The sequence below is a fragment of the Loxodonta africana genome, chromosome 12 (genome assembly GCF_030014295.1).
Source record: "Loxodonta africana isolate mLoxAfr1 chromosome 12, mLoxAfr1.hap2, whole genome shotgun sequence".
NCBI lineage: Eukaryota > Metazoa > Chordata > Mammalia > Proboscidea > Elephantidae > Loxodonta > Loxodonta africana.
Window position 1 is genome coordinate 58,358,867 of NC_087353.1, and position 68,598 is coordinate 58,427,464.

The 68,598-nt window shown below is 46.9% G+C and overlaps 2 protein-coding genes and 1 pseudogene across 2 annotated transcripts; 1 reads left to right on the top strand and 2 right to left on the bottom strand.

Moving 5' to 3' along the window:
* Positions 1–438, top strand: part of LOC104846621 (CREB-binding protein-like) — a 12,612-nt pseudogene extending 12,174 nt beyond the window's left edge.
* A 13,905-nt stretch (positions 439–14,343) lies between these two features.
* SRL (sarcalumenin) lies at positions 14,344–33,654 on the bottom strand. The gene is made up of 5 exons (XM_023557419.2): positions 33,556–33,654; positions 32,633–32,728; positions 27,905–28,021; positions 27,410–27,643; positions 14,344–21,679 (listed from the first exon to the last, which is right to left on the bottom strand). The coding sequence occupies exons 1-5, from the start codon at positions 33,650–33,652 to the stop codon at positions 20,868–20,870; spliced, it is 1,356 nt and encodes a 451-aa protein (XP_023413187.1). The 5' UTR covers positions 33,653–33,654; the 3' UTR covers positions 14,344–20,867.
* Positions 33,655–35,173: 1,519 nt separating this feature from the next.
* Positions 35,174–37,317, bottom strand: LOC111752700 (uncharacterized; the record flags this gene model as incomplete). Its single annotated transcript, XM_064294791.1, has 1 exon — positions 35,174–37,317. A coding segment is annotated over one exon (1,305 nt), but the record flags the coding sequence as incomplete, so codon positions are not given.
* Positions 37,318–68,598: the final 31,281 nt, after the last annotated feature.

Sequence of the window (68,598 nt, forward strand, 5' to 3'; positions counted from 1 at the left end):
TGCCTGAGGCACTCAGCCCACCTCCCCCAGCTCTGGGCGCATGGCCCATCGCCCTTGACAACGCAACACAAGGTTACCGAGGTCCGCTCCCCGCGACCCGAAGTCCGCCTGGAGACGCGCGCAGGCGGCCAGCCAGGCAGCCCGGCGCGTGCCGTAACGTCACAGTGCCACGCCCCGGTGAAGGCCGGCCTCGCCTCCTCCGCGTGTTGTTCGCGTGGCCCTCGGGGAACACCGCTGTGGCGAACGAGGTGCGTTCGCTTTTGCTGTGAGGCCGCAGCCTCCGAGCTGCGGCCGGCGCCGGCGCTGGGGGGCGACAGGTCAGGGCGAGCGGCGACCCCTCAGGAACTCCGTGACAGCACTAGGGGTGCGAGGATAAGCGAGGCAGTTTGTACAAAGCGCGGACGCAGTGGCGTGTGGCGAGGGCTCAACGCGGCTTAGGTTCATTTTGCTTCTCCTCAGCTCCGGTGCTGCCGGGGTTTACTTCCACGGAGTGACGTGGTCGAGCCCCCCAGGCGCTGCAGTCTCTCCCAGGAGGGGCTTCCCCAACTCAGCGCCTCTTCCCACCCTCGCCCCTGGGCTTAGGAGCGGGCTTCGCGGGGAGGCGGAGGACTGGAGGGACTGCGGTCTAGTGCCTCTGGGAGCTGCAGGAATGGTCGGTAGAGGCAGGAGGTATACGATCAAGTGAAGTGTGCTGAGTGAACGCATAGAGGGTGCATGTGTGTACTGGGATTTATTTTCGCGAGCTTATTTGTTGTTAGTTGCCCTGAGTGGATTCCAACTCATAGCGACCCCATGTGTGTAGAGTAGAACTGTACTCCATAGGGTTTTCAAGGCTGTGACCTTTCAGAAGCAGATCGCCAGGCATTTCTTTCGAGGTGCTTTTGGGTGGGTGTTTAAGTCCCCTTAATATGCTTTTATTCCTCCTCTCCTCAAGTTTTATACAGGAGCCATGCATAAACACTTCATGCATTTGTTCGTTTTACAAATATTTGGAGACTGGACAGTGACCAAGCCATGCGCCTCATAGGGCTCATGGGCTCTGACTTGTTGACTTGTTATCAGGGCCTGGGATTGGTAGATTTACAAATCAGGGCTTCAAACCAGGCTCTTTGTGATTCGGACCCCCTACTGAGGATTTGTATTTTTGACAAGTTCCCAGGCAATGCTAATGCTAGTTAGGGACCAATTCTGAGAACCACTAGTTGAGCACTGGTTCTCAATTCTTGTTATACATAAGAATACCTATAGATGCTGTCAAAATGTAGATTCTGAGTCACTAAATCTGGGGTGGAAATGCAAATTCTCAGCAGAGGTTTGAGCCAGAACAAGCCCCTGGTGCAAATAAATGCTGGGGTTGGGGGAAGAATAACCTTTTGTCACAGTGTCTGCTTTCCTGGTCTCCACCCAGAGGGAACCACGGTTAAAGTTTTCATGTTCCTTCCAGGCTTTTTGCCCTAAGTTGTTGGTTGCCATCGAGTCAATTCCTGTATTCCAGCTCTTGGCACACTCAGTTACAGACACAGAAAATAAATACATATGTGTATAACTGGTTTTAAAGGATCCCTGGTGGTGCAATGGTTAAGCACTGGGCTGCTAACTGAAAGGCTTCTATTTCATGGCATTTTCTCTAACACTAAATGTTAAAGTTTTTTCCCCAAAATGATGGTCTTTAAAAGATATCTTCTGTAATTTGTGTTTGCATGGTTACCAGTGAGAGTCTTAAGAATTTTGTTTTTTTGTTTAGTGACATTTGTGTATCATCTGTGAATTTCACCTTCATATCTTTTACATCTTGTTCTCTTACCTGAGTTTTTAATTTTGGTGTAATTTTTTTTTGTTGTTTGTTTTTAAGCACGATTTTTGACATTATGTATTAACAGACAACTGTGTTTTACTGGTTTATTACTGTTACTTGTATCTAACATCTTCCTGTTTTTTTTTTTTTGCTTTCCCAGAGTATACCCTGTCTTAGGCCTTTTCCATTCTCTGTAAGCCGAAGCCTTTTGCTGGAATTTTCTGCCTTGGAAGCAAGAGTTGTAGGGTCAGGTGCAGGTTGTGTCATCTTCCTAAAGCAGCCCACCTGGAGCCTGCTGCCGAAGGCCCTACCTGGCCCGGTTCCCCCTCCCGCCCCCCTATTGACTGCTTTATCCTGTTGTTGATGGGTTGTACTTTCCTCGCTGCTCTCGCTTTGTGTGGAGCCTGTGTACTTAGTTTCTCCCCTTGTTTCTCATGCTGCACCTTCAGGAGGACTCAGGCAGGTCTCTGCTATCCAGGCTGTTCTCTTCAGGATGGATGGTCAGAGTTCATGCTCTCGCTGAAACTAGTTTGTCTTGTTAACATAACATGACAATGTAGGTTTAGAATCCTTAGCTATTTAGGCCCTCAGTGGCATGCCCAGTCCTTGCTGTCGATATAAGCCACAGTGCTGGGGCTTAGAACCACACAGTAGCCAACCACAGAGGCAGAGGAGGACGGTAGGCCTTCAGCTGTGAGAGGTGCACTTAGGATTAGCCTAGGGGAGCTGAGTTGTCCGAGCAGTCTGAAAAAGAACAAGCCAGTCTGAATGTAATAGACTAGTAAAGGCCTTTCTAGCTGCTGGCTGAGTAGTTGACCAGGAATAAGAGGGTAAGCAAAAAAGAGGAAGACCCTCAACAAGATGGATTGACACAGTGACTGCAACAAAGGGCTCAAGCATAACAACTATTGTGAGGATGGCACAGAACCAGGGAGTTTTTTGTTCTGTTGTACATAGGGTCACTATGAATTGGAAGCAACTTGACAGCACCTAACAACAACAAATGTTGCCACCTGGAGTTTTTCCTAAACACCGTTCTTTTCAGTCTTCATATGGAAGGCTTGCCCTAATATAAAAGCTGCTGTTTGCTAAGTCCACAGAGAGTCTCTTTCCTTTAGGTCTGCAGCATTGGGTAAAAGTAAATTTCAGGAGGTTTATTTCTAGCGTGGCTGGTTATTTCTGTTAAAGCCATTAGAAATTATAGACGTGAAAGCTGTAGCTTACAGAACTAGTGTCTATTCAGAAGGTGGTATCGTCACCTGCTTTTTATTTATTTATTTAACATTTTATTGTGCTTTAGGTGAAAGCTTACGTATCAAATTAGTTTCCCATTCCCTAGTTCATACACAATTTCTTCCGTGACATTGGCCAGGGGGGTGCATTGAATTACTAAATATGGCCTTTCTAGCCTTGGTCTTTATAACTCCCACCAAATGACTAGGTGGGGTTATCTAAATTAGGTGCTTGTGGCCCACCAAGGAGATTAGATAGCACCTAATAATGTAAATAAGGTGCATGGCACACTTGTGGGGGTGAGACCATATGTATTAAGTATATTAAACCCTAACAAGGGGATTGGTCAGTATTGCCATCTCGCTAGGCTTAAAATGAGCCATCCCAGAGGCAGGAAGGGAGGATCTCACCACCACCAAGAAAGAAGAGCCAGGAGTAGAGCATATCCTTTGGACCCAGGATCCCTTCACTGAGAACTTTTAGAGCCAGGAGACAGAGGAAGCTGTAACGCAGAAGACAGCGAGAGACAGCAGCACAAGAAGGCGGGAACTAGGAGACCAGTGTGAGATGGCTGCAGTGGTCTTCCCAGCCCACAAAGCGAGAAAGCTGAGTGTCTCTGGGCACAAGGCTCACTGGTGGAGTGAGGTGCCTCTAGGTATTTATCAGCAAAGCTACAAGAGTTTTGTACCACTTGCCTAAGCAGGGCAGAGGCTAGGCCAAGAGGTCAGAGGCGGGGGGGGGGGGGGGGGTGCCTGCGGGCACAGCTGAAAAGAAGCTGTCCTGATGAAAGAACTGTATCCTGAGTGTTCCTGAACCTGAATTGTAACCTGTTACTTTCCCAATAAACCCCATCATCACGAGTATTGTCTGTGAGTTCTGTGTGGCCCTTGCGATGAATTATGGAACTCAGCAGAGAAGTAGAGAGTGCCATGGGATGGATAGTTGGTGTCAGAATTAGTAAAAAAGGTTGGAAAAAGGAGGCATGTCTGCCCTCTGCCCCATAGGGATCAGCCCTGGGCTGTTGATCTTGAGTCTCCTACCCCCTTGTGAAGTTAGAGGAGGTCAGATACCCCACCACATCATTTTTACAGGCCTTAACCTCACAGTATGTCAGCACTCTCCCCATTTCCACCCTAGATTCCCCATTTCCATTCGTTTAGTTTCCCTGCCCCTTCCTTCTAATCTTTGCTTTTGGCAAATGCTGCCCCCTTGGTCCCATTTCAGTTGATTGTTCCAAGGAGCACATTCCTCACAGTTGTTAATTATCAACCCATTGGGTCTGTCTGTTATTTGGCTGAAAGGTGATCTCCAGGAGTGGCTTCAGTTACAAGTTAGAAAGATGTGTTAAGGCTATAGTCTCAGGGGTCACCCGCTTTTTAAAAAGTTGAATGCCTAGCCCATAAAAAAAATTCCATTGCCTTCGAGTTGATTCCAACTCATAGTGACCCTATAGGACAGAATAGAACTGCCCCATAGGGTTCCCAAAGCTGTAATCTTTACAGCAGCAAACTGCCACATCTTTCTCCCACGGAGCAGCTCATGGGTTTGAACTGCTGATTTTAACCACTTTGCCACCAGGGCTCCTTGTGAATGCCTATAAAAAAAAAAAAAGATTAGGTAAATTGAAAGCAAGTGTAACTGAGTCATGGGTGTATGTAATTTCAAAAGAATGGCTCAGTTATTTATCAGCCATATGTAATCAGGAAACAAGATTGGAATATAAGACATTAATTTGGAGATAGCCAAAATGAATACTGTATTTAAAAGGAACAGAAGACTATATAGCAATGCTATTGAGGACAAGATAGAAGCATACAACTCCTTCCAACTGGACATGCCAGATGAACTGATGGAGGCTGTGAGTGGGAAATTAATAAAGCACACTGCCATTTTAGTTCCTTTCCTGCCTTCTAGATCAAGTAAATATTTTTTTAGAATTTCATTTTATACAGTTAATGTTTTTTTAGCTATACCTCTTTGCTTTTTTTTTTTCAGTAGTTGCTTTCAGGATTGCAAAATGGATCCTTAACTTTTCACAGTCTATTTAGAGTTCATGTTGTAACATTTCATATAACATGTAATAACTTTGCAACTATATAGATGCATTCTCTTCCCGCCACCCAGTCCTTTGTTATATTGTCATATGTATGACATATACACGTTATAAGCTCCGTGAGACAGTGCTTTAATTTTTGCTTCTAACTGTCATGTATTTTAAAGAAAAGAGAAAAGTATTTTTGTATTTACCTTGAGTTACCATTTCCCTTGCTCAGCACTTCTTCCTAGAGATCCAGGCTTCCATCTGACATTTCCATTCAGCCTGAAGAGCTGGAGCATTTCTTGTAGTGCAGCTGCGCTATTTAAGACATTGCATATGTCATGCCACTGTCTTCTGGCCTTTGTTATTTTTGATGAAAAGTTATTCTTCAAATTATTGTTCTCCCATGTAAAATTTCTTTTTCATTTGGTTTTCAGTGTTTGACTATGATGTGCCTAAATGTCTTTTTATATATATTTAGTGGTTCATTGAGCTTCTTGAATCTGTAAATCTATATCTTTGCTCAAATTTGAGCAACTTTCAGGCATCGTTTCTTCAAATTTTTTTTTCTGCCCTGCTCTCTTTCTCTTCCCCTTCTAGGACTCCAATTACACATATGTTAAACTTTTTTATATTGTCTCTCAGATCCCGGAGACTCTGTTCATTTGATTTTGATTTTTTTTTTTTTCTCTCCCTCTCTCTGTTTTCTGATTGGATAATTTCTATTGATCTATCTGTAAGTTCACAGACTGTTTTCCTCTGACATCTCCACTCTGTTGTTAAGCCCTTCTAGTTTTTTTGTTTTGTTTTAATTTCTGATGTTCTGTGCCATTGAGTTGATTTTCTACTCTGTTAGAAACCGTAGAGTTTCCTAGGCTATTACCTTTATGAGAGCAGATTGCCAGGCCTTTTCTCTCATAGAGCCTCTAGTGAGTTCAAACCACCAAACTTTCGGTTAACCTTTGAGCACTTAACCACTACACCATCAGGGCTCCTTCATTTTCAGATATAGTAGTTTTTACTTCTAGAATTCCCATTTTCTCTTGTTATAGTTTGTTTCTGAGATTTTCTTTCATTTCAAGCATATTGTATTTTATGTCTCTGAGTATTGCTATAACCAAAAAAATAAATAAAACCCATTGCCATAGAGTCAATTCCGACTCATAGCGACCCTATAGGACAGAGTAGAACTGCCCCATAGTGTCCAAGGAGTGCCTGGTGGATTTGAACTGTTGACCTTTTGGTTAGCAGCCATAGCACTTAACCACTACACCACCAGGGTTTCCATTGTTATGAACAGCCATTTTTAAATTTTCTGATTCCAACATCTGGGTCTTCTTGGGATCAGCCTCCATTGATTGACTCTTCTCTTACACGTGGATCACATTTTCTTGTTTCTCTGTATGTCAAATAATTTTCATTGTATCTTGGACATTGTGAATATTGTCTGTGGATGCTCTGGATTCTGTTATATTCCTCTGAAGAGTAGCTGGTTTTGGTTTTGGGGATTTTTTAAATATTTATTTAATTTTTGTTGCTGAGAATATACACAGTAGAACATACACAATTCAACAGTTTCTACACGTACAATTTAGTAACACTGATTACATTTTTCAAATTGTGCAAACATTCTTACCCTCCTTTTCTGAGCTGTTCCTCCCCCATTAACATAAACTCTCTGTCCCCTAAATTTCCTATCTAATCTTTTGAGTTGCTGATGTCAGTTTGACCCCATATAGATAGATCTCAAAAAAGTACTCAAGGCAGACATTGTTTACAATTTAAGTTAAATTTTTTATTGTTTGGTTTTGAGAAGACTTCAGGGGATATTTTTGGTTTAAGGTTTAAAGATTATCTCAGGACAGTAGTTTTGGGGGTTCGTCCAGCTTCCATGAATGCAGAAAGTCTGGACTCCATGATAATTTGAAATTCTGTTCTGCATTCTTACCCTTTTGATCAGGTGGTGATGTTGCTTTAAAGCAAGTTATTAACTTGGTTTGACTCATACAGCAAACACTTGTTTTGGTTAGCAGTTCAGTTATTCTCACCCTTACCTGGGCTGGTTGCAGTTTGCACCACACATGTGTGGTTCAGGAGTCAGCTAGAGATTTGGAAGCACTTATTCACAGAATTTGGGGTTCCCCTTCTCTCTCTCCTTCCCAGGGTTCTCCCTGCATTTTCCAGCTTCTGTGGTTGCCCCAAACTCTCCTGGTTCTTCAGGCCAGAAAAAGTATGTATTTTCTCTTGGAGTTTTAGCCATCCTTCGTTAAGCCTATTTCAACTTACCCTCGTCCTGCACTGCTCCCTCTTCCTTCCTCTGCCTGCTTTTCTTCATTCTCCAGAGCCTTCAGGTCCTAGTTCATGGTTGGACCATGAGGAGGGTTGGTGTGGTAGGATGCTTCTCAGCCACATTGAAGTGGCACTCTGTGTAGCAGTGTTAAGATGAAAAGTGAGATATCTCTTATACCTATCACACATGGGAAAATGGAAGATTGTCTGATAGGGATATGTATGTCCAGAAAAACAGTAAGCATATTTTTCACAGCTTAAAATAGTAGCGTGTCTGTATCTCAAGAGTGTAACTTATACAATGCCATTATGAAACAAGCTGATATACAGAAAAGATACATGATTTTTTTTTTAAGCAAAAGAACATACCCAGTGTGTTTTACTGATCTGCCTTACTCCTGTGGCCCCTGTAGGTACCTGCTTTTTAAATTCCTGCTAACTAGGCAAACCTGGTTTTGCAAAACCACTAACACCATCTGTTGGCTGAGAGCCTGTGCAGAGTGATGTTTGTGTTTTTGAAAAGTTTCACGTTTGTAAAGACAGCTGCTTCTGTATTAGATGCTTTGGCATACAAAGAAGTATGGAAGTTCTTGCCTTCAAAGAGTTTGATACTAAGAAGTATAAGCTAGTTCCTGCCCTAATCTGGTGAGATAAGGTATGTTGTTTTTGGGTGCCATCAAGTTGATTCCAATTCATAACAAGTAGAGAGAAGGACTACTTTTTGTGACAAAGTAGAACTGCCCCATAGGGTTTCCTGGCTGTAATCTTTATGGGAGCAGATTACCAAGTCTTTCTCCTGTGGAGCCACTGGGTAGGTTTGAACCACCAACCTTTTGGTTAGCAGCTGAGCATATTATGCCACCATAGCTCCTTGACGTAAGTTATACATTAGCAAAATGTTAATAGAAGAAGTGCCACAAGCCAGTGTAGGACAGCAGTTTTAAATGAGCAGCATAGAAAATCAGTGCTACGAATCCACAGTAGGGAGAGATTACTGTGAACTACAGAGATCAGGGAGGCCCTAATGGAAGAGAGGGCCACAAGCTGGATCCTGAAGCAGTTCAGATGGAGAGAAGGGGGTGTGGGTCCAGGCAGGGGAAGGAGCATGTGCACTGGCCATAGTGTGTGTGTGCTTGTGTGTGTGGTGTCAAACTCAAGCTATCAGTGCTTCCCATTTTGTGGGACCCCAAACTACTGAATAGTTCAACAGTAAGACGTTGTCTTTAAGTCTAAGGTGTGTCTCTTGTAGAGAGCATACAGACAGATCATGGTTTTTTTAATCCATTCTGCAACTCTCTGTCTCTTTATTGGTGAATTTTGTCCATTTGCATTCAGCGTAATTATGGATAGGTATGAGTTTAGTGCTGTCACTTTGATGTCTTTTTGTGTGTGTTGTTGACCGTTTGTTTTTTTCCACTTAATTTTTTGTGCTGAGTAGTTTTTCTTTATATGATGTCTTCTCTTTTTCGTTGTTGATTTCGTTTTTGCTGAGTCTTTGTTTTTCCTTTATTTTGATGTACAGAATTGTTAGTCTCCTTTGTGGTTACCTTTATGTTTACCCTTATTTTTCTAAGTTTAAACCGAACTTTTATTTCTTTATGTTGTCTTGACTTTGTCTCCATATGAAAGATCTATGACTACATTTCTTAGTCCCTCTTTATTGATTTAATGTTGTCATCTTTTACATTACCATATCGCTGTTTCCCTGTTTTGAGCATTTTTTTTATCTTGATTTATTTTTTGTGATTTCCCTATCTGTGTTGATATCTGGTGGCTCTGTCCTGTGTTCTAGTCTTGGGTTGGTATCTGATTTTATTGATTTTCTAACCAGAGAACCCCCTTTAGTGTTTCTTGTAGTTTTGGTGTGGTTTTTCCAAATTCCCTGAACTTCTGTTTATCTGGAAGTATCCTAATTTTGCCTTCATATTTGAGAGACAGTTTTGCTGGCTATATGATTCTCAGCTGGCAATTTTTTTTTCCTTCAATGCTTTACATAAGTCATCCCATTGCCTTCTTGCCTGCATGGTTTCTGCTGAGTAGTCAGAGCTTATTCTTACGGACTCTTCTTTGTAGGTGACTTTTCGTTTATCCTGAGCCACTCTTAAAATTATCTTTATCTTTGGTTTTGGCAAGTTTAATTATGTCTTGGTAACTTTCTTTTGAGATCTATGTTATGTGGGATTCGATGAGCACCTTGGATAGGTATCTTCTCATCTTTCATGATATCAGGGAAGTTTTCTGCCAACAAATCTTCAGCAATTCTCTCTGTATTTTCTATTATCCCTCCCTGTTCTGGTACTCCAATCACTCATAGGTAATTTCTCTTGATAGAGTCCCACATGATTCTTAGGGTTTCTTCATTTTTTTTTTCATTTTTTATCTGATTTTTCTTTGAATATATTGGTGCCAAGTGTTTTGTCTTCAGTCTCACTAATTCTGCCTTCTGCTTCCTCAATGCTGCTCCTCTGACTTTCTATTATCTAATTCTGTAATTTTATTGTTAATCTTCTGAGTTTCTGATTGCTCTCTATGGATTCTTGCAGCTTATTAAATTTTTCATTATGTTCTTGAATAATCTTTTTAATTTCTTCAACTGCTTTATCTGTGTGTTCTTTCACTTGTTCTCTGTTTTACCTGATCTCCTTCTTGATTTCTTGAGGAGTTCTGTATATTAATTTTTTGTATTCTACATCTGGTAATTCCAGGAATACGTCTTCCTCCAGAAGATTCCCGATTCTTTTTTTGAGAGCTTGTTGAAGTGATCATGGTCTGCTTCTTTATGTGATTTGATGTTGACTATTGTCTATGAGCCATCTATAAGTTATTGTATTATTTTGTGTTTGTTCACTGTATCCTAGCTTCTTGCTTTGTTTTGTTTTGATATGCCCAGATAGACTGCTTGAGTGAACTACTTGATTATTTGCACCTTTGAAGCTCTAACATCCTGTCACCAGAAGCCTAGAGCTGTTACCAGGTATATGGGCCTAGGAGTCCATTCACTTTTCTTGTATGGATTCAGCTCAGTGTCCAGGTAGTCAGTCATCAAGTGTGTGTTTCAGGCTCTGTCCTACAGTCTTAGAGGGGAGGGGTGATTGGTGTAGGCACAGGTATCTGGTTGCAGCAGGGGGTCACACTCTGAACAAGGCAAGGAGCTAACAACCATCCCCCAAGTATCTGTGTGGAAAGCGCATCCCTGTTGCCTAAAGTGCACAGGTGGGTGCCTTCTGCAGCTGGACTGTGGGCACCCAGTGCTTTTGGTTGTAAGGACTGGGAGGCACCACTTATCCTTGGATGCCTGTCACAGGTGGCTAGGTGACATGGGTGAGGCCACCAGTCCTCAGGCCCCTGATGTGGGTAGGTGAGGACCCTGTTTAATAGGCAAGGCAGTGTCAAACATCAAACCCCCACCCTGCCCCACCCCCCAGCCTCTCCGCTGCACAGCTGAAACAGTTGAAGTCAGATCCGAAGCACATATGCTGTTGCATTCTGCCAATAAGGGTCTAATCTCCTGAAATGGGCCCACACAGGTCCATGCAGGGGTGAAAGATATTCAAAGTCAATGGACCGTTTGTGCCTGGACAGGAACCGATTCTGTCCTGGGCTCCCCAGCTTAGGGAAGCTGACAGATTATCTTTTCCCCCAATTGTTAATTTATTCCTTCTCCAAGGCTGGGAGAATGGCTCAAGACACACAGTAGGACCTATCTCAGGCCCAAGGAAATCAACAGCCACTGAAGCCTGCTTGGCAGCTGGGGCCATGGTAAAATAGACCCAAGTACTTAGCTTTTGCCAAGAGCACTGTTCTCTTCTGATTCTGGAGGTGTGAGTACACTGTGCAGCTCACTGTCTCTCCCTGAAGAACTCACGTCCTGAACACCACCACCCCACCACAGTCGCAGCAGTGAATCGTGCCTGAGGGGAACAAGTTCCTGTCAAGTCACATGTGCAACTCCTCGCTGCGTCTGAATCATCTCTCCCTCCGCCTGCCACTTAGTCCAATTTCCTAACTTTGCCTTTGATGTTCAGGGCTCCTAGCCTGTCATATATGTAATAGTTTCACTTGTATTTTTGGGTCTTTGTTGTAAGAGGGATCACCAGAAGTGTCTGACTACTCTGCCATCTTGGCCCTGCCTCGACAGTAAGACATGTAGCCTGGCATTGAGGTTTGTGATTTTTCCTTTAGGGTGTGGGGGAAACATGAAGACAGATACTGTGTAGATAGCACGTTTGGTCTCTGGTACAGGCAGATTTATTGCACCATTGGTTTGTTACTTGGAGTTCCATTAACCTGAAGTCAAATTTAATCTTGATGGTGTTGTGGATTAGTCCAGTCTTGGAATTATGATGGAAAGTGTTGAAGTTCTGGTTGGGAATATGGATTGTTCAGTTTTTTCCTTTCCTAACACTGAGGACTTACGTTTGCTATCATCATACACAGCATATTATTAAGTCCTTTCAAAAAATATTCTGAGTATCAAGTGGGGGTAAAACAGAAAAAATAAATAAATAAATAAATAAATAAATAAATAAACTGTGTTTTAATCTTAGAATGGAGAGAGCCTTTGCAAACAAAAGGCTGATTTCTTTAATATATAAAAACTACAAATCAATAATAGAGATATGATCAGAGGATCTCAACAGTCCATTAACAAAAAAGGAAAGAGAAAATAAGTTTAAAATATGGAAAGGTGCTCAATCTTGCTCATAATAAGAGAAACATAAAAGGAAACTCCAGTGAAATTTTTACCTGACCAATAAGCAAAAATCCAAAAGTTTAATAACAATACTGTCTTGGCAGGAGTGCAGAGTGACATTCACTCTCATACACTGTTGCTGGGAATGTAAACTGACACAGTGTCTGTGAAGGAAAATTCAACAGCATCTAACAGGAGAAAGACCTGGTGATCTGCTTCCATAAAGATTGTTGTTGTGTTATTAGGTGTCTTCGAGTCAGTTCCTCTCATAGCAACCCTATGGACAACAGAACAAAACGCTGCCTGGTCCTGCGCCATCCTCACAGTCCTTGTTATGTTCGAGCCCATTTTTGCAGCCACCATGTCACTCCATCTCATTGAGGGACTTCTTCTTCTTCACTAACCCTCTACCACTGTAAAGATTACAGCCTAGGAAATCCTATAAAACAAAACAAAACCCGTTGCCATTGAGTCAATTCCAATTCATCGCAGCCCTATAGGACAAAGTAGAACGGGCGCATAGGGTTTCCAAGGAGCAGCTGGTGGGTTCAAACTGCCACCCTTTCGGTTAGCAGCTGAGCTCTTAACCACTCAGGGCTCCAGGAAACATATAGGGCAGCTCTACCTTGTCACATAGGGTCACCATGAGTCAGAATTGACTCAAGGGCAACTAGCAACAACAATTAAAAATGGACACAACCTTGGATCCTGCGATTCTACTTCTCGATATATACTCATGCATAAATGAAATATATACAAGAATAGTCATGGGAGCATTTTTACCTTGAAACTTTTATTTTGAAATAATTGAATACTTAAGGGAAGTTGTAAAAATAGTAGAGTTCCCTTACTCTTCACCTCGTTTTCCCGAAGTTACTCTCTTACATAACCATGGTACAAATGTTGAAAACTAGAAGTTAACACTGATATACTGCTATTAGGTGATCTACGGATCTAACTGAATTTAACCAGCTTTCCCCCATCTGCCCTTTGTCTGGTCCAGCACCCAGTTCAGGACCCACTTTGCATTTCGTCATCATGTCTCCTTCCATCTGCGACAGCTCCTCAGTCTCCTTTGCTCTTTCAGTACTGGACACTTTTGAAGAGCACTGGCTGGGTGTTTGGTAGAATGCCCCTCACTTTGGGCTTGTCTGACATCTTCTCAAGGTTAGATTGAGATGTGTTTTTGGCTGGAGTCCCTTAGAAGGGATGCCCTGCCCTCTTGTGGCATCAGGAGTTATGTGGTGTTGATTTACAGTGAACCTGTGAGAGCCAGACCTCGATGGGACTACCTTGTTTTTCTGGATCTTGCAAGTTTCCCACCCTGGACAGGTTGCAGTCTTAGCACTTTTCTGTTGCTCATTTTAGTGGAAAATATTTTAGTTTTCCTTCTCTGACAGGTTTTCTCCTTATACTGGTTCCAGCTTTCACAGGTTTTACTGTTTCTTATTCCTGGTGATGTTGACTGTGATCACTGAGTTGGGGGTGTCTGCCAGCTTTGTCCACAATAAAGTCACTATTCTTCCCTTTGAAGTTAATAAGTCTCTTGTGGGGGTACTGTGAGATTATGCAGATACTCTTTCTCACCATTCCTTAAACATCCATCCATAATTCATGGCTGCCACAGTTACTGCTGTGGTGTTTGCCTCCTGGGGGTTTTCTGTTTCCATCATTTCTTGTACATTTTTATCAGTATAGGCTAATAGATATTTATTTTATTCGCTGGCTTTTAACTCATTACTATCATTTGTTGCTCAAATTGTTCTAGATTTTGCCATTGGGGGCACCTTCAAGTTGGATCCTGCATCCTTCTGATGCACCCCCATCATTTCTGAGAACTTCCTTACTTTCTGGCACTAGAAGACGTTCCAGGTTTATCTTGTACATTCTCCAAAGAGGTTTGGTTTCTTTTACTGGAGAATGGTAGTTAAAAACCAAGATCTGGGTGCTAGGTGGGTGAACAGCTGTCCCATTTTGCCCAGGACTAAGGTGTTCCCCAGAGCATGGGGCTGTCAAGTGCCAAAACCAGAACATTTGCTCACCGAGTGTTAGGTGTATTCCTGGCTACTGCGTGGTTGCTTCTGGGCCCTATCAGCAGACAGAGGTAGGAGATACATGTATGTATACTCACATTTGCTCACACACACTTCAGTATTTCTAAATCCGCTGATGGATGAATGGATGGACAGAGAGATAAAATGGATGGACAGAGAGATAGATAATAAAAACTAGTCTTAGTTTATATATATAAAAAAATTTATATATCTACCTAGTATTTATGAAATCTATTATCTCTCTATATACATCTATCTAAGGGAGCCCTGGTGGTACAGTGGTTAAAGCAGTTGGCTGATAACCGAAAGGTCGGCAAATCGAACCCAATAGTCAATCCGTGGAAGAAAAATGTGGCAGTCTGATTCTATAAAGATTACAGCCTTGGAAACCCTATGGGGCAGTTCTTCTCTGTCCTATAGGGTCGCTGTGAGTTGGAATCAACTTTTTGCCAACGGGTTTGACTTTTTATTGTTGTCATTTATCTATCTGTTGTTGCTGTTAGGTGCCATCAAGTCGGTTCCGACTCATAGTGACCTTATGTACAACAGAACAAAACACTGCCCGCGCCTGCGCCATCCTCACAATCATTGTTATGCTTAAGCCTATTGTTGCACCCACTGTGTCAATCCATCTCATTGAGGGTCTTCCTCTTTTTCACTGACCCTCTACTTTACCAATCATGATGTCCTTCTCCAGGGACTGATCCTTCCTGATAACATGTCCAAATTATGTGAGACATAGTCTCTCCATCCTTGCTTCTAAGGAGCATTCTGGTTGTACTTCTTCCAAGACAGGTTTGTTCGTTCTTTTGGCAGTCCATGGTATATTCAGTATTCTTTGCCTGCACCACAATTCAAATGCATTAGTTTTTCTTCTGTCTTCCTTATTCGTCATCCACCTTTCACATGGATATGAGGCAATTGCAAACACCATGGCATGGGTTAGGTGCACCTTAGTCTTCAAGGTGACATCTTTGCTTTTCAACACTTTAAAGAAGTCTTCTTCAGCAGATTTCTCCAGTGCAATGCGTCCCTTGATTTCTTGACTGCTCTTTCCATGGGTGTTGATTGTGGATGCAAGTAAAATGAAATCCTTGACAACTTCAATCTTTTCCCTGTTTATCTTGATGTTGAGTATTGGTCCAGCTGTATTTTTATTTTCTTTATGTTGTGGTGTAATCCATACTGAAGGCTGTGGTCTTTGATCTTCATTAGTAAGTTCTCACTTTCAGCAAGCAAGGTTATGTCTTCTGCATAACCAGGTTGTTAATGGGTCTTCCTCCATCTCTTATGCCACGCTCTTCTTCATATAGCCCAGCTTCTTGGATCATCTGCTCAGCATACAGATTGATTAACCCAGTCCCAGTGCGGTGAAAGGGTACAACCCTGACACACACCTTTCCTGACTTTAAACCATGCAGTATCCCTTTGTTCCACTGGAACAACTGCCTCTTGATCTATGTACAGTTTCCACATGAGCCCAATTAAGTGTTCTGGAATTCCCATTTTTCACAATGTTATCCTTAATTTGTTACGATCCACACGGTCAAATGCCTTTGCATAGTCAATAAAACACAGATAAACATCTTTCTGGTATTCTCTGCTTTCAGCCAGAATGCATCTGACATCAGCAGTGATACCCTGGTTCCATATCCTCTTCTGAATCCAGCTTGAATTTCTAATCCTGAGTTCATACGGATACCTGTAATTCCAGTCTCCCCTTTTCTTATTTGTAACTCTTTGTTCAACAGTGAGAAACCTGACTCTTGTTATCAACAATACACGTATTTGCTGGGTCCAAGTATATACATAAAGTCATCTCAGAATTGCTAACCCATCCCCTTTGAAAAACAAACTTACTAACTAGAGTACAGTAACTGTGTGAAGTTCTTGAGGAGAGCTTTATAATACTGACAATGCAGTGCAGTCAGAGTGCTGTTTCCCCAAGTTTTCTTAGGTTAGTGCTCTTCTTCCCCATCCCCTCGGGGTGGCTGTGTTCTTCCGAATACAGTGTGCACGTTTGTTACTGTTTGTGCTTCATTTTGTGCTCCTGCACACTCTACGGGAGTCAATTATTTATTTTGGGCGGTATGTGAAACACTACTATGGCTCCAACAGTCAGACCTGTGCAAAAAAGGGGTACTTGGGAGGTCACACTCCCCTCATCCCTGCCCCGTCCCCATTTTCCACCCTGGTCCCACACCCCGTGTAGGTAGTCTCATTACCATCTGGCTTATCCTCTCTGTTTCCTTTGCACAAATGAGCAGAAACGTGTTTTCCTGTATCCCCTTTTTCTTCCATGAAGGGAAGCAAACAATAGGTAACTCTATCAGTTTGGGGTGGTATTTTTAATAGCAAAAGACTGGAAATGGTTTAAATGTTCATCAGTTGAGGACTAGTTAGAAACTCAGTGGTATACAGTAGTTATGAGTTCTCTAAGACTTTCTCCTCAGTTCACCTGGGAAGGATCCAACTCCTAGAGACTGATACAATGTCCTTCCCTGACTGGATCTCCCTGGGTCTTCAATCTGCATGGGACAACCCACTTCACCACCCCCCACACACACCTGCCTACACACTGGCTCCGTGATCTGTAATCCATACTCACATTCACACAATTAACACAATTACTACCTCACAACCACACCTACCTGATATACCTACTGACCCCTGGATCCCTACACATGACAGACAATGCACACACACCTGTTCTCCCCCTCCAACCCACTTATTCATTCAGTGGCACATAGGTGCTAGGCACTGTGCTAGGTACCTGGGCGTATGTGGCCAACAGCTCACAAACGTTTCACACGCACAGACTTTACATGTGCATTTCTCCATGCTCCTTATACACTCACACATTTCACACAGTTTACACGCACATTTCTGCATGCTCCTTACACATAAGTTTCACATACACACCTTACACACATTTCGCATGCTCCTTACACACACATTTCACACACACATACCTCTGTTTCACTCAGATTTCACACACACATTTCCATGTGTTCCTTACACATCTTCCTTGACAGTAAATACACATACCCTTAAGGACACTACTCATTCCCCTCATGTTGTCTGGCTATATTTAGAGTAGTCTTTGCATTTGCTTTCTCCATTTTGTGTTTCTATTTCCCTGTTATCTTAATGGCAGACTTAATACAAAGGTGGTAGGGCACAAGGCTCGTGAAACAGCACAATTTTGAGGCAGGTTCTGACATATTAAATACTTATATCTTCAAAACATGCCTTCTCTGCTGGTGGTCTCACCCAGAGAAAAGCTCTGTATTTCTCCCAATCCTGGAGAGACAGCATTTGCAGATATGGGTAGGTGAGGTGACCTGGTATGGGAATGGGTGAGAAGGGAGGGGCCTTGGGCTGCTCAAAGACTGGCCCGTAGACCCTCCTAATCAGAAGGAGAGCAAGGGAGAGGGAAGAAGCAAACTGCGTTGCCCTACACATCCTAAGCTCGGCCCCTCCTGAGTTAGGAACAGAGGATGTGGCATCTTTTTGACATGGCTCCGTCATGGTAGAGTGAGTTCTTAGGTCTCAGATTCCTCTTTTTGGTTCTTTCTAACCTCCCTTCTCCTCCCTGGCACCCAGTTCCTTCCCTTTCAAAATGTGCTCTCAGGAAAGGGTGTGAAACTCCTCAGGAGGATCCCAGAGCTAAAGCTTGAACATGAAAGGAGTTCTGCTCTGGAGGGGACATGGAGACAGCAAAGTGTAGTGGAAGGGGCACAAACCCACACAGTCAAGGGGTATGTTCAAGTTTCTTTAAAGACAAGTACAGCTAGGAGGCCCAAACCCACACCGTGTGCCTGAGGTAATCACTTTCTGGAGAAGCCAAGGGGAGAGGCCATCCTCACAACTCAGGGCAGACCTTTCTGGCCTCCTCCACCAGAATCTTTGGGTATCATGTAGGTAGCTATATGGTTGATAGCATTAGCCAAATGGTCTAACTGTACCTGAACTGGGAATAGAAATTTCAAGTAACCCCTATTAAAAGAGCCAGGGACAATGACAAATTCAGGCACTGGGGAGAGAGTATTTCTTAAAGTTTCAGATCATACAACATTAGGCCTCGATTTCACAGCCAACTGAGGGAAGTAGTCATCTTTGAGCACCTGGGAGGCTACATGCAGAAGGGACGGTGCTGAAGAAGGTGCGGAAGCATCCAAAACAAAGAGTGGACAATTTATAAATTTTCAGTCTATCCCTAAAAAGCTTAAAAAATCAGCACATTCTACTAGATGAAAAGAAGATAGAGATTAAATTGGTTGGAGACAGCCAGAAAGTACAAGGTGTTAAAGAGAGATTGGAACTTTATTGAGACTTTCTCCCTGATGAAATCAGAATTAAAAGAACACTAGAAGGTTCAGTTTGGAGAGAAACAGCAACTGTTCAGGCACAAATACAAATACTCCTCTTGGGGGGATCTCTGGATCCTAGATTTCCCCCAGACCCCACCACTCCCAAAGAGGCAGAATTCTGCTGGAAATCCACCTTCACAGAGCTGGGCAAAACCAGGCACTTAGTACATGTGCTGACTGAATGACAGGCCTGTGGGCAGTTAGTGAAGAGGTGAGTCAAGGAGTGAGGAGAAGAGAAAAAGAATTCAAAGAGAAAAGGAATATGAAAAGAAAAATAGATGGAGGAAGAAAAGTGTAAAGGGGAAAAGAAACAAAAGAGCACACTGATAATGTAGCCCCCCAAAAATATAAACATTGTATGAATTCATTAGCCTCATTCCACCCACTTTCCCCAAAGCAAGGGTGACATCAACAGCTGTGACAATGCCCATACACTGCTGCCATTTTTTACTTCCCTTACTGCACTGACAAACACAGATATGTACTAAGGAACATTAAGAAGAGAGGTGGGAGGGCAGACCCCCACAAAGGTGAATGAAGGAGAGAGAAGGCAAGGGTTTTAGGTGGTTTTTTAGAAGAAAAGTCCAAGTTCAAGTTCATCAGTCCAAGTTCAAAAGTCCAAGATTCCAGTTCATCAGCCCCTGGTCACCAGGCTCCGTACCTGTCCCTTACATCAATCCCTTTTCTTTTCTGGTTGACCCTTTAAAAACAGTATGCCAGAAGCTTTGGAGCCTCTGGTTTTCTTGAAGGTTGCAGGCCCTCTGCAAAGCCAAAAGCAGCAGCCGCTGGGCAGCATGCACCAGAGCACTAACAGTTCTGGGAAAAAGGAGCTCCCAAACTGCAGCCTCTGCATGGCCCTAATCTGATAGACAGTTGGCTCACACTGCCTGCTTCTCAGATTGCCTTGGCTTCATTTTCACTCTCCCTCTGGTCCAGAACTTCCTGACCTAGGCCCGTGGTTGAGTCCCCAGGACAGCTGACTCCCTATGCTGAGAGGAGCCCCTCCAGGCAGCTTTAGCCAAGTGCCCTGGGCTTTTACAAACCACTCACCCATCCACATTTCCTCAAAAGGCTGCTGATTCTGTCCAGGCTCTCCCCAACCTGCCCTCCACAGTGGCAGTGCATATCAGCCAGGCAGAAGTCTCCCACAAGAAGTTCCTTCTATGTGCCCTCTCATCTGTGGTATCTCCCAAATCCCTCTCCGACAACATTCACACATATTCACACTCACTGATTTTTGAAGGCCTTGCTTTCCCAGGGCACAGGATGTGGACATCAGCATCTAGTTCAGGTGGGAAACTGAATGTTAAGCCTCATTAACAATGGCACAGAGTAGCTGGACCTGGTTCCGACTCATAAAAACTAAATTCTCCGTGTTTGGTGCATCAGGGAATGGAGAAGAAAAGGAAAAAAGGACATGGTGGTGAAAACTGGGAAGGAAGGATTCTTTCGCCAAGTGTTCCCACAAAAGAAAGTGTGGAAACAATCTCTGAAATTTAGGAGAGGCTGGCTGCCCAGAGAAGTCCCTAATGAAAAGGAGCAAGACCTCTGTTTTCCTCTCTGAAACCCAACGCCTTTGGGATCTGAATTTTCCAAGACATGCAACAGACAAAGACACTGCAAACCAAGTAACCCTCTGAGCCCTTCTAATACTCTCACTTAAGTCACTTCCAGGAAGTAAGTTACCTGAATACACTGAACACTCACATTCCTCTTGGAGCTGCTAACAGGTCCAGCTCCCAGCTGGCTAAGAAGTCTCCATCAGAGAACTGGCTGTGAAGGAGGCAGCTCTTATCCTAACCTGGGAACTCTCCTGCTTATAGGGGTCTGGAAGCCTAAGGCACTGCCTTACCCCTTCAGGAAACAGGGAAGAGATCCTGGAGATAGGCTGAAAACCTAGGTAGAGTTAGACCTAAGAGACTGCCCCCTGTTGAAAGTCAGCCCAAACTTTGGAGGCAGCAGAGGTCTGGGGAGCAAACAGGAGACTGCATGTGGAAGGAAACCAAAATGGACCTGAGGACTCTCTGTAACTCAGGTCTTCACTCTCCTAGCTCGTAAAGAAAAAGGAATTTCAGCCGCTTTTAGCTTATTTCACCCTTATTAATTCAGTACATAGTAGAATGTCACTGCATTCTGTCCCTCCAAGAGAAGGCCTGGAAAAGCAGCTGTAGCCTGACTTGTCTCAGTCAGGCCTCCTAGCTGAAGCAACAAAACGAGCACACCATAATTCACAGTTTCCACTCTCCTCCCCTGACCCATGGACTCAATTAACTCCCAAATCTCCAATGCCTAATTCTCACCAGTGTGGCTCAAAGGGTTAATAAACCAGGATTTCTCAGACAGGACACAAGCTCGTTCACCAATAGGAACTTGAGAATGGCTACACAACAATCTAGTGTTTCCTATAGCGATTCTTTGGGGTTTCCCCACACCCTGTCTTGTCACAGTTGAAAGCACCTGGATTCTTCCCTAGCCCAAGGCTACCCAGGAGGCTGGGAAGCTCATGGGTAATGGCCCGCTCAATCTTCTCCAGAAAGCAACCTCCCATGTAGGAGCACTGCTGGGAGAGTAGTTTGAAACTAGAAATGGGGTTGATGCCAAAGAAGTCCTTGTAGGCCTCACGGTTGGGAAGGTCAAATTTGCTGACATTGGTCTTTGCCAGGATGGTCTTGAAGATGTAGAATTTATCAGGATCTTCTACAATGTCCTTAAAGACCAGTTCTCCATCACTGAAGAAGGTCATTTTGTCCTTGTAAGTCTGCAGATAGCGGTCAACCAAGAGGGCATGGATGCGGACTCGAATAGCATGCTGGCGGATGAAGGCAATCTTATTCTCCAACCTGTTCTCAATCACCTGGTTCAGGTCTTCCAGAAGGGAGATCTCTTCCTGTAGAAACAGTTCCCAGTGGGTGTCGGGCTTATAGTCTTGTGGCCAGAACGAGCTAACATAAACCCTTGGGGGCTCTGTGACATTGATGAGAGGGGCCAAGCTCCAAAAGAGAGCACCATAAACCCGCATAAGCATTTGAGTGGCCAGGTTGTCAGCCTTGTTCAGGATGATCCTTATCTGGGATTCACGTCCCTTCAGCTGGCGGAAGAGCATCTCCAGCTCCAGACCCACGTCCAGCTTGGTTGGGTCAAAGACGACAAAGATAAGGTCGGCTCTGTCGATGAACCACTGGCACACATCATTGAAGGGGTAACCTTTAGGAAGCAGGAATGAGAAATCAAACTGAGTAGGCATTCCTTAAAATCCCTTGCACCTCCTTTCAGCACTGAACCATTCCAAGGGCTGAAACAGGTAAAAACACTAGGGATTTTCTGGTTTTCTAAAAACTTTTAAAGAATTAATTGTGTATCTCCTGTTCCTTGCCAACCTTCAACCAAGAACAGCTTGATCCTTGTCAAGCTACGTGGAATCCAAGTCTCCCGGGAAGTGAAATGTTTTTGTCTAAATGGAGATTTTCCTACTTCTAAAATGACCTGGGGCAGTGGCAAAGCTGCTGAAGGAAAGAAGTCAGGGAATTGGAAAAAAGAGAGAGAGAGGATGCTATTGGTGTAACTGTACACCCGCCACTTTTTATGCCTCTGGACCTCATAGGCAGTACTTTATTCTGGTCGTAATGCATTTAGTGTTAAGGTCGGTCCCTTTTTTTTATTTTTATTTTTATTTTTATTGTGCTTTAAGTGAAAGTTCACAAATCAAGTCAGTCTCTCACACAAAAACCCATATACACCTTGCTGCCACACACTCCCAATTACTCTCCCCCTCATGAGACAGTCTGCTCTCTCCCTCCACTCTCTTTTCCTGTCCATTTCGCCAGCTTCTAACCCCCTCCACCCTCTCATCTCCCATCCAGGCAGGAGATGCCAACATAGCCTCAAGTGTCCACCTGATCCGAGAAGCTCACTCCTCACCAGCATCCCTCTCCAACCCATTGTCCAGTCCAATCCATGTGTGAAGACTTGGCTTCGGGAATGGTTCCTGTCCTGGGCCAACAGAAGGTCTGGGGGCCATGACCACCGGGGTCCTTCTAGTCTCAGTCAGACCCTTAAGTCTGGTCTTTTTATGAGAATTTGGGGTCTGCATCCCACTGCTCTCCTGCTGCCTCAGGGGTTCTCTGTTGTGTTCCCTGTCAGGGCAGTCATCTGTTGTAGCCAGGCACCATCTAGTTCCTCTGGTCTCAGGATGATGTAGTCTCTGGTTCATGTGGCCCTTTCTGTCTCTTGGGCTCATAATCGCCTTGTGTCCTTGGTGTTCTTCATTCTCCTTTGACCCAGATGGGTTGAGACCAACTGATGCATCTTAGATGGCCGCTTGCTAGCGTTTAAGACCCCAGACACCACTCTTCAAAGTGGGATGCAGAATTTTTCTTAATAGATTTTATTATGCCAATTGACTTAGATGTCCCCTAAAACCATGGTCCCCAGACCCCTGCCCCTTTGACGCTAGCCTTCGAAGCATTTAGTTTATTCAGGAAACTTCTTTGCTTTTGGTTTAGTCCAATTGTGCTGACGTCCCCTGTGTTGTGTGCTGTCTTTCCCTTCACCTAAAATAGTTCTTATCTACTATCTAATTAGTGAATGCTCCCTCCCCCCTCCCTCCCCGCCTCGTAACCATAAAAGAATGTTTTCTTCTCAGTTTAAACTATTTCTCAGGTTCTTATAATAGTGGTCTTATACAATATTTGTCCTTTTGCAACTGACTCATTTCACTCAGCATAATGCCTTCCAGGTTCCTCCATGTTATGAAATGTTTCACAAATTCCTCACTGTTCTTTATCATTGCGTAGTATTCCATTGTGTGAATATACCATAATTTATTTATCCATTCATCCATTGATGGGCACCTTGGTTGCTTCCATCTTTTTGCTATTGTAAACAGTGCTGCAGTGAACATGGGTGTGCATATATCTGTTCGTGTAAAGGCTCTTATTTCTCTAGGATATATTCCAAGGAGTGGGATTGCTGGACCGTATGGTAGTTCTATTTCTAGCTTTTTAAGGAAGCGCCAAATCGATTTCCAAAGTGGCTGTACCATTTTACATTCCCACCAGCAGTGTAGAAGTGTTCCAATCTCTCCACAGCCTCTCCAACATTTATTATTTTGTGTTTTTTGGATCAATGCCAGCCTTGTTGGAGTGAGATGAAATCTCATCGTAGTTTTGATCTGCATTTCTCTAATGGCTAATGGTCGTGAACATCTCCTCATATATCTGTTAGCTACCTGAATGTCTTCTTTAGTGAAGTGTCTATTCATATCTTTTGCCCATTTTTTAATTGGGTTATTTGTCTTTTTGCAGTTGAGTTTTTGCAGTATTATGTAGATTTTAGAGATCAGGCACTGATCAGAAATGTCATAGCTAAAAACTTTTTCCCAGTCTGTAGGTAGTGTTTTTACTGTTTTGGTGAAGTCTTTGGATGAGCATAGGTGTTTGATTTTTAGGAGCTCCGTTATCTAGTTTTTCTTCTACATTCTTTATAATGTTTTGTATACTGTTTATGCCATGTATTAGGGCTGCTAATGCTGTCCCTATTTTTTCTTCCATGATCTTTATAGTTTTAGATTTTATATTTGGTCATTGATCCATTTTGAGTTCATTTTTGTGCATGGTGTGAGGTATGGGTCTTGTTTCATTTTTTTGCAGATGGATATCCAGTTATGCCAGCACCATTTGTTAAAAAGACTATCTTTTCCCCATTTAACTGTTTTGGGGCCTTTGTCAAATATCAACTGCTCATATGTGGATGGATTTATGCCTGGATTCTCAATTCTGTTCCATTGGTCCATATATCTGTTGTTGTATCAGTACCAGGCTGTTTTGACTACTGTGGCGGTATAATAGGTTTTAAAATCAGGTAAAGTAAGGCCTCCCACTTTGTTCTTCTTTTTCAGTAATGCCTTATGTATCCGGGGCCTCTTTCCCTTCCATATGAAGTTGGTGATTTGTTTCTCCATCTCATTAAAGAATGTCGGTGGGATTTGGATCGGAATTGCGTTAAATGTATAGATTGCTTTTGGTAGAATAGACATTTTTAGAATGTTAAGTCTTCCTATCCACAAGCAAGGTATGTTTTTCCACTTATGTAAGTCTCTTTTGGTTTTTTGTAGAAGTGTACTGTAGTTTTCTTTGTATAAGTCTTTTACAGCTCTGGTAAGGTTTATTCCTAAGTATTTTATCTTCTTGGGGGCTACTGTAAATGGCATTGACTTGGTGATTTCCTCTTCAATGTTCTTTTTGTTGGTGTTGAGGAATCCAACTGATTTTTGTATGTTTATCTTGTATCCCAATACTCTGCTGAACTCTTCTATTAGTTTCAGTAGTTTTCTGGAGGATTCCTTAGGGTTTTCTGTGTATAAGATCATGTCATCTGCAAATAGATATACTTTTACTTCTTCCTTGCCAGTCTGGATGCCCTTTATTTATCTAGCTTAATTGCTCTGGCTAGGAAGGTGGGTCCCTTTTGAAGTGCATGAAGCTCAGCAGACCTGAGTTGGAGCCTCATTGTTTAGGTTGCACGTTCTATTAGGTAGATGATGCTTCCTGGATGTGTTTTGTACACTTCTGCCTTTTTTTCCTTTATGTCTTGAGATAAGGCTTCCAAGCATGATTATTGCTTTCCTGTGTGATAGTTAGGGAGCTCTGAGGGATTTGTTTTGGTTTTTCTGTGTCATATTTGGAAAACCAGAGTTTCCCCATGTAACCTAATGGAAAGGTGCCTGTAATAAATTCCCTACTTAGCTCTTATTGATATGTTGTCATACTACAGATCGGTGCCGCTCACCTCATTGGTGGCTTGTATTACCTGATCATATTTCTCAAAATTCATAACTCGCATCAAAAATCTGAATTGGTGACTATAAAACAAAATAATACTTGTGAAGAGTGTGCTCTTATTAGTTCAAGTAGATATATGAGACTAAATGGGCAGCTCCTGTCCAGAGGTGAGATGAGAAGGCAGAAAGGGACAGGAGTTGGTTGAATGGACACGGGAAATCTGGGGTGGAAAGGGGAGTGTGTGGTCACATTCTAGGGATAGCAGCTAGGGTTACATAACAATACGTGTATAAACTTTTATATGAGAAACTAACTTGAGCTGTAAACTTTCACCTAAAGCACAATAGAAAATAAAATTAAAATTAAAAAAATCTGAATTGGCTGGGGACATCTAAGTCAATTGGCATAATAAAATCTATTAAAACATTCTGCATCCCACTTCGGAGAGTGGCTGCTGGGGTCTTAAATGCTGGCAAGTGGCCATCTAAGATGCATCAATTGGTCTCAACCCACCTGGAGCAAGGAAGAATGAAGAACACCAAAGACACAAGGTAATTATGAGCCTAAGAGAGAGAAAGGACCACATAAACCAGAGACTACGTCAGCCTGAGACCAGAAGAACTAGATGGTGCCCGGCCACAACCAATGACTGCCCTGACAGGGAACTCAACAGAAAAACCCTGAGGGAGCAGGAGAACAGTGGGGTGCAGACCCCAAATTCTCATGAAAAGACCAGACAATGGTCAGATTGTGACCAGAGGGACCCCAGAGGCCATGGTCCCCAGACCTTCTGTTAGCCCAAGACAGGAACCATTCCCAAAGCTAACTCTTCAGGCAGGGATTGGACTGGAATATGGGATGGAAAATGATACTAGTGAAGAATGAGCTTCTTGGATCAAGTGGACACACGAGAGTATGTTGGCATCTCCTGTCTGGAGGGGGGTAAGAGGGCAGAGGGGGCCAGAAGCTACCCGAATGCACAGGAGGAGAGAGAGTGGAGGGAAGAACTGTGCCATCTCATTGGAGGGAGGGCAATTAGGAGTGTATAGCTAGGTGTATGTAAATTTTTGTATGAGAGACTGACCTGGTTTGTAAACTTTCACTTAAAGCACATTAAAAATTAATTTTTAAAAAAAGGAGGGATTTAAGGGAAAAAAAATTAGGACTTAACATCAAGACCTAGATTGGAACTCAGGTTTTACCACTGGCTAGCTGTATATTAAAAGTTTCTAAGCATTAGCTTTTTAGCTACAAAATGACAGTAATACCTAAATTGCTATAAAGACAGCTATGTTGCTATAAATGTGGGAAAACATATAACTGCACAGTGCCTGTTGCCTAGTAGGTGCTCAGAATATTTTAATTCTTTTAGTCCCTTGTTGCCTTAGTTTTCTTATTTTCAAAATGAGACTAGGACTACCTACCTTGAAAAGTTTTTTATGATGATCAATCAGTAATGCATAAAATTATCCAGAGTTAATTTACTATTATAATTATTAGTGATAATATTATTACTAACAATAAAACAAGGTCTGGTAATAACCAAAATGGGAGTTAAAACCATAAACTGAGATCCACCATCTGGTCCTGTGTTCCTCCAAGTGCCCCATCAGTACTCATCTGTGCATATAGCCCTGTGTTATGGTAATACCTAAGTGACCTAACATACCATGTCATAGCCTAGAACCCTCACCTGAAGGCAAGCAGGGCTTTGGAAAACATGATAAAGATTTATGTTGAAGGAGGCCTGGTGAAGCAGGGACTAGGGATAGGAGGAGTCCCAGACCTAAATTAGCTAGAGGTTAAGTACGCTTGTATTGGGATAAATCCAGGCCCTTGATCACTCGGGACACAATAAGCCTCCCAAAGACAATTTGGCCCCAGCTTGGACCTTTAGGAGCTATTTCCTGGGAAAACCAGCCCTCCTCTTAGGAAAATACCGATTATCTCCAAATGAAGCCAGTCCTTGGAGAGGTAGGAAGACAACGTCCTCCAAAACCTAAGTGGCACCACAGTGACAAGAAGGAGGTGAGAGCAAAGGATGTACCTCCTGGTCTTGGAGACCACAGTTTCTCTCCCCTTCCTAACTGCCACCCTGTCGAAAATAGACTTCTAAGGCAAAGCTCATGCTATTCAGAAATGAGCGTTGAATTACCTCTTTCTTGCTGCTTGCGGTTCTCAATGATGCCTGGTGTATCCACAAAAGTGACCCGCTCCAGAAGTTTGTGAGGGACCTCGATGCCTATCAGCTTCTCCAGAAAATTCTGACCAAACTTCTCAAGGGGTGAGAAGGACCGGGCGCTGTCAGCAGCCATGACAATGCCCTCAATGGTTTTCAGCTTGGGCCCATGCATGAGGACCGTGAACTCGGAGGTAGTGGGCTCAGCACCTGCACACAAGGAGATAAGCATCAGTTGGGAATACAACACACGGGGAAACAGACCCAGGGGTCCCAGAGTATGTGGATAAGCAAGGTGTTTCAAGGATTGTTTTGCCACAGGAATAGGATTTTGTGTTTGCTAAGGTGCTCGTTTCTTATACGCATTTTCGTTATTCTATTGAAGACTCATTTAAATATTTTAGGTTTTCACAGTACTTTTACATACGACATTTGAATTCCAATAATCACACATGAAAACTTCTCTATTACCTGTATAGAGCTGGTAGCGAGTGTTTTCCAATGCAAGGAGGTAGTTTATCATGGTTGATTTACCGACACTCCACGGTCCAAGGAAGAGCACCATGGGCTTGGAAGTGATTTCCCCATCTGTGGGCAACAGGAATTAGAAATGTAAGTGAACCAACAAGGTTTCTTACTACAGGAGTGGCACTTTTGTTCATAGTGCTCTGTCTGCCCAGACAGTCCACCTGAGCTGTGGAGCAGTCAGTGGTACTTTTCTTGCTTCATAGGTGCATCACCCAGTTAAACAACAGCAGAAGACGTGACTTTGGCCTTGTTCAGACCCTTGGCCTCTGCACCAGAAGGAGGAGGAGAGTGAATTCAACAGTCACTGTCTGAGAGCTCACTATGGGTGAAGTGTCCTGGTTTGGATCTAAAGGAGACTAGTTAAAAGGGGAGGGCAGAGCTTCTACATGGAGAAAAATGAAAATTCTGTTCTTTCGATTGATAACAGATAAAGAGGGATGTAAAAGAAGCTGACAGAACCTTGAACAATCGGGACGGCAGGCCCTGCCTATTCCTTGGCCTCTGTAGCTCCCCACCACCCCCTTAGCTGTGGCCACTGAAACTTCCCATGAAATTTCTAAAAATTTCAAACCCACTGCCATCAAGTCAATTCCAAGTCATAGCGACCCTACAGGATTGAGTAGGACTGCTCTATAGAATATCCAAACATGTAAATCTTTATGGAAGCAGGCTGTCACATCTTTCTTCCATGGAGCAGATGCTGGGCTCAAACTGCCCCTTGGAAACCCTATGGGACAGTTCTACTCTGTCGTGTAGGGATGCTATGAGCTGAATCCACTGGACAGCAATGGATGTGGTTTTTTTTGTTTTGTGTTTTTTTTGGGGGGGGGTTCTGACTACTCAAACCAAAAAAACCAAACCAAGCCCATTGCCATCGATTCAACTCCAACTCATAGTGACCCTGTAGCACAGAGTAGAACTGCCCCATAGGGTTTCCAAGGCTGTAATCTTTACAGAAGCAGACTGCCACATCTTTTTTCCATGGAGTAGATGGTGGGTTCAAACCGCTGACCTTTTGATTAGCAGCCGAGTGCTTAACCACTGTACCACCAGGACTCCTTCTGTCTACCCATTCTGTTTCCAACAGGTGATGATTATGAAGGAGCTTTGATAGAAAATATGACCTCTGCAACAATAAGCTCTTTCTGTGAATGGAACTTGGTTTCTTAGGTAATTCACATGTCACTTAGCTTCTGAATTGCTCCTTCACCTGCATTTCTCCAGATTGCTGGGACTTTGTCACTCACAGGTTCTTTGTGGTTTTGTCTTTGTCCTTTTCTTGAATACGTAGAATCTCAACAATACTAGCATGCTTAAAATAGTCAACATTAGATAGATTGTAATTAAGAGCTTCAACAGAAAGTATGACTATATAAGGAGCCATGAAGGTACAACAGTTAAATACTCATCTGTTAACCAAAAGGTCAGTGGTTTGAAACTACCAACAGCTCTGTGGGAGAAAGACTTGACAATCTACTTCCATAAAGATTTCAGCCTTGAAAATCCTTTGGGGAAGCTCTATTCTGTCCTACACAGTCACTATGAGTCGGAGTTTGGTTTTTTGGGTTTGTGCTTAGTGTCCTTCCAAAGGCCATGTTGGAGAGAATACCCTGCCTGGGCCACTCCAGTTGGGGTCAATAAGAAGAAAGAACAGAGTTCTCCAGGGGGTGGGTGCAAGAGCCTCTTTGACATGGAGTATGGCCACTCTCATGGCTGATTTTCAGCCTCTATTCCCACAGCCTTTCACTGAACTAGCCCACAGGCCCAGCCCTGCAGAGTTCAGCACTGACGTTCTTTAGGCGTCTTTGTCTCTTGAGCCTGGCAGACAGTCCTAAAAACAGTAGGCATGCAATGTTTTTCATTTATGTTAACATTTTTATGTTTGAAAATCAGAAATGTAAAGAGATTTACAGTATAAGTCTCCCATCCCTGGCCCAGGCTGTCACACCCCCACTAAGAGGTAATTGCTACAAATTTCTTATGCATTCTTTCAGATATTCTAATGCATATAAGCAATATTGTTGCTAGTTGCCATCAAGTTGATTCAGACTCATGGTGACCCCTGTGTACAAAGTAGAACTGTCCCATAGGGTTTTCAAGGCTATGACCTTTCAAAGGCAGATCACCAGCCCTGTCTTCTAAGGCACCTCTGGGTGGGTTCAAACCACCAACCTTAACCATGTGCACCACCCAGTAGCCTATGAGCAATGTCAGTATGCATCATAGTCCCCATCTTATTTATAGAGTCTACCTTGCTTTTTGATGTATGGTTTTCTTTCTCTAAAGTGAAAGGTCAGCAAATCAAACCCACCAGCCACTCTGTGGGAGAAAGATGTGGCAATCTGCTTCTATAAAGATTTATGGTCTTAGAAACCCTACTCTGTTCTACAGGGTCTCTATGAGTTGGAATCAAATATACTTGACAGCAGTGGGTTTGGTTTGGTTTTGGTATCCCGTTTCTGGCAAATCTAAAGGCACCTCTTCTGCTTCATCATGGATGTATAGGCATTGGTGTGAGGTTACAAAGTCTCTCAGCTGTTTTCCTTTGTCTTCCACACCATCCTTCTTTCCCAGCTCTAAGACCAAGTGGTTTGGCCCTCCATGAACACTGCAGTCTTAACAGCAGCAGAGGCAAGGGGGCTCCAGGCTGCTCAGGGAATGGTGCTCCCAAGGGAGCATGTAGTTTCCTGGTGCCGCTCTCACTATCTGGACTTGGCTTTTCTCGGTCTCTCAAGTCTCTTGGCAGTGCCTTTGGGCAGCTCCTCTATAACCCTGTCCCCCAGTATCTCATCTGTGGCCTGCTCTATATGCCAGTAATGCCCCCCACTGTAGAGGACTAAAATAGCCACCTGTTGCCATCGAATCGAGTCCGACTCATAGTGACCCTACAGGACAGAGTAGAACTGCCCCAGAGTTTCCAAGAAGCGCCTGGCAGATCTGAACTGCCGACCTTTAGGTTAGCAGCTGTAACACTTAACCACTACGCCGCCAAGGTTTCCAGCTAAAACAGCAGCACCCCGGAAAAGCCTTCCTTGTGGCCTGTTTCTGAGAGCTGGAAGCCCAGAGTTTCCCTCAGCCTCTTGGGCCTGTTTAAGAGACTCTTTATGGAATCTCTGTGGCTATAACAGGATTTTCCTGCCTACCCCTCAGCCTGCCTGTCCCTTCCTGCCTGTGCATCTCGCTGTATTCACAGGTGGAAGGGAGGGGCTGGGCATGTGATCACTTCTAGGCAACACATGTGTGCCTACCATTTATAAGACATCATCTTGGTCTCCTAGGACTTAGCTTTATCTTAAACCCAAAGCCCATTCCCATCGAGTTGATTCTGACTCATAGTGACCATACAGGACGGAGTACAACTGCCCCATAGGATTTCCAAAACTGTAATTTTTATGGGAGCAGACTGCCACATCTTTCTCCTGTGGAGCAGCTGGTGAGTTCGAACAGCCAGCCTTTCAGTTAGCTTTAACCACTGTGCAATCAAGGGGTCCTTGAAACAGGGTACTCCCTCAGAGAAGTGGAAAGTTATAGCCCCTAATCCCGCCTGTGTGATCCTGGGCACCCCAGCAGTTCTCCAGGCATCAGGTTCCTCTTCAGTAAAGTAGGAATAATATATACCTTCTAATACTCTAAGGAGTCCTGGTAGCGCAACAGTTAAGCGCTTGGCTGCTAACTGAAAGTTTGGTGTTTTGAAACCACCCAGCAGTTCTGTGGGAGAAAGACCTGGTGATCTGCTCCTGTAAAGATTACAGCCTAGGAAACCCTATGGGGCAGTTCTACTCCGTCACGTGAGGTCACTATGAGTCAGAATTGATTTGATGACACCCAACGACACCAGTACACATACAGTTTGAATAACATGATCCCATTTTTTAAAAAACAGATATACTTTTATATGCTTATGTATGCCAAGGAAATGTCTGGAAGTATTCAAAAGAAACTAAGACAGTGGGGTGTCTTTGTGGATGGAATTAGAGAAGGTAGAGATCAAGAAAGAGGTTTTTATTTTTCAATTTATACTATTCTGTATGGTTGGATTTTTTTTTTCTTGAATATCTAATGCTTTATTATTTTGAAAACCAATTTTTTAAAAAGCCCAGACCCAAGGGAAGCAGAATGAGAGAGAAGGAGGAGGGAGGAATCTAGGCCAATCAGAGGAGTTAAGACATGATGCCGTAAGTGAACAGGGAGCCCTTGTGGGCCTTGAGCTTAATGCATACGGAAATCAGTATCTGAAGTGCTGGTGCATAACTGCTGATATAGGAAATACTACCTATGATTTGTAAATTATGGCGCTCTCTCCATACTGTGAAGAAAGGCCTAGCAGTCTGTTTCTGAAAATCAGCCAATGAAACCCTATGGATCACAGCGGTCCGATCTGCAACAGATCATGGGGATGGCACAGGCACAGGCAGCGTTTTGTTCCATTACGCACAGGGTTGTCATGAGTTGGGGCCAACTTGAATTCAGCTACAAACAACTCCCAGTGAAAGAGATGGTTCACATTCCTGAGTATCTGTTCCTCCTGACTCGTCAGAGGAGCTTAGCTCCATACCTCCTCACAGGCACATGGTGTGGAGTACGTAAACCATGAGGGTGGATGGAGAGACCTTGGCTTCTCAACCTGTTCCTTCAGGTACACCCTCCATCTCTGGGCCCACAAGGCTGTACCTGTGATCTCATGCTGCCGAAGCTCATTGTACTTGTAAGACTGCTCCAGGGGCTTGATGGACGAATGGTAGATCTTTCGAAGCCGCTGCAGCACCACTGGGAGCAGAGTGAAGGGAGAGCATAAGGCAGAACAGACCGCACTCAGCCTTGTGCGTGGGGTCAGCCCGGTAGAAAGGGGCCTTTTGCCACCCAGTGATTATGTGATATATCCTCTCTTTTCCCACCTTACTCATGCTTGCCTTAGGCCTGGAAGGCTGGGAGGCATGACACCCAGTAGGCCATGTACAGCGACCCTGCACCCTCACCATTACTGCACTCTCAGGTGCTCCTGGGAGGAGTCAGACACCCGAAGTGTCCTTCTGCAAAAAGCACAGCTCTGGGAAGAAGCTGAGGCCCCACTCTGGGACTCCCAGGACAAGACTGGACACCTACAGGGGTGAGGCTGCAGAACAGAGAGGAAGGAACGTGGAGCCAAGGGTCAGGCTAGCTAGACTTCCTTCGCTCAGCACCTTCCAGGTGTGTGTCAGGAGCACATTGTTGACCAGCTCTGAGTTTTTGGGAGCTCATCAATGAGAGGAGAAAACAAGCCCCACTGCAATCCTACGAGGAGGAAGAGAAACACCAGACATGAAAGGACTTTATAAACTACAAAAACCAAACATGATGAAGGGCTTTCTAAATGGCAAAAAAAAAAAAAAAAACACAAATGTGATGAGCAGCCCTCTCCTGCTGCGACAGACAGGCTGCAGTGGTCCCCATGGTGGTAGCACACAGCTCTTTCCTCCTCTCTGCCAGGGCAGAGCCCCCAGCTCCACTGCTCTCCTCTTGTGGTTCCCTCCGCCTCTGAGCTCAGCCCACCCTGCTCTGGCCTTCTCTGGCCATGTGGCTGCTCCAGCCCCAGCCCCATCACCCTCCTCTGTTACCCGAGTAGTCATCAGTTGGCTTGTCCTCATTCAGCATCAGGGTTTTCTCAATGTGGGAGCGGTCCCGCATTGGGACTTCTTCACTCACATCCTCCATCTCTTCTGGGGAGAGAAGCACAGAGGAAGGTCAGGTCAAAGCCACCTAAGGGCCAGCTAGACTCTGAGGCCCTGCAAAGAGGGTGAGGGAGGCCTGGAGCAGGTACTCAATGAAGCCCTGACAAGTGCGATTGAACTGAGTTCTGTAGGACAGCATTTGAAAATCCAAACTCCATGCTCCATGATCCGTTTTACTTATTTGACAAATACGTATTGGATACCTACTGCATGACAAACACCAAGCATCTTTCTGGAAATACAATGGTGCACAGAACAGCTCCCACCCTTGTCATATTTGCAAGAAGCTATGAGGTTACTGAACATTTTGATCAAAGACTACAGAAGAATGCTGATCAAAAGGGGGAAAATGCAGATCAGAATTTCAAATTCTCATTGGAATCCAGACTTTCTAGAGCCACTGAGGCTAGATGAACCCCTGAAACTACTGCCCTGAGATAATCTTTAAACCTTAAACCAAAAATATCTCCTGAAGTCTTCTTTATACCAAACGGTAGTTTAGCTAAAGCAGTAAAGAATGTCTGCCTTGAGCATTACGCTCTTTTAAAGAACTATCTGTATGGGATCAAATTGACAACATCAACTCAAAAGACTAGATAGGAAACGTAGGGAGCAATGAGTTTATGTCAGTGGGGGAGGAACAATTTGGGAAAGGAGGGTGAAAATGGTTGCACCACTTGGAGAATGTTGCACCTGTAAAGTGTACATGTAGAAACTGTTGAATTCATGTATGTTCTGCTGTGTATATTCTCAACAACAAAAAATAAAATAAGTTTTAAAAGGAAGCTATGAGGCACTTAAGAGCGGTGTCTACCCAGCCTTAGCAAGGAGAGCCAGAGAAAACTTCCGTGAGGAAACCAAGCATGAGCTGAGGTCTGCCGAGTAAGAGTTACTTAGATGAAGGAGGCAGGGTCCAGGGACAGCAGAAACGGCTGTGAAAGCCCCTGGGCAGGAGGGGTTAGCAAGAAACAGGAAGGATGCCTGGTGCTGGGCCACAGTGAGGGGGTGAGTGGTGGGAGCCAGAGAGTTCAATGGGAGGGGTCTTGGTGCAGCGGAAGCCAGGGAGGAGCGCTAAGCACACAGCTGACATAACTAAGTTAGCATTGTATCGGGACCCCATTGGGTGGTGGGTGGAGGTTGGGCAGGCAGGGGCTGTCGTGGGGGGTTCTTGTCTAAGTCAACTGTTGCATCTGACCAGCAGATGCCATGACAGTCAGCAGTCTCCTGAGAGGGGATGCTCCCATCCTTGCGCCTCTGACATCACAACTGTTTCCACCCAGGCTGATTGCACTATAGACTTGAGGTGACTGGGGAGTGACAGGCTTAGGACTGCCAGACACAGGGACATTGGTTCCACTAGGGACGGGAAGCAGATAATTAGTGCTCCTCAGGCAACATGTCAGAGCTTGATTCTTTACCAGGACCAAACCCAAGCCCCCACCCCCAGAACAGGGAGGACAGGGAAGGGGAGGGGTGTAGGCTGCAGGTGCCCCTCCCTGTATGGAGTGTGCAAGTACCCAACAAGCGGTGGTGGTGTGTGTTGTTGAGTCGATTCCGACCCATAGCAACCCCATGTGACAGAGTAGAGGGTTTCCAAAGCTGTTATCTTTACGGAAACAGAATGCCACATCTTTCTCCTGCAGAGCCACTGGTGGGTTCAAACCACTGATCTTTCAGTTAGCAGCTGAGCACTTAACCATTGAGCCACCAGGGCTCCTTCTCAACATGTAAATTAAATTCCTGCAAGGAAGCCTGTCGGGGAGGCATCTTGGAAAGTGGAGGATGGACTCTAATCCCCCTAGTATGAAAGCCCACTTTTTGGTTCAAGTCACCGTACTTGGTGGATGAGGCTCTGAGGAACCCTGACCCTCCCTGGAACCTGGTCAGTCTCTGGAATGCACCCAGTAGCTCTGGCCTTGACCTTTTCACTCCTCTAGCCCTGAGAGGTGGCTGCCCCTGCACCAGGTGGGCACCGGCAGTCACAGTCAGCCAGTCCTCCCAGCATAATCCTGACCTCTAGGTCCCACTGTGCCAGCCCACCAGTGTGATCACCCGGGGGTCCTCGCCCCATGCCCACCAACTCCCTGCACCTCCCTCTAACAGCCTGCCATAGGGCCTCAAACCCCACTGCTATTCCCCCTTGTCCTTGAGGTTAAGGCACTGATCCATGTTAGAGTGCATCTAGGAGACCTCAGGGTGGACTCCCGAGGGCTCAACTCAGGAGTGACCAGGTGCTGTGGCCCTCCATGGCACAGCCTGGCACTCAGTCCCTCCAAACTGAAGGAAATGGCTAACGAGCACCCCAAAGGGACCTCCCTGGGCCAGGTCCCCTGGACAGGGCCTTCACCTAAACACCCACTCTGTCCCTGGCTGTCCCTCTGCCCACGAGACTTCCTGAAAGACTGCTAGGGCTGCTTCTAAGGAACTCCTACCCTTGAGGATCAAGTGTGGGGGTCCCCTACCCTGCTGCCCCTCTTCAGGGTCCTCTGCCTCAGCGTTCTGTGCCTTCATGCCCTTCGGCCTTGTACTCAATTCCTCCGTGCTGGGCTGGGCTCCCTCCTCCCCATGGCTTGAGCTTTCTGCTGCTTCCTGGGACTCCCCGGCTTCTTCCAAGCCAGCAGATCCTGCTTCTTCTGAACTAGCCCCACTGCCACTGTTCTCTTCAGATTCTTCTTTGGATGGTATTCCGTCCTCGTCTCCATCGTCACTGTGGTCACCCTCTTCTTCAGAGGAGGCCTCATCAGGGCCCTGCACAAGCACCTCCTGTGGCGGGCCCACTGGGGGACAGTCCTCCTTGGTCTGCCCTGCCTCAGAGCCCTGTGCTCTCCCAGACTCTGCGCCAGCCTCCTGGCTGGGGCTGGGCTTCCCTTGGTCCTCTGGCTCCTCCTGGTCCTCAGGCCCTGCCCTGGCTTCTGGGTCAGCATCAGCCTTGGACTGCTCTTCCACTGACTCAACCTCTGGGACTCCGCCTAGCACTTCTGGCTCCTCGCCTAGCACTTCTGGCTCCTGATCAGGCTCTGAGCTGCCCTTGCCTCCTTTCTCTGAACTGTGGACTTCCTCGACCTCTCCACTATGAAAGACCCCCGAAGCTTCAGGCTCCACTGTCCCTGCTGCTGCTTTCTGTCCAAGATCATCTTCTAGAGCCGCCTCAGCTTCCTCAGGGACCTCACCACTCCCAACCTGGCCTTCTGCCTCCCCACTGACTGCTCTCTCCATGGGGAGCCCATTCCCAGCCTCCTCCTCTCCTGGACCCTCTCCTGGACTGAGCTCTGGCTGCTTCTCTTCCAAGGGCCCCTCTTTCCCTTCTGGAGGAAGGGCACTTGCTCCTAGTGGGCCCTCTTCTTCCTCCCCAGGTCCAGCATCATCCCCAGGCAGAGCAGACTCTAAGGCTGAGGCACTGGAGAGGCTGGCTTCTGGGTCAGCACCCGGGCCTGCCGCCATAGGAGAGGCCCCCGGGGAGTTCTTCTCTGGGCTGTCCGCCTCACTGCCATCCGGGAAATGGAGGAGCAGGGTCTTCTCTGGAGGGACCGCATCTGCATAAAGCACCCTCTCCTTCTCCTCTAGACTTGCATCTCCAGCAGAGAACTGATTCTCCAACAAATTGGCAACATCTTCTGTGCCACCCGAGGCAGAGACTTGCAGTTCTGAATGATTAGAACATTATCGGTCAGTTTCACAGGGTTGGCACTCGTGTTGCTTCTCAAAAGCATCTAAATAAATCTAGCTCCCATCTTCTGGAACCATGGTGTAGACCTGCTGAGCAGTGTTACACCCATCCCCTGGGTCTTCTTAACTACCCTCTCTGACAAGCAGTGTTGTTCTCCCCTCATGTGGAAACCACAGATCAGGGAGGGAAAGAACCACCTGCCCACTGTCCATCCCAAGGTGAGTTAGCAACTGGACTGAACCGAGGGCCTGCTCTCCTGCCCTTGACCTTAGACTCTTCTGCTAGCTCCTGGTGACTGCACACAGATGGAAGCTTGGGCGAGTCCTTCAAGCCCTTCCTCAACCGCGCTAATGGGCACATGCAGCCTGGCCTACCAGGAGATATTTCCAAGACATAACAAATGCATGTGCATTCCACCCTCGTCAGTTCCTAGAGTCATTAAGTAGCGAGCTTTTTATACCACTATCAGCAAAGGAGTGAAAACAGGTGTTTGCAGGCGAGATAATCTTAGGTTACATGGCAGAGTATTTAGGGGATTACTTGTGGCTCTCAACCTTATTAAGTCACACATCCAGCCCTGTCCCCTTAAGGACAGGCATTTACTGGCCTCTCTACCTCAGATCACAGTGGATATGGCCCAAAGACGAGAAAGATCCAAAAAGGGCAGGGCCTGGGCTTCCCAGCGGCCTTAGCCAACCCCTCCTGAGGGGATTCCCTTCTAAGGGCTGACAGCTTTACCCAGAGAGCTGAGGGAACAGAAAGAACACAGCAGGAGGAGTAGAGTGGGGCTAGGTCTGTACGGGAGACAACTGCCAGAGGCAAGCTTCATTGACATGGAAAAGGGGGTAGGGAGGGCTCACCCAGGCTAGGATCTGTTTAAGGAGGAGGCCCACCATGGGAGGACAATGCAGGCTTGTCAGATGCAGGGACCACAGGAGTCCCACCTTGAAGTACCTGAGACAGCCACCCAGCTCTCCCTGTTGGCCCCGTTCACCCTGACTGGCAGGGTATCTGCCTGCTTTCCAAGGAAGCAGCATCCCACCTCCACATTTGGTACACACCCCCTCACCACCACCAATCTCTCTCAGGCCACAGGCTGGTACTCCCATCTCAGCCTCCACCAAAAAAAAGCCATTTTTTGGTCCTTATGCCTTGGAGTAATCACCACCCTGTTCCCTGAAATCTGGGGCAGCATCTAGGGATCAGGAATGAATGTTTTCTCATTGGTCCCTACAGAGCCAACCAGCTGTCGAGTTCATGATGACGGGAAGTTTGGGGGCCCTTTTCCTATAAGAGTGGCCCTGATGTAGCACCATTCACAATGACAAACTCAAGTGTCCATCAACAGACGAATGGGTAAACACAATGTGGTACATCCACACAGTGGGATGTTACTCAGCCGTGAAAAGGAATGGAGTTCTGATACACACTACAACATAGATGAACCTTGAAACATTAAGATGAGCAAAATAAGGCGAACCCCAAAGGCTATATATTGTATGATTACATTTATATGAAATGTTCAGAATAGGTAAATCCACAGAGACAAAGCAGATTAGTGACTGCCAGGGGCTGGAGGAAAAGGAAGAGTGAGGAGTAACTGGTTAATGGGTGGAAGGTTTCCTTTGGATTGATAGAAATGTCTTGGAACTAGACAGAGGTGATAGTTGCACAATATCGCGAATGTACTAAATGCCACTGAACTGTACACTTTAAAACGGTCAATGGTTAATTTTGTTCGGTGAATTTTACCTCAATAAAGAGAATATAAAAGTGTAACTCCCCATATTGATACAACACTTTTCCCACGCACATTCACAGTCGTGACCACATTTGAACCTCCTTTATTATTACTGGCAGCCAGATTTTAGAGATGAATAAGCTAAGTTCCAGAGAAGGTCTATGCCTTGCCCAAGATACTTGGCCACTAGATGGCTAGCGGGTAACTGGAACCCAGAACTACCAACTCCTTGTCCAGCCTTTCCATGTCATGATGTACTTGTGTTTAGAGGAGCACAGGGGAACCCCTCACTGCATGCCCATTCATTCCTGGCTCATGCTTCAAACGGTTCCTGGCTCCTGGATTGCAGGAACAGTCTTAATCCTCTGTGTTCCCAGGGCCTGGGATCCTACCTGGCCCACAGGAAGTGCTTAGAAAAGGTCCATGGTTAGGTATGGGTACCTTAGCAAAGGGGGCTGGGTGTTACTCATTAAAATTTTCTCCCATGACCATCTAAATATTTATAAGTCCTGGTTCCTTTACCTGTATCCCTATCCCCTCACCCTCTGGAGAATAAATCTATGGCAAGGACTTGGTTTAATTCAGGGACACTGGGAGTCACCTGAGCAGCAAGGTAAACACAATTCATATCACATAAGATATACACTGTATATGTATACATATATTCAGTATTTACATGTGCTAGACAATGTTAGGAAACCCTGGTGGTATAGTGGTTAAGTGCTACGGCTGCTAACCAAAGGGTCAGCGGTTCGAATCCGCCAGGCGCTCCTTGGAAACTCTATGGGGCAGTTGTACTCTGTCCTATAGGGTCGCTATGAGAATTGACTCGACGGCACTGGGTTTGGGTTTAGACGATGTTAAGTACTTTATACATAAAACATTATGTTAATCTTACTTGCTTCAGTGAAGCAAGTGTTACTTTTATCCCCACTGTACAAATGAGAAGACTGGGATCAGAGACATAGAGTGACGTACCCAACGTCACATAGCTAATTAAGTGTCTGAGGCTATAGGGACTCCACGGCTGCAAAGAAGGTATTCTGACTCTAGCACTGGTTCGACACCCTAGCTCCTCAAAGTGGGTCCGCATTCCCTGGGGGTTTGTTAGAAATGCAGAGTTTCAGGCCCCAGCCCAGGCCTACGAATCAGAATCTGCGTCGGAACAAGGTGCCCAGGTACTTCATGCGCACATCAGAGTGCAAAAAGTGCTGTCTACACCACTTCCCTGGTTCTGAGCCAGTGGTTCTCCACTGGCCGTGTGTCAGTCCCACCCCTCCCTCCTCAGAGACTGATTTATTTAATGCGGAGTGCAGGTTCAGCACCAGGATTACAAACAACCTTCCCAGGTAATTAGACTGGGCAACCAAAGTTGAGGCCACTACTAAATCAAATAATCCTGCCCCCCCTACTACTCATGCACCCACTGAGAGGCTCCTGGGTTGGGAGGGGTCTCCCAGTGCCTGGCATTTACCCTCAAGCCTCCTCCACTGTGTGATCCAGCCCTTTCCACAAGCCCACGCTGCCTCCACTGTTGGTGATGATGATGGTGATACTGAGCCGAAAAGACCCTGGGTCTGACCTCCTGTGGCATTTCTGGTACTCTCGGAAGGCACTCTGTCCCATGGGGTGAGGGCTGCAGAGTCCCAAGGGAGATGAGGACCCCAGGCACTTGTTTTCCATACCCTTCACACTGTTATGTCTTCACTCCTGGGCCCTGGGTAGAGGAATTCAAGTGTGTGCACTCCCACCAGTACACGTGTGTACACATTTACATCTGCACCTTCCTTGGTTTATTAGGTAATGCTGAGCGGCCCCTGACCTCAACAATTTGGAGTGAAAAAGACCAAGGATGATGGCTTCCTGCCCTGTGACCTTCCTTCCCAGATTAAAAATAACCGTAACAGAATCTCTCAATGAAACAATTGGGCCCACTGGCCCCCCAAACACAATCCTCAGGAAGCAGCTGTGCCATGGGGCCGACTTCTCTGGGCAGCAAAGTCAGAAGCTTTAGGAGCCTCTCACTATGCTCAGTTCAGTTCTGTTTAATCAGAGCCAGGTCTTTCCCTCCCTCCCTCCCTCCCTCATCTCCCTAGCATAAGGTGCCATTCTCTGGCTGAAGCCCCCCATGGGTCCCTGGAGGTGAAGGTGGGGGGGTGCAGAGGACCAAGGACACCCTGATGGATGGGTCCCTGACAGGACAAGTCTTGGTCTATCCCAGAACACATGGTACTGCACTGTATGAGCCACTGCCAAGGCAGGTGGCCTGGTCCACAAGCTCGGCTTTCTAAGTCAGGGGCTGTGAATAGCAGCCCCCAGCTCGGCAGGATCATGGGAGGGCTGGTGTGCCCACTCATCCTAGGCAGAGCTGGCATAAACCAGTTCCTCTTTCTCCCAACACCACCCTTTGCCATCAGCCTTTATTTGGGGGACAACCTTCCAGTGCTCCCTCCAGGCTCCTGGAATCAGCAGGAGCCCCGACTCAGTTCTTCCTCTCTTCATTGCAAACAAGAATACTCCAACCTTTCTTTCAGCTCCTACCTCATTCCAAAGCACTTCCACATGGACTCGGAGTGCGTGAGTTCCCAAGGGCCTTGGTGCATGCAATTGGAGAGATGGCAGCTCTAGCCAGGGAGATCTAAGAGACCTATCCAAGGTCACACACTGAATGGGGATCACACACCAAATGGGGGCCACAGAGCCCGAGCCCACAGCCCTTAGTCTAGAGCTCTTTCCACTGTCCCAGTGGTTTGCAGACTGCGGCCCATGAGGCCCTAAGTTTCCGTGGTGGTGACTAAGGAGTAAGGGGAAGACAAAGCAGTTGGGGTTTGTAGGCCCTTCAGCTTCCTGCCAGCAGCTTTCCTCTGATCTGCTCAGTCTGTTTCCCTACTTAGTGGGGAGAGGTGCTTGGAAACCATCGCTCTTGCCTCCCCAACCTCTTCCCTAGAAATCTTCCTCAACATCCCAGGAAGGCCCCCTGACAACATCTTTTAACTTTGCTAATCAGGATGTGCCATCACTGAGCTAGATGGCATCTTGGCTCTGTACAGGACTTGAAGCTGTTCAAAGAATTTTCATGCCCATGTTCTTGATCCTCCCAGCAGTCCTCTGAGGCAGGAATAGCAAGGATTGTTAAGCTCACCTGAAATGAGGAAACAGACACAGGAAAATTAAGCTGTTCACTCTCACTCAACAAGTCATGCATCCCAGATGTGGGCTAGAACTCTGGCTGAGAATCACAGGAAGGGCCCCAGTCACATGGAGATGCTACCGTGACCTGCAGGGCTTTTCGAGCACAGATGCCTGGGCTCGGGTGGTCAGTATGTACTGTGCGTTCCACCACGTGACTCTGATGTCACCACCACGTGAGAAATACTACACTACACCACCATCAGCACAGCATCAGGGACTTCTGTCTTGAAGCTGAAACTGGAGATCACAAGACATTTTGTTGCATTTAACTGTTTGGAACCCAGCTCTAGGCACTGAATTTATACAGTGTTGTCATAGAATGGAATGGAAACTCAGTTCCAGCCTAGTCAAGTCTCCTCGGCATTCATTCTAAACAAGGATTGGCTAAGGTTATTCCTCCACATCACTTCTCATCCCTTTGAGGGGAAACTATCAAATCCAAAGTCACACATAAGTAAAATATTTTTGACTGTTACTCAGACACAATTATACAAAGGAGGCATCAGTAATAAAGTCCAAAGAGTTCAGATGCCGGGCGTGGGCTCCCAACAAGTCCCAAGTCTTTCATCACCTGTTCTGCCGCCCAAACACTTCGAGGTCTCATAAGGCTACAACCCAAGGCATCTGGGAGCACCTCACAGAGTTTTTGTAGCAGAAGCAGGCAGACTGACCTCTAGATTTTACCTCTGGACATTCCTGAGTGGGCCAGTGTGGGTCAGTGGCCTCCTGGCATTACAGTTTCTTTGGTTTTATTCTACACAGTAAATGTCCACCACTCTGGGCCCCTTGTTCACTTACTTCTTGGATGATGTTTTCGGACAAATTTGCAGCCAATGAGGACCTTAGAAAAGAAATGCTGGCCAGGGGCAATGGCTGGCCGCATCCCCCTAGACCCCTGAGACCCTTTTTCTCACCATTCAGTTGGCCTTCACCTCTCCCTCCCCGCCCCCCACTCCCACAAGGGCAACCAGGATGCCGTGAAAGAGGTCAGGTCACCATTCTTGGAAGACTGCTTTGGCCACCTGGCTGAGCTCCTAAAATCAGGGCTAATCCCACCAGAACAGCTTGTCCCTGGCTGGACTCTAGCCCCAAAATGATTCATGCAAAGGCTAGGATACAATGACAAAGACACTAATCAGAGAAGATCACAGGGTTTGGGGGTCAAAAGGGACCTCCTTTAAGACCAACTAACTTGATTTCACTGATGAGGCTCCTAAGTGGCTTTCCCAAGGTCGCAAGCCTAGTTAGGCTAGTTGTCAGTGGGCTGGTACAAGAGTTAAGCTCTTTGATTGACTCCCTACCTCACCCCCCCACTCAGGGGCTGGGGGCTCAGCCCACTCCCAGGCCCAAGAAAGAAAATCTCCCCCGGATCTGTGGGGAGGAGCTGCTGATGGTTTAACTCTTGGGCACCAGGCAAAGAGAGAGCCAAACGAAGAGATAAACAAGTCTGACTTCCCCTAGGTCCCAATCAAATAAACACCTTGGGTTAAGGTCATGGCCATCTCAGGCTTGGCAGGTGACATGAGCAATGGGACCAGACCCAACTTACCCCCCACGCAGGGAAGCTGGAGAAAGTCTACTTGGTTCTTGAGCTTAGGAAGCATATCTGATGGTTTCCCCAGCCTGTACTGGGACAGCAGCTCTGGGCTGTCCCCTGCCATGCTTCCTGAGCCATGGAGGACCCCAGCCCCCCAGTAACCCAGAGCCAGGCTGGTCTCTCTGGATCCATGAGGAGATGCCTGGGCTGGAAGTGGGGGAAGCTGGGTTCTGCTAGCTATTGTCTTCCTAACCAGCAACAAGACCTTGGGCCAATCCTTAGTTTCCCTTGAACCTCAGCTTATTCATCCATAGAGGAGATAATCATACCTGTTTTGCCAACCCCCTCAAATGTTTGAAACATTAGGTGATGTTTAGAAGCCTTCTACCAATGTCAGGTATAATAATAATAATTTCCTCGAAGAGCAAAGACTCCAGGCCAAATCCCAAATTCACTGACTGGGCCAAAACAGAACCAGCTTTGGACAAGAGCCGAGCTGACTCATCTTTCAATCTGCTCCTCTGGTTCTGGGGGGTCAGTCATGCACCAAGACAGCCTTTCTGCTGAGGGCTCCTTCTCTCTGTCTCCCAGGCAGAAGCAGCTCAGGCTAGGGGCTGCTGACGCCCTGGAGCAGCCCTGGAATCAGGAATGGACCTAAGCCGTCAACACTCATGGGGGCCAAGAACATGTCCTGCCGAGCCCAAAGTCAACTCCTGCGGAGGCTGACTCCCAGCCCAGTCAGCCCCCACTCAATCAGAAACTTCCGAGGCAAAGCACAGCTCCCTGTCTCCCCACTACCTCCCAGATCCCTTCCATCCATCCATGCATCCTGAACCCATGCTTCACCCAAACACAAACACCGAAGGGAACTCTAAACAGACCCATTCACAAGGGGCTGTCTGCCTGAGACTGTGTCAAAGGTCCCATCCAAAAGCAGAAAACAATTAAGGGCCCTTCAGAACACTTTGTAATGGCAGCACAATCAGAGAGAGGCCATCAATGGTACCAGCGTGGCCTCAGCGTTCTTATAAGCACAGCTGCCAAAACAATAAGCCCTTCAGGAACAGCTCAGGTTCTCTGAACCGCAAAGAGCAAAGAGTCTGTCTGGCTCCTGCTTGAGCTGCGCCTTGTTTATCCTGCTCGGCTGAAATCAGAGCTAGTATTTTAGTGCTTTTGAGGAGCTTTGCACACATGGCCACACATAGTCCTTCTCCTCCATCAGCCCATCAGTCTGCAGTTTCCCTGCAGAGGCAGGGAAAAGAAGCCCTGAAACCCGGGATATGGGCAGCTTAAGGCACCAAGCTGCTCCCTCTGCAAACTTGCTCAGGTGTCCTTGGCAGCTCCTGGCTCCCAAGAAAACCAGAGAAGTGTCCATTCCCAAGTCAGCTCAAGGTAGATTCTCCTATGTTAAGGAGAAGGTCAGGCCAAGTTCAAAGGCTGGGGTAGCAAAAATACACCAACTCTCTACCCTGTGTGCCCTGGCCCATGGACCCTTCCAGTAAAACCACTGTTCAGACAGCAAAAGTTCAGATTCTTCCACCTTCTTTCCCAGAGGGCTTCACCAACTTCAAAACGAGTGGGCTCCACTTCTGGGTCCTTATATTCATGGTCCCAAACTTTATCTTACTATTCATCCTTGTGATTATCTTTGCATTAGGGACTTCTAGAACTGGAAGAAAACTTAGACATTAAGTAGCCCAATTCTTTCATTTCACAGGTGAGGAAACTGAGGTCCAGAGAGGGAAAGGACTTGCTGAAAGTCACCTAGTGAGTGAGGGGCAAAACCAAGACTAACGGCAAGGTTTCCTGACTCCTAGTCTGTGGTCTTCAACCAGGGATTCCCAAACAGATACGATTTCCTTTTCTCCTGTTTATGCTCATGTTCTGCCCTATCCCTGGGCCCTGGTGTTCTAAGATCATGCATCTGCTTCACTATTTGTTCCCAATGAAAACCATCTGGGGGCTATGTAAGGGGCATCCAGAATAGATTTGACTTCAGGTGAATTCCCCAACCACAACTCTGTATAGAGATTTTGGGAAGGGCTCTGGGCGAGGTTTAAGCTCCCAGATGTCACCTGCACCCAGGTCCAGGCCCTACTCTAGCTTTCAAGTCCATGTCCTCCTGGTGTCACTGGAAGAGTGCTGGAGGGTCTCCCTGTTTTATTTACCAGGTGAGGACCACTGGTTTCACACACGCATGAGCTGCATGGGGTCATGTCTTAGCTGTCCAAGTTCAGGAAGGCAGAGGCCACAAAAAGACTGGGCCAGAAGGGCCTTCCAGAGTCTGGGTCACTACAGAAAGGGAAGAAGAACCTCCCCTGACATCCCACCTTGCTGTTCCATGAACAGGACAAACTCTCAAAGTCTCCAGAGCAAATCAGTCCACTACCCTTGGAACACCACAGGTGGAGACATCTAGAGCATGGGGTCACCCTATGGTGGACCATTCTAGAAATCTCCAGGCTCCCTGAAAGCAGACTTCCTAGAGCTTCCGGTTTATAGCCCCCAGTGGCCTAAGAGCCCAAACCTCGGATACTTGGAATCAAGCTTCCTGGGAGAGCGGTGGACTCAGTCCCCATTTCCGGCCAGGCTGAGCCTCCCATCTGGCTCCCTTTGGGGACATCCGCACTCTTGGGAGAAATCATTCTAGGTGGTTAAACGCAAGCACAGCCTCCTTCTCAGGATAACCGGGCAGTGGATAGACTGTCAACAGTTCACTTCTCCACATCTAGCCTCGTCCCCTCAAACATTGAAACCACATAAGGCTCTCCCACCCAGGAGCCACTGGGTTATTGCACTCTTTTCCTTTGGCAGCCTCCTCCTGGCCACGCCAAAGGCTAGGGCAGGCCATCTACCTCAGTTCCCATGGGGCTCCCGCAGAGAGGAAGGTTAAAGCCAAGGACGGGAGAGAGGGCAGGCAGAATAACTGCACATCCCACACTTGCTGTCCCCAGGCTGACCCTCAGTGGCCAGCACTGAAGGCCGTGCACAGCCACCTCCAGGTGACATCTGAAGAGTGCCAGCAGCTGGACCCACCCAAACAGTCCCCAGGGTTGGACCAGGGCCCCAATCCCTGCCCAGGTACCCGAGAGTGGCCTCCTGAAGGCTCACACAGCCCACCTGGGATCCCCTCCCCTTCTCTACAGGCCCTGTCTCACCTCGTCCCTCCAGCCCAGTCTACGCCCCCTCCATGATGCTTTTGGCTCCCCCCACCTCAGACCGGCTCCTCCCACCCCAGAGCACACAGTCCACCACCATCCACACTGAGCCACATGACAAGGCATAGACCCTGCTGGTGCTGCTGTAACCTTTTGGTGGGGGGGGTGGGCATGTCCTGGTCCTGTCTTCCCTTCTAGGTTGATGGCATCATCAGGGCAAGAGCTGTGCCCGACACCCCTACATGTCCCCACAGGGCCTGAGCATGAAAGCTCCTACAGTAAAAAGCTCAGTGTGGATTTCCAACCAATGTCCTTGAGTGCCAACTCCATGGATTCCCCCTCCCTGGCTCCACCTGGCCCTGGCTTACGCTGGCTCACACTTCACATCTCAGCTTTGAGACTTGTCCCCTAGGGGGGCCTCCCCTACCCCTTTAGCACTGAGTAAGGGGCATCTGCTCTGTGACCTGCAGCCCTATGACCCTTGTTATGGACTGAATTGCATCGCCCAAAATACATGTTATAAATCCTAATCCCTATACCAGTGGTTAAGGAGCCCTGGTGGCACAGCAGTTAAGAGCTCAGCTGCTGCATAAACAGAATACAAAGCATAACTAACAATGCACAAACACCAGAAGAGAAACTAGATAACTGGGAGCTCCTAAAAATCAAACATTTATGCTCATCAAAAGAATTCATCAGAAGAGTAAAAAGACAGCCTGCAGACTGGGAAAAAATTTTTGGCTATGACATATCTGATCAGGGTCTAATCTCTAAAATCTATAAGATAAAGCAAAACTTCAACAACAAAAAACAAATAACCCACTTTAAAATGGGCAAAGGATATGAATAGACACTTCACCAAAGAAGACATTCAGGCGACTAACAGGTACATGAGGAAATGCTCATGATCATTAGCCATCAGAGAAATGCAAATCAAAACTACAATGATACCATCTCACCCCAACAAGGTTAGCATTAATCCAAAAAAACAGAAAAACAGTAAATGTTGGAGAGGTTGTGGAGAGACTGGAACACTTATAAACTGCTGGTAGGAATGCAAAATGGTACCACCACTTTGGAAATCTATTTGGCACTTCCTTAAAAACTAGAAATAGAAGTACCATACGATCCAGCAATCCCACTCCTTGGAATATATCCTAGACAAATAAGAGTGGTCACATGAATAGATACATGCACACCCATGTTCATTGCAGCACTGTTCACAACAGCAAAAAGATGGAAACCTATGTGCCCATCAACACACAAATGGATAAATGAATTATGGTATATTCACATAATGGAATACTACGCAACGATAAAGGATAATGATGAACCAGCAAAACATCTCACAACATGGATGAATCTGGAAGGCATTATACTGAGTGAAATTTGTCAGTTGCAAAAGGACAAATATTGTATGAGACCGCTATTATAAGAACTCAAGAAAAAGTTTAAACACAGAAGAAAACATTCTTTGATGGTTACGAGAGTGGGGAGTGAGGGAGAGGGAAATTCACTAACTAAATAGTAGACATGAATTCTCTTAGGTAAAAGGGAAGGACAATACACAACACAGGGGAAGTCTGCACAACTGGACAAAACCAAAAGCTAAGAAGTTTCCTGAACACAACCAAACACTTCGAGAGTCGGAGTAGCAGGGGCGGGAGTCTGGGGACCATGGTTTCGGGGGACTTCTAGGTCAATTGGCTTAATAAAGTTTATTAAGAAAATGTTCTGCATCCCACTTTGGTGAGTAGCATCTGTGGTCTTAAAAGCTAGGGAACAGCCATCTAAGATGTACTAATTTGTCCCAATCCACCTGGAGCAAAGAACACCAAAGACACAAGGAAAAATATCAGCCCAAAAGACAAAATGGACCACATAAACCAGAGACTCTATCAGCCCGAGACCAGATGAACTAGATGGTGCCCAGCTACCACCAATGACCACCCTGACAGGGAACACAAAAGAAAGTCCCTGACAAAGCAGGAGAAAAGTGGGCTACAGAACTCAAATCCACGTAAAAAGACCAGACTTAATGGTCTGAGACTAGAGGAACCCCAGAAGACATGGCCCCCAGACTCTCTGTTAACCCAGAACTAAAATTATTCCCGAAGCCGACTCTTCAGACCAAGATTAGACTAGACTATAAAACATAAAATACTACTCATGAAGACTGTGCTTCTTAGTTCAAGTACATACACAAGACTAAATGAGCAGCTCCTGTCCGGAAGCGAGATGAGAAAGCAGGAAGGGATAGGAGCTGGTTGAACGGACAGGAGAAATCCGGGATGGAAAGAGGGATTGTCTGTCACATTACTGGGATAGCAAATAGGGCCACGTAAGAGTAAAAAAAAATAAATAAATAAGAAACTAACTTGAGCTGTAAACTTTCACCTAAAACATAATAAAAAATAAATATGAAAGAGCTCAGCTGCTAACTGAAAGGTTGCGTGTTTGAACACAAGAGCTGCTCTGTGGGAGAAGGTGTAGCAGTCTGCTTCCATGAAGATTTACAGCCTTGGAAACCCTATGGGGCAGCTCTACTCTGTCTTATACAGTCACTATGAATTGGAATTGACTGGATGGCAATGGGTTTTATACCTGTGGTTACAATCTCATTTGGGAATGGGTTTTCTTTGCTATGTTAATGAGGCAATATTAGTGTAGGGCGTGTCTTGAGTCAATCTCTTCTGAAATATAAAAGGAGATTAAGAGCGCAGAGATGGGGGAAGATAGATGCCACACCACATGAAGATCACCAAGGAACAAAGGAACAAGGACCCTCCCCAGAGTTGACAGAGAAAGCCTTCCCTTAGACCCAGCACCCTGAATACAGACTTCTAGCCTCCTAAACTGTGAGAAAATTAATTTCTGTTGAAAGCCACCCACTTGTGATATTTCTGCTATAGCAGCACTAGGAGACTAAGACAGCCTTACTGAACCCCGAGTCCCTCCACAGTGTCTTGTCCACAGTGGGGTCTGTAGTGGCTGGCATGGGGCCAGGCAGATATTCACAAGCACTCATCTGCTGGGTGCACTGAGAGTGCAGGACAATAGTGAGCCTCCTGTCCCACATCTAGGCCCCTGAGTGGTGCAAACAGCTTGTACTTGACTACTAACCGAAAGGTTGGCAGTTCAAACCCACCCAGCGGCTCCACAGGAGAAAGACCTGGTGATCTGCTTCCGTAAAGATGACAGCCAAGGGAACCCTATGGAGCTCAGTTCTACTCTGTAACACATGAGTCGTCATGGGTCGGAACTGACTCAACAGCAATGGGTTTGGTTTGGTTTTTGTCCCAAGTCAGAGCTTCTTAAGTCAGGGCTTCTCGAGGTATGGTTCACGGGCCACGTGCAGAGGATCGTATGAGGAGCTCAGGTACCAAAATCTGCCCTGGGCCCCATTCTCAGGCCTTCTGAATCAGACAGCCAGTGTGGTATGTGCACTTGCTCTGCCCGCCCTCAATTCTGCCCTTGGCGTTAACCTTCTCCTCTCTGGGGGAGCCCTGTGGGAACTAAGGAGTAGATGGCCTGCCCTTCTTTGGATAGCCTTCCATGAAGCTGCCAAAGGAAAGTAGCCTCAGGAGTCCGCCTTCTCACCAGCTCCCAGGGCATGCTGACACACACTAGTATGTGAGAGCTCTGTCTGTGGGCCTTTCCTGTAGGAGTCAATGCAGCACATCTTCCCAGAGGCTGCAGAGCTGCAGCCCCTGGGAGGCTGTTCCTATCTACAGGTTCTGCCCCGGGGCCCCAACCCAGGCTAGTCCATCTTCAAGGCCATGGGCAGTCAGTGGGGGTTGATACCCACGAGTGCCAGGGCACATCAGCAGGTCTGGGAGACAGCTGCCCTCGCTGCCCTGCCAGGGGCCATGGCTAGGAGGAGAGTGCAAAGAGGAAGGAGTGACTAGCATTAGGAGGCCTTCTGTGGCACTCAGGCAGAGCTGCCAGGTGGGATATAGCAGTGGGGAGGAGTTGGAGAAAGCAGCCCTGGGGACCCCCACTCTTCCCCTCCCTGGTGAGGAGGAGGGAGAGAAGAAGGGAGGAAGTGGATGGAAAAAACAGAGTCAGGCATGTAGTGCCTATCTAACTAGCAGTTACAAAAAAAAATCAATTGACCACTGAAAAAAAAGAAAGAATAAAATGTCCTTGATTCTCTTCTTTCTCCAAAACCTTAGTTAAACCTGTTAACTACCTTCAAAATATATCAGAAGTATAACCACTTCTTATCCTTCCCCCACCCAGTGGACACCCTGGCACATAAGAGGGGATTGAGATCAAAGGGGAAGCAGGGTCGGACAGTGAAGGATCTTTAGCCCTGTAGGACTTTGATGTCTCCTTTGCATGAGATGAGAGGGTCTGCACAGAGAAGACATGCCATCTGGTCACTCTGGCCGCTGTGTCGGCACAGCCTGGGGCTGGGCAGGGACACAGAGATAAGCAAGGACTGAGTGAGGAGGCCTCTGTCTGCTCTGTCCTGCCGCGCTGGCCGCCCTGGTCTTCCTCGAGCACACCAGGCCCCTCTAGCCTCAGTGCTCTTGTCCAGGTGGCTGCACGGCTCTCTGTCCTTCAAGTCTCCACTCAAACGGCACCACTGAACGTGGCAGCATCTCCCAACCAGCACTCTCACCCACCCCCACCCCAGGGTTATTTTTCTCCTTCAAATAAACTGTGTAAAGAGCCTTAGTGGTACAAACGGTTAAGCTCTCAGCTGTTGGCAGTTTGAACCTACTGGTGGCTCCATGGGAAAAAGACCTGGCAATCTGCTCCTGTAAAGATTATGGCCTAGGCACATGAACCAGCGACTACATCATCCTGAGACCAGAAAAACTAGATGGTGCCCGGCTACAACCGATGATTGCCCTGACAGGGAATACAACAGAGAACCCCTGAGGGAGCAGGAGAGCAGTGGGATCAGACTCAAAATTCTCGTAAGACCAGACTGAATGGTCTGACTGAGACTAGAGGGACCCCGGTGGTCATGGCCCCCAGATCTTCTGTTGCTCCAGGACAGGAACCATTCCCGAAGCCAACTCTTCAGACATGGATCGGACCGGACAATGGGTTGGGGAGGGATGCTGGTGAGGAGTGAGCTTCTTGGATCAGGTGGACACGTGAGACTATGTTGGCATCTCCTGCCTGGAGGGGAGATGAGAGGGTGGAGGGGGTTAGAAGCTGGCGAAATGGACATGAAAAGAGAGAGTGGAGGGAGAGAGGGGGCTGTCTCATTAGGGGGAGAGTAATTGGGAGTGTGTAGTAAGGTGTTTTGTGTGAGAGACTGACTTGATTTGTAAACTTTCACTTAAAGCACAATAAAAATTATTAAAATATATATATATTATGGCCTAGGGAACCCTATGGGGCAGTTCTACTCCAACACACGGGGTTGCAATAAGTTGGAATCGCCTTGAGGGCACACAACCAACAACAATCAGGCGTAACTTGCTTGGGTTACTGTCTGTCAGGGACTCCACACCCCCAGCACACAGAACTGCCTTTGGGTGGATAGGAAATGATGGCAAAACGTCAGACCTCCCCGCAACACGGTGGCAAATAGTTCCGGAACAGAGGAGAGGACCCATGTTTCAGAACCAGAGAAGTACTGATGAGCTGTGTTTCCTTGGGCCGAGTCACTGTCACTTAACCTCTCAGGCCTATTTCTCATTTGATTAAAGGTTCCTTACCAGCTCAGGAGTCTCTGGGTGGTACAAACCATTACTACACTCAGCTGCTAACTGAAAGGTTGGACGTTCAAGTCCACCCAGAGGCACCTCAGAAGAAAAGTCTGGCCATCAATCAGCCATTGAACACCCCATGGAGCACAGTTCTACTCTGACACACATGGGGTCGCCACGAGTCAGACTCGACAGCAGCTGGTGGTGATGGTAGACAGCTCCTGAGGTTGTCATAATGACTGAACTGAAGAGCCTCCCCTTGAAGACACTACATCTCACTGAGGAGAAGAGGAGCAGGCATGAGGGAAAAACCATGCCTGCTGCAGTGTCTCAGAGCCAAGGAGGGCCCAGGCCCCAGGGCTCCTCCTAGGAGCTCACAAGTGGCAAGGCCATTTTGGATTGGATACTGCAGAAGCCAAGCCATGCATGTGTGGGGAACAGTGTCCATGGTCAGGAGGGTGGGACAGAGCCAGACGGAGGAGCCTGGAACACCAGACTAACGGGTGCACACAGAATCTCTTGGACCAAGTGTCCCTGATCACCAGGTGAACATTTCTGAAAAGCTTGAGGACCCTGGGGCTGGGGAGAACTTGGAGACCTGTCTCCTCCCCCACCTCTCAACCAGGACCTAGAAAACCAAGGAGAGTACAAGAGTAACCATAACCAGCTTAAAAAGCAACCCAGAAGCCCCGGGCTCTGGGCTGCGGACCCCTAATATCAGCAATAAGGAGGCTCGGATAGCCCGCCTTTCTGGACGCCCGGAGACCCCTACTTCTGGCAAGGAGGGGATCATAAAAAAGGCAAAGATGCCGAGGTGACACCAGTCATCAATGCTTGCTGAGGCTTCCCTCAGAATTTCTCTAAGTAGCTTTTGCCAGAGGGATGGGAGGTGCCACCATATCTTGAACATTCTCCCAGGGGCACAGAGCCAGGTGGGGGGCTCATGCAGAAATGGCACTAGCCCGAGAAGACACATCCAGCCAGTCCCCTGTGTCCTGGTTCCCAGATCACTGTTCTCTCCCTCGCACCACTGTGCAGGAACTAGACCCCTATCCTCAGGATGCCCCCTCCCACTCACTCTGCATCTGAGGCACAGGCTGTCAGCAAGCTGTTGCCCTCCCCCACCAGCAGCCACCATCCTCCAGAGCATCACCACTAGGCTGGGCCCTGCCTCCTGGAACTCCCTGCCCCTGGCCAGCAGTCCACTCATTCATTCAATGAGCGTGCCCTAAGTGTGTCAGCAAGTTCAAGATTAGTTACTTGGGCAATAGCATGGGCTGGGGGACCAGAGAGAGTACCATCGAAACAGGTGGCACCTCTGCCCAGTAGAAGACTATCACCAAGGGGAGAGACAAGAACTGTACGTTCAGAGCCAGTAAATGCTAAACAAGCTGGGGTCACAGGCAAAGTGAGTTGAACAGTGTCCCCCTAAAATTCACATCCACCTTGTAACCTCAGAATGTTACCAGATTTGGAATAGGGCCTTTACAGATGTAATTAGTTAAGATGAGGTCATACTGGATTAGGGTGGGCCCCAAATCCAATGTCTTGTATCCTTATAAGAAAAGGAGGTGACACACAGGGAGAAGATGACCATGTGAAGACGGAGGCAGAGAATGGAGTGATATGACCATAGCCAGGGAACACTGAGGGTTGCGGACTGCCACCAGAAGCTGGAAGAGGCAAGGAAAGGTCCTTGGGACACTCCTCTAGAACCTTTAGAGGGAGTGTGGCCTTGCCGACACCTTGCCTTCGGACTTCTAGCCTCCTGAACTGTGAGACAGTACATTTCTGTTCTGTTAAGCCACCAAGTTGGTGGTCATTTGTTCAGGCAGCCCTGAGACACTAACACAGTCAGCAGTATCTAAGCCTGGCACTGTGAAATCTCCCTGACCCCATCTCAAACTGGGGTCAGGAAGGCATAAGCAATCAATGCCTTCCTGTAGCTTTCCCCAGCCCCAAGGGCCAGGTCCCTGCCCCTACCCTCCTGGGGTCCACATCTGATACCCAGCGCAAGCCCCCCCCGCCCCCCACCCCCACCACCCCCCCCCCGAAGCTGCCTCATCTCCTGTCGGCAGCCTGCCTGCCCACCTACACAGCTTCCCCCTCCCCCACTTCCACCTATTTTTAGCCCCTGATCACATTTGCCTTACATGGTTCTCTGTTCATACTAGGAGTGCGGCCAGCCATCTCACTTCCTGGTGTGTAAGCTCTTTGAGGACAGAGAATCCCAAAGATATTAACAGTCCTGAGCAGGGGCAGAAACACTGGGTGGTACCCGGAGTTGCCCACACACCGTGATATCTGAGGAAACCGGGAGAAAATGTCAGGTCACTGTAACTCACAGCAGTGATACCGTGTCTTTTAGCCTCAAAGAGGATCTGATATCCAAAAATGTTTTCACGATCTGATAGCCATTTCCTTTTGTTAGTGACGTAACAACCTTATGCCATAAATAGCGCAAGTGTTGTTACCCCATCTCACAGTGAAGAAATAGGCACAGAGTCCTGATAGAATGAGAGCAAAAAGCAGAACAGAACTCAAATTCTTATAAAGTCCAGACCTAGTGGACTGGTTGAGACTGGAGGACTCCCTGAGACTATCACCCTGAGATACTCTTTAAACCTTGAACCAAAACTATTTCGTGAGGTCATCTTTTAGCTAAATAACAGAATGGCTCATAAAATAAACAGTATTATCTGTGAGAACTGTGCTACTTTTAAAAATCATCTATACAAGACGAAATATGTGGTCAACATTTACTCAAAAGCAAAGATGCCATAGCAAGGGGGCAGGGAAACTAGATTACTGGAAATAGAACAACCAGAATGGAAATGAAAAAGCTGACACACTGTGAAAAATGTAACCAATGTCACTGAACAAATGGTGTAGAAATTGTTAAATGAGAACCTAAATTTGGTGTGTAAACTTTCACTAAAAAGACAATAAAAATTCTTAATTAAAAAAAAAAAATAGGCACAGAGATGACAGGGAACTTGGGGGCCAATGTATGACAAAACCAGCCCTGCCCTGTCCCTGAGTCTTGGTATTTAACAATGTTAATGAGTGAATTAATCCGCACCCTCCCTAAACTGGCTGCTCTGCCTCCTGAGCAGGGCAGCCTCGAGGACAAGGGTCTTGATGGAGTGGCCACCAGCCTATCAATTCAGAAAGGAAAATGTGGCAGGGGAAGTGGTGGATTCTCTATGGGACTTCTGTGACTGTCACAGCTTGTTTCCAAGCTCATTATGTTGGGAACCTGAGGCCAGGATGGGCTCTGCAGGGCCAGGGTGAGTGCTAGGAGCGTTCCCCAATTTGTTCCAGACCTCTCCCCAAGTCCTGGCTTCTCGACCTTCCATGTAAGTGCTAGAGAAATCAGTAATCTGTCTACTACCTGATACTTGGAATAAAGGGTAGAAGAATAAAAAAAAAAGAAAGTAACCAACAGATTGAAGAGTCTTTGGTGGATGAAGGTACAGAACCTATACAGACTGGTACATCAGATGCACATCCAAAACATGTTTTTCGAGAAAAGGCTTCTGTCAGGTCTTTACCTACTGCCATCTAGGGAAAAGTCTATGGGTGACAACTGGGCTGGCTCAGGCCCTAACAGAACGGCCACTTGGAAAAGGACCTGGGCCCAAAGTTTTGGCAGTGACCTGGTGGGGGAGGGAGGGGGCTCCCACACCCCAGGTCTCTCCCCCTGGTTTGGTTCTGGGCTGAGCTTCCAGCAGCAACCTACTTCCTGTGAGTCCAGAACTCCAGGCCAGGCTTTGCCTGCACCAGCTTGAGCCCAAAGTACAGTCCCTGCTCCTAATAGATCCAAAAATATCTGAGTGGGAGGAAGGGAGGGAGGAGGGGAAGAGACTGGCAAAAGGGGAATAGGCTGGTGTATGCTGAGGGCCTAGGGGAAGAGCTATTTGGCTCAGCATTCACATCCCTTCACAACTGGCTCCAACCCAGTGGGGGCCTGATCTCCCCAAGCTGAGCCCCCCATCCTAGCCAGAGCTGGTCTCAGCCCTCTCCCTGCCCATGCACTGCTCTGGGCCTCCCTACCTCCTTGTTCTGATCACCGTATTCAGGTGCTCTTTTGTCCCTATCCGCTTACACAAATCATGTATTTATTCATTAACACTATTAAATGCCTACAAAGAGCCAAGCATTGTGCTGAGCATTGGTGATTCCATGTTGAGTGAAGTAAACCAAGAGACGGCCCCATGCCCAGCTGAAAGCCTGCCTCCTCCATGACGCTGACCTCTAGCCCTCCTCTGACTCCAACCAGAGCACCACGCTGCGGCTGCCAGGAGTGTTAGTTATACTTTTTTCAGTGTGAGTCATCTCCTCAAATAGAAAACCAGTCCTGGGGCAGACATGGCTGCTTCTGCCTGCACAGCATGGCCTTGTGAGGGCCTCACAGAGGCTAGTAAGGGGCACAGCCTGGCCGCAGGGCTGGAAAGCTGGGCCTTCCAGAGATGGACCCCATACCTGCCTCCCCTTCCCTGCCTGTTCCAAACCCCCACTTTCTCGGCCAGCACCCAGTGTCTGATTATCCAGCCCCAGTCTTCCTCCCCCCACCCCACCCCATCCCACCCCACCCCCCATCTAAGTCCTGTAGCTTCCGAGTCTGTATGGCTACCCCTAATTGTGTGTGCACCCTGCATTCCCAACCCCAGTGCATGCTTCCCAGGAAGGCCACATGGGCCATCTCTCCAGGACTTCACACTGAGCCCATCCTCACTCCAGGGCTGGCCACACTGCCCATGCACACTCTGCTCTTAAATACAGACTTGACACAGGGTGGGGGCCAAGGACTCTCAAGATGGTGAAAGAAAAGGACCTTGAGGGTAGGGAGTGTGGCAGAGGAGGAGGGTCTACCCAAAGGGCAGAGGAGGAAAGCCTCTTCCCAACTCTTAACACCCTCGCAGTGAGCCTGGGAGCCATCCTGGCTGGGCCAAGGTCCCACCCAAAATCCCTCTGGGCCCAGTTTGGAGCTGAATGGAGCGAGATCTCAGAATAGACAGGCTGCTGGGACGGCACTGGGCGGGAGCTGCCATCCCACACCCCTGGCCCCATGGTGTCCTCAGAATCAGACCTCTGGGCACCCCCACCCACCAGCACAGCCCAGGTAGCCTCACCTCCACACCAGCTAAAGAAGGGCCAGAGGTATGAGGAGAAGAGGCTACTGTAAGGGCCAGGGCCACGAGGTAGAAGGGCTGACCTCCTCATAGCTCAGCCCCCTTGGAGGCAGGAGCTGACTCCAACACCCAAGCTCCCACCTTGATTCTGGGCAGCTCAGGAATGGCTGCTTCAGGAATTCTGGAAGCAAGGATGAGGCAGGGAGAAGTGGCAGGCATGTCCCCAGGTAGAGCAGCACCTGGGACCTTGACTCAGTAAAACCAACTTCGGTGCTAGAGAGGGATGAGGCTGAAATGGATGGGACTGAACATCCCTGATCCTAGAGAAAGACGAGGGCACAGACCAACATAGACCAGGAAAGCAGTCAGTCTCCAGAAACTCGGCCAAATCTGACCCATGCCTTCTACCAAATGATGCCCCCTTACCCCTGATGAGGACACCAGGGCTGGGGGTGAGCAGAGGGGACTGGCACTTCCAGTGTGGCAGTCCTACAGCTATGCCCACCATCACCCAATTCATTCATTCACTCACTCATTCATTCGGGACCAGCTAGAAACACCCCTTCCCCCCTACCCCCGTACTGCAATCTCTTTGCACTCAGAACCAGTGGAGTATTCACAGTTGTGATTTAGGGACTTTGGGTAAGACTTGCCCACCAAAGTTACAGGAAATTTTACATTAGAAATGCATTCCTTGAGCTAAACTCTTCTGAATCCTTTAAAACAAAAAGTGATTTGGGCAAGTGAGAGTCTAAGCTGTTGCATAACTGACCCCTCCTCTGGGATGAGCTTCAGAGCCTTGCCTGACTGCATGTTTTGGTAGCGGCGAGTAGAGGACAGACCAGGGTGCCAGTGTAGGAGTAAGAACAGGTGGGAAAAGGAGCCAACTGTGGCAGAAGCAGGAGTCTGAAGACAGGCTTCTCCTAATGCCCAAGTTTGCTGAAGTTCACTGAGAATGCAGGCTAGGGGAGGGGCAGGGTCTCTGGAGGGGCCCAAACTCCCATAGCAGACACAAGATAGAACACAACCCATCCATCACCTCTATCCTCTTGCTCATCCCCTCATCCTGAAGTGAGCCCACCAATAGGCCCAGCAGAGATGGAGGCCTCACAACCAGGAAACCCGAGACTGAGTTTCCATCTCCATTCCACAAGGAAGAACGAGAACTGAGGTTGTCATCCAGATAACTCAGGCCACGTGACTCAGCACCAATTTTCACTTAAATAACTAACCCAGATGGAGTCGAAATACAAGACTTAATAGACATCTGATAAACAAACACCTTTGGTGATGGAGCTTGGAGTCAAATTGTGCTCTCTCCTCTCTATAGCCATGGAGTTTTCAATCTTCTCATATGGACTCGAAAGCTGGACAATGAATAAAGATTAAAGAAGAATTGACGCCTTTGGATTATGGTGTTGGCAGAGAATGTTGAATACACCATGGACTGCTAGAAGAACAAACAAATCTGTCTTGGAAGAAGCACAGCCAGAAGGCTCCTTAGAAGCGAGGATGGCAAGACTTCATCTCACAAACTTTGCACATGTTATCATCAGGGACCAGTCCCTGGGAAAGGACATCATGCTTGGTAAAGTAGAGGGTCAGCAAATAAGAGGAAGACCCTCAACGAGATGAACTGACACAGTGGCTGCAACAATGGGCTCAAACATAGCAACAATTATGAGGATGGTGCAGGACTGGCCAGTGTTTCATTCTGTTTGTACACAGGGTCACTATGAGTCGGAAGCAACTCTATGGCACCTAACAACGACCTGTCTACAGCATTCTGGCTGGGGGACCAGGAGGAGGGCTGGCTCACGAACAGTGATCAACTAAACACTCATTGTGATTAAAGCACTAATTCATTGACTTATCCTCATTGCCTCATTTCTTTCAGGCTCTGCCCAATTTCTCTCCAGCACTGGACACCAGGGCCTGGTCTTGGCCCTACCATTCAATACCATACAACTCTGGACAATTTGCCCTCCCTTTCTATCTCTCAGAGTTCTTGGGAAGGTGACACTGGTTCCTTCCTGCCCATGGTCTTCCACACCCTCCATAAAAATCCCCAGTGTAGACCAAAAGCCACTGGACTGGTTTAGTTCCCTGGCTGGCACCAGGACTACTGAGTCTACCTGTAATGTGTGATGTCCAACTGAGGTCTCCTCAACTCCTCTTCTCAAAGCCACAGCTTCTTCTTAGGGCCTACCACACACCTTTTCCACTCTCCTCAAGGTTTCTGATCCTTCAATCTTTCCCTCGCCATAGGATCATTCCCATCAGCCCATAAACACACTCAGTCTTCTCTGGTGTTAAAAAAAAAAAAGAAACTCCTTACCCTTGCAACCTTCACTCTACCCCCCCCCTTACTATTACTGTCCTTTATCTCTCCCAGAAAAAAAAAAAAAAATTTTTTTTTTCAGAACGACCAACTTAATTTTTAAAAGTCTCTGTGTCTACATAGGTTGCCTCCATGTCCTCACTAAATATCCTTAAGCCCCTCATAAACTGCCTCCCACCTTTCAGTGACCTCCAGCTGTCAAAATCAACACCTCATCCTCCTCAGCATCTCTGTGATATTTAATCCTGCTGACTCTTCCTTCTCTAGAAGACCTCCTTTCCCTTTCTTCCAGGTCACTGTATCTTCTGCAATCTCTTCCCATATTCTTGAAATGTATTATCTTTTTCCTCTTCCTATCCCCAAATCCGATCGTCCCTCAAGGATCAGCCTTGAGCTCTTATTTTCCTCTCTCTGCAACAGCTTCTTCGGTGTCCTCATAGGCTCACCCTCATCTTTACCTAAATGAACCTCATTTCTAGACCCCCAGACCTGACAGCCCTCCTAAACTCCAATCCCACCTTTCTAACCATCCACACAGACCAATGGTACCCCAAATCCATACTGCCCCAAACTGAACTTTTCATATCTATTCTTCTCTCTCATGTTCCTGACGACTTCTTTTTCTGGCAAGATCATTCTTCCAGTGACCCAGACTCAACACGGAAGGGCTCCCCGCCCTGCCCTAGCTCATCAGTTAAGAAGTCCAGGCGATTCTACTCCAGCCTCTCCTCTCTACCACCACTCCCAAGCCTGAGCTCAACTCCTCTGACCTGCCTTTCCAACATGGCTATCTACTCAGTCTACCTTCTTTCTATCCCTTTGGACAAACAAAGCCAGGCTGATTTTTCTGAAGCCCTCATTGGTCACCTACTGCCTACAGAAGAAAGCCCTCCTCCTCAGCCTAGCACTAAGGCCCTTCACATTTTGGCAACAACCCAGCTTTCCAAATACACTCCTCAATACCACACTTCACTCTGCCTACCCTATCGCAAATTGAACAACTGCATCCTTTCCTGGTTTTCACCAAAGCTCCATTCACCCCCAACTCCATGGCTTTGCTCATGCCGTTCCTTCCATCTTTTCATGTCTGAATCTTATTTTTCTTTCGAGGCCCAGTTCAAATGTTCTCTCACCTACAAGACACTTCCTGATTGACTCAGTTAAAAATAATCTCCTTGCTTCCTTTGATCCCACCTGACTTTACCTGTACCTTCCTTAAGACACGTTTATGTGTCTTATTTGTCTACGTACAACCACAAGGTAGTCATGTCTCCCCTACTGGAATGTAAACATGCCAAAGACAAAGTGCATATCTCAATTACCCTCGTACCGTATCTCAGCCCATCAGACCTGGTCAAAGAGAAGAAACAGCCGTCTTCTTCCCATGTCCTTCCCAGCCCACCACACCAGTGAGCACCAAATGGCCAATGTGATGCAGCTGGACCTCCCTAGGCAGTGACTAGGGGGAATGGAAGAAGCACTGGACTAGGAGTGAGGACATCTGAATTCTAGCTCTGGCCTTGCCATTAACTAGCAGTTTAACCTAAACTGTGATACATGGATGTAGGACAAAATCAGCCTTCCCCAAAGTGCTGTTCCACAGGCTGCAGAGCAAGGTGTCCACTTTTTGCGGGGGGCGGGGGGGAGTGGGGTGAGTAACACCTCCATTAACATATTCTGGACCAGCACTCCACAGGCTCATTTTGGGAAATGGTCGATGAGGTGCTGCCTGGGGGTTTGCCCAGCAGCACCAAGCTAGGAGTCAGTAAGTGAGCTGGGAGACGGCTTACAGGATGCTGGAAAGGCTGCTGCAGTCTGCTCTGTTCCCAAGGCCCCTGAGTCCCTCTCCACTGTAGATTGTAGCAGTGAGCTGCCCTGTTGATGACACATGAGCATGGCCTCTTTCCAAAAATAACCAGAGGAGGGTGGGTGGGTGAGGAGGGGCTGGGGAAGGGCATGCTTCCTGAGGATGGCCACACACTCCATCCTCATAGAGCACCAGGTCAGCCCAACTTAGACTGACAACCCCAGCATGCATCCAAGCTCTGGCCACTAGGATGGTGGGGTAGGGGCCAGGGCACATTTGCAAGGGTGCATACTGGACTGGAATGAAAAGCAGTGGAAGGATGAATGAATGGGCACGAAATCCCTTGCCTGTCCCCAACTCTACTGCGAACAGACAACAGGAAGCAATGATGTCCCCATCTCAGCCTTTAGCAACAAATTCCAACAGCTTAATGTTTTCTTGGCACCTCCCACCTGCCCTGCTCTCTGGGGAGTCAGAGCGCCCAAAGCATCCTTCTTTGCTCTGCTCCCTGAGAGTAGCTACCCACTGGGTGGTCTTCACCACTGCCAGCCCCTCACAGCTGACAGGCAGAAGGTGCTCAGGAATTCTGTTAGGCCTGTCTGAGAGGGTGAGGTGAGGGAGGTGGGACCCTTCTGAAAGGACAATCCTCAGTGGGAGGAGAATAGGACTCTCCTGTTGTAACTCTCACTAACTTGCTGTCTGACCTGGAAGAAAGAAGTCTCTTCATGTCCCTGAGTTTCCATCCCTTACCTGAACAACAAGGAGACTAATTCCACCATCTCTAGGGTCCTTTCCCCTTGTTCTCAAGCAGGCCTAATCCCAAGCCAGGTCCCCAAGACAAAATAGGAGTCTTGTAGTTACAAAGGACTAGGGTGGCAGGTCTGGAGGGAAGAGAGCAGGAAAGGGTCTGGTGACTGGGGGCTGAAGCTCCATCTGAATTCTGGGTATCAGCCTGACGACTGATGGCCCCAAGGAGGGTGCTTGGCCTCCCCACAGAGAAATGAGGAGACTGTAGCGTCTATCACCCCAGTCCATAGAGACAAGGGAACAATGCAGGACAGATACAGAGGAAGCGTAGTTTTGCAAGGTCCCCACTCAGGGAAGCAGGAAGGGAGGCTTAGAGAGAAATCAGCCTGCCACCCAGCCAAGGGGAACATGAAATGGCAATTGAAGCAAAGATCCAGCAGTAGGATAAGAAGAAGTGTTCAGGAGCAGACACTACCTTTAAGTAGAGTGGCCTTTACCTGGGGTAGCCCAATTCTAAGAGGAAATCAACCACTAGGAAGAACTGTCATTATGGGGCACTCCTGTGGGTTGGGACCTCCCAGTGGCGGCAGGACGAAGCCATCTTTTGGAGCATACAATCTACAACTAGTCAGCAAATCCATCGCAGGTTAAGAATTCACAGCCAAGTTGTGAGCTGGGATGAGGAGGGAGGGGACCTTTCACGTGTGGGAACATCCTCCCTGGAAGCCAGGCCAGGGGCAGCCACACACCATAAGTCCAGGAATGAAAGAGAGGAGAGCCCCTTGGGATCTTTGTGTGAAGAGTCTGCCTGCCTCCTTTCCCCACAGCAAGATCCTGCAAGCAAAGCCAGTGAAAAATTCAAGATTTCCACTTCCCATTAGGAGGAAAGATAAAGGATGTCCCCAGAAAGGCTAAAAATTCCTCGGGCTCTCTCTGTGGAAAGCTAGAGAGGCAGCAGCTGAGTCGGGCCATAGCAGAGGAGGGGACTGTGAACAGGAGAAGGTGGCAGTGGCTTGGCGCTTAGGATCCAATTACGCAGCTGTTTCCATACTTAGCCACCTGACAGCCGCTCGGACTATGCACCACTCCAGCCCTGCAGCCCCACAGAGCCCAAATTAACTCAAGGGCAGACAAGGGCAGGGCCCAGCAACATACTCAGTGGTCTGAGCCCCCCATCTTACATCTCTAAGCCCTACAGGAATGGATTCTGCTCCTGCCTTCTGCCTCGCTCTCTTTGCTGAGATGGTGCCCTTGGAGTCCCTCTTAAGAAGCAGACGCTCAAAGATCTGAGAGATTGGGACTTAAGAGACTCCAGATGAAAACTCAGGGCTGGGCTGGGTGGAAACTGCCAAGTCATGAAAAAAGTGGGGAGTCCTGGGTTCCTTGGGAGACCCCGAAAACACCCCCCAAAGCATCTCCAAAGGGAACCCAGCCCCAGGAGACTTAGAAACAAGAGAGGTGGCAAACTGATATGGTGTCCCCTCCACAGCCTATAAATAACCCCCTTGCTGTAACCCGAGCCAGCTCCTGTGCTACACAAAGTGCTGAGATGTCAAAGGAAAACCCAGGCATGCAAACACCAAGCCCCCTTCCAATGAAGCCCCCAACCCTTGTTGGGGCTCTAATCCCAAATGGGAACCATTGCTCTTCCACACTCTGTGCCCAGTGTGGTCCAGCCCAACCCCCACCTCCATCCCAATCCTAGCCTGTTCCCAGAAGGCTCCCCACTCTGCCTGCCACATTCCCCTGTCCTCAATCACGCAAACCCAGGGTTCCAGCTGGTGCAAGGCCTCCACTGTCTTCCACCAGGTGGGAGGTTCAACTAAACGACCCCCCGGCTCTAGGGCTGGGTTATTCTGTCTGTCTCAGAGGCACCTCCAGGATCTACCACCACATCTCCTCTCTACCACCGACCCCTTTCCTGGCTCAGGCCCCACGTGCCTCTGCATCTTTCAGCTCACTGCCTCCCCTGCTAGCCTCCCAACTGCTCTCCAGTTCTCTCCCAGCACCTAGATCCTTCTCCGCCATCTGGGTCCAAGGGAGAAGAGAACAGTGACAGCTGCGTGAGACCAGCAAGGAATAAATGTTTGCCATTATCAGCCTCCAGGAATAGTGGGCTTCATCCTTCATCTACTGCCCAGCCTGCTCCCCCCGCAGTAAAAAGAAAACCTTAGGGGAAGCTTTGGGGTTCCAGCGTGTGGCCTGTCTGGAGGGCATACCTGCTTGTCCTGAGAGCAAGAGAGACGCCACAAAGCAGCAGAGCAGGACCAGTGCCTTCATGATGACTGCCAAGAGAGCCCAGCTGCTCCTCGCCTCTATTTATACGGCACCGGTGGTGGCAGCGGCAGGCAGCGGTTGGGGGAGAAAGGTCACACAGTCACTAGGGCAACTGGGCAGACGTGATGGGGAAGAACTGTAGACCCTGACAGGCTGCACGAAGCCTCACTGCTGCTGCTGCTGCTAATGTTGTTGCTGTCCCAGCTGCCAGGGCCTGGATGGCAGGGCCCAGGGTTTGACTCTCTCCAGCAGGGACAGCCCTGGGCTCACAAGACATGGGTCACAGAAGGGGGGGTGACAGAGAAAAAGTGGGGCGGGCCTTGGGGTTAGGTCTAGGGGTTAGGAACTCAAATCTTCTCAGTACTTGTACCACCTTGATATAAAATTTGGGGTTAGTCAACGACCTTAACATGTCTCAGTCTGAATAAAGAAAATTGTAGGGCAAATCAAGACAGTCTATCTGATAGCTACTGACATATGTTTTAAGGAGCGCTGGTGGCACAATGTTTAAGAGCTCGGCTGCTAACCAAAAGGTCGCCAGTTTAAACCCACCAGCAGCTCTGTGGGAGAAAGATGAGGCAGTCCGCTTCTGTAAAGATGACAGCCTTGGAAACCCTATGGGGCAATTCTACCCTGTCCTATACACTCGCTATGAGTCATGATAGACTCGATGGCAATGGGTCTGGTTTCTTGGTTAGAATGTAAGTTTCGAGCCCCTCCCCAAAGGTCAGGAGAGTAAAGCCATATGGCTAGTTCAGGAAAACCTGCAACATCTGACCTTGGAGGGCAAAGCCTAGGGGCTTAACCTTCCCAGGCCCCTGGAAGAGAGAGAATGCTGATCAGAGGGAAAAAGAGGAAGCTAGTAAACGCTTCTGATGTTGTGACACAAGTCAGAGCCTGGAGGGCTAGAGATCCATTTCCAAGGTCGCAAGGGTTCCAGAATATTCAGTCACCTCTGCAAAGTGCTCTTTCATGCAATTTTCCTAAGAGCATGTGATGGTCCCTGAGAGCCAATTCTAAGAAGCCAAGGGAAAGCAGACACTGGCTTGTCTGGCTAAGGGGAGGGTGTTCCTGTCAGGGGAGAAGATAGCAGTTGGCCAATCTGATAAATGCTGACATATGTATAAAACTGTGAAACCCTCACCATAATCAAGATAATAAATTCCTCATCCCCCAAAATTTCCTTGTGTCCCTTTGTAATTCCTTCCTGCTACCCCTTCCCAGGCAACCACTGATCTGCTTTCACTATACATTCGTTTGCATTTCCTAGGTTTGGATATACATGGAATCACACAGAATGTATTCTTTTTTTATCTGCTCCCTTCAGGCAGCAAAATTATTTTGAGATTCATTACTGTTGCACTGTGTAACAAGAGTTCATTCCTTTTTATTACTGAGTAGTGTTCCATTGTATCCATTATAATGATTTATTATCCATTCACCTGTTGATGGACATTTGGGCCATTTCCCAGTTTGGGACATTACAAATAAAACTGCTATTCATTTCTCTACGGTATATACTGAGAGTGGAATGGTTGGGTCACATAGTGAGTATCTGTTTAATTTTTTTCTAAAATGACTGTGCCATTTTACATTCTCATCAACAGCATATGAGAGTTCCAGTTCCTCAAAATTCTCACCAACGTTTGGTATGGTTAATCTTTTTAATGTTAGCCATTTTAATAGGTGTATAGTGGTACCTCACTGTAGTTTTAATTTGCATTTCTCTAGTGATTAATAATGTTGAAGATCCTTTCATGTGTTCATTTGCCACCCATATTATCTTCTTTGGTGATGTGTCTGTTCAACTCTTTTGCCCTCTTTTAATGGGTTGTTTGTTTTCTTTCATTGAGTTTTGAGAGTTCTTTATATATTCTGGATACAAGTCCTTTATCAGACATAATGATTTGCAAATATTTTCTCCTAGTCTGTGGCTTGTCCTTTTATTCTCTTAACAGTGACTTTTGAGAGCAAAAGTTCCTAATTTTGACAAATTCTAATTTATCATTTTTTTTTGTGAATTATCCTTTTAGTGCCATATCCAAGAACTTTTTGCTTAACCCAAGGTCACAAAAGCATTCTCCTGTTTTTTTCTAAAAGTATAATTGTTTTAGATTTTATATTTAGGTCTACAACCCATTTTGAGTGAAATCTGTGTATGTTTTAAGATATGGATCGCGGTTTTTTTTGTTTTTGTTTTTGTTTTAACATATGGATATCCAGTTGTTCGAGCATCATTTGTTAAAAAGACTATCTTTTCTATGTGGGCAGCTCCTGTCTGGAGGGGAGCTGAGAAGGCAGAAGGGAACAGACGCTGGCTGAATGAACACGGAAATAGAGAGTGGCGAGGAGTGTGCGGTCTCATCAGGGGGAGAGCAACTAGGAGTATATACCAAGGTGTATATAAACTTTTGTATGAGAGACTGACTTGATTTGTAAACTTTCACTTAAAGCACAATAAAAATTAAAAAAAAAAAAGACTATCTTTTCTCCACTGAACTGCCTTTGTACCTTTGTTGAAAATCAATTGACCACATACATGTGAATCTATTTCTGGACTTTGGATTTGGTTTTACTGATCTACGTGTCTATCCTTCTGCTAATTACCACACTGTCTTGATTATTGTAGCTTCCTAGTAAGTCTTGAAATCAGGTAGTATGAGTTCTCCAACTCTGTTCTTTTTCAAAATTGTTTTGACAACTCAAGTTCCTTTGCATTTCCATATGAATTTTAGAATCGACCTGTTGATTTATTTTTTTTTTTTTAAAGTTTTCTTGGAATTTACTTAAGATTACATTGACTTTACAGATCAGTATGGGGAGAACTGACAAGTTACCAATATTGAATCTTCTGATCTATGTGCATGGCTGGAGAGAGGGTCTTATTGTGAGGGGAGCAGAAGGTAGCAGTCGGCCATAACAGAGAAAAGGAACAAGAAGTAAACTAACCATCTACCATGTGCTAGGTGCCTTACCTGTAATGAGAGATGGGAATTATCATCATGATTTCACAATGAGGAAACTGAGGCTCAGAGAGAAGTAATACGCTCAATACCACACAACTAGGAATAGAGTTGTCTGAACCTGAACCCAGATCTACCTAACTCATAATCTATGACCTTTCCTATAAATCCGAGTAAACACCGTGAGAGAAACAGAGGAATTAACATGTCAGGGAAAGAGGGTTGAGGGCTGTGGGGAAGTGTGGAGAACATAGGAAGGACGTAGGCTAAAGGGTCAAAGAAAGCCACAAGATTCCAAACCCAGGCAGGAAGGAAGAGGGTGAACACAGCACTGCTAAAAAGGTTAACTGCATTTGATTTAGAGAGCTGATTTCCTTGTTTGGGAAACAAGGGAGGTGAAAAGGAAGAGCAGACTAAATTTTAGATAAACTCTCAGGTCACAAATGCTTAAACAGACATGCTTAGCCCTATGAAATCTCCACGCTGCTTGCAACTCACATCACCCACCACCACAGCCTTCCCAGCCCAAGAACTTCCCCTTACCCAGTTCAGCCTTTAGACAGAAGCTGCTAGAGTTCTCAGCCTCTGGATCCTCACCCTCATTTTCAGAAGCTGTCAAGCCCCAGCAACACCTGCTCCTCATTGTCTCAGACTGACATTCCGCGATGAACAGATGAACACAGAGGAAACGT

Bases quoted from the DNA above. Each gene is read 5' to 3' on its own strand.
- SRL (XM_023557419.2), bottom strand. From the start codon at position 33,652: ATGGAGGATGTGAGTGAAGAAGTCCCAATGCGGGACCGCTCCCACATT. The intron at 28,022-32,632 runs GTACAGCCTTGT...TGTTGCCCACAG, and splicing joins TCGGCAGCATGAGATCACAG to ATGGGGAAATCACTTCCAAG. The intron at 21,680-27,409 runs GTAATTCAACGC...TGCTTCCTAAAG, and splicing joins CCGCAAGCAGCAAGAAAGAG to GTTACCCCTTCAATGATGTG.